The sequence below is a fragment of the Lissotriton helveticus genome, chromosome 3_1 (genome assembly GCF_964261635.1).
Source record: "Lissotriton helveticus chromosome 3_1, aLisHel1.1, whole genome shotgun sequence".
In the NCBI taxonomy this organism is placed as follows: Eukaryota; Metazoa; Chordata; class Amphibia; order Caudata; family Salamandridae; genus Lissotriton; species Lissotriton helveticus.
The window spans coordinates 1,309,672,096-1,309,744,184 of record NC_136061.1 but is presented as its reverse complement, the minus strand read 5'-3'; the positions used below and the strand labels follow the sequence as shown (position 1 = coordinate 1,309,744,184).

General features: G+C 43.4%; 1 long non-coding RNA gene across 1 annotated transcript; it reads left to right on the top strand.

Annotated features, from left to right (window-relative positions):
• The first annotated feature begins 26,592 nt into the window (after window positions 1–26,592).
• LOC144824956 (uncharacterized) lies at window positions 26,593–70,221 on the top strand. Its single transcript, XR_013609205.1, has 4 exons — window positions 26,593–26,665; window positions 43,066–43,119; window positions 43,224–43,348; window positions 70,144–70,221. It is a non-coding gene; the product is annotated as an uncharacterized LOC144824956 (long non-coding RNA).
• Window positions 70,222–72,089: the final 1,868 nt, after the last annotated feature.

Here is a 72,089-nt window from a genome sequence, read left to right as displayed (position 1 = left end):
ACACGAAAAGACACCTGTGCTCCCGGCTTCCCTGGGTGAGGTAACTCGAGTACTCCGGTGCTCCCGTGGGTATTGACTATCCAAGTGTCCTAGTTTAAAGGGGTTTCACCGTAGTCCACCCGGAAGTGTCCCTAATCAGTAACTTTGTGACTTCTTCGTTCTCCATTCAATCAATGGTAGCTTGCGTCTGTGTTCCCACACTGCACGCGCCTCCCATGGGTCTCCTACTTCCAAACCTTTGGGCCTGTAGTGTAGCCCCAGCGATTCCCTAGGCCCTTGGCCTATTCACCTTTCCTGAAGTGGCTCTTATACCACTTACTTAGTATATGGTTCGTGCGGCGCCTAGAGCAGAATGGTATTTGTGCAACTTATAGTATGCTTAATGAGTAACTTGTAACGTATCTCAAACTCTGACCTCATAAAGAGTGCAGAGAGGTTGTGTTAGTAATAAATACATATATATTTGATATATACATTGTGTGGTGTCCTTTCATTTGGTATTCAAGGGATTATATATGGTAAAACAGCTGGCTTCACATGCTCTCTGAAGTTTTAGCCTAAGACTGCTTGCCATTCTACCACTAGGATAGCTGGTCTATAAGGTTGACTTTACAACCATCACCATAGGGGTCGTTTAGACTGGTGCAAGGTGCCCACTAGAATAGTGGACAACATATGCCAGGCTAACTTCTCACATTGGTGTGCAGCGGTTGGGATAAGAGCTTGCTGTTGTTTTACCATATAATCTTAAGATATGATTTGAGAGATCACATTAAGGTACCTAGAAGTACATATAAATCAAGTCTTATAATACTTAAGTTCTACTGAACGTAGTTGTTGTAGAGGAAAGGGCCTAGCACACCCTGACTACAACTCCTAGAGAGGTTCTAGTAGGTAACACTTAGTGTAGGTAGGCGCACACACCACACCTCACTAGAGAATGTCCTTGAGAGGAGAGCCTAGTGTGTCTCTCCCAGAGGAAGTGGATCCTCCCAGGATCCCTTCCCACTATGCCACATTTACTTTTAATGAACTTAGAAGTTTGTGTTCACTCAGGAAACTGAGACAAGGACAGAGTCCAACCCTAAGATACCTAGGAAAATTGTGGTTTTAACGCTTGTCTTTTGAAAGCTGTTTTAATATTGTATTTTAATATTGTAACTTGCACATTGCAACTCGGATACTTACCGCATCCTGACCCTGTGCCCTCGCAGCCGAGTAGGAGCGGCCACGGGAATCAGGCAGGGGGAAGCTGACATTTTGGGACGAGTGCAGGGTGGCGGACTAGTTGTTCCTCACTCCCACCCCCTTCCCGCCCCTTAAATGTATCCTACCAATCGTCGGCGCAGCGGGTGCGCCGATGGCGCACCGAAGGCGCGCCTAAGGCAAGCCCGTCTGCGCCCGTCCGCACCAGGACGTCGCCTCTTGCCAGAAACGCTTAACAAAAGCCAGGTGACTTTCGTAGTTATGGGCGAGAGACTCTCCTATCTTTTAATTCAGGGGCACAGCAATGTGGTAAGCTTACCTCACATATGGGGGAAACTTGCTTGAAATGCAATACTTGCAGTTTTAGCACACCTACCCCTGAATTGGCTGGGGTAGCAGGGGACAGAACCCACTCAGTACTGCTTAAAATATATCAACTTAATGTGAGGTCTTTGGCCAAGCACCATATGGAAGTACACGACTTTATCTCTGAGGAGCTCCCGGATATTCTCTTTTTATGTGAAACCTGGCTTAAGGACGATATGATAGTTTTGTCTAACCTTACCCTCCCCGTGGGATACTCTATCAGTACAGTCAATAGGGACTCCAGGGGGAGGGGGGGGGGGAATTGCGATAATTTTTAAATCGCAGTATCCTTGTTCCTTTATTAAAGAGAATTTCAGAGACTGTGAATGCGCCCGTTTTAGGGTGGACATAAGTGCGCATTTCACTTTCTCTGGACTGTATATCTACCGCCCACCAGGACCGGTGGCCAAATTCATTGAGGCATTGTTGGACGCAACGTGTGAATTGGCGGTGGGTTCCGCCAACTTTTCAGTTTTGGGGGACCCTAACCTTCCTTTTGACATGTTGCAGGATAGTGTCATCAGTACCTTGTTAGCAGACTTAGGGGTGCTGCAAATGGAGCAACTAGTGACGGAAGCGACGCATATAGCTGGTAATATATTGGACCCGGTATTCTCTAATATCTCTGCTCTGACTATTGCTGTGCCTAAGCCTATGGGATGGACTGACCACTTCCTGATTGAAATTGGGCTATCCATCCCAGACTCCTATAGATCCGACACTGATAAAAGGGTCCTAAGACGCCCATGGCATAAACTCAGACTAGAAGATTTCCACGCTTACCTCATGGCCAATCCTTTAGGAGATAAGGCTCACCCTGGGGAGGCCTATGATGAGTTTTGCGACCAGATTCTAAAGGGACTTGACTCCCTGATTCCGGCACAATGGACCAAGGGGCGCACGTCCAGCTCAAGCCCCTGGTACAATGGTTCTCTGAGAACGCTCAGGAAAGCTTGTAAGAAAGCGGAGCGTGTCTGGAGAAGGGAATACTTGAATGGAGAGAAATTAATCTATCTGTCAAAAGTTAAGATCTATCATAAAGCCATCTGTGCAGTGCGTGCTGCGTTTTATGCGAATGAGATTAAGGAGAGTCCCAACCCAACTAAATGTATTTTTAAAATATTTAAAGAGCTTAGGAGCAACAGAGTGACTCGCTCGTATGTTACCTCCGCACAACATTGTGAAGAACTTGCGATGTTCTTTGTGGAAAAAGTGCAAAAGATCTCCCATTCTTTTCCGCACCCCATACCCTTCATACGCCTGTTAGGGAGGCCCTCTGCCCTACGTTATCAGCCATACCAGAGATCTCGGAGATGGAACTCACTAGATTGGGGGGCAGAATTAAATCGGGCTCCCCTTCTGACCCATTTAGGCCACCTCAATTCTTAGATTCACTCCTGCTGCTTCGGCAGCCGTTCTGCCACATACTGAATCGGTTCTTCGCCACGGCTATAGTCCCAGCTGCTTGGAAGGAGGCCTATGTGTCTCCTATTATCAAGAAGACTACGTTAGATGCTTCTAAGCCCGAGAATTTTAGACCAATCTCACTTCTTCCTTGGGCGGCTAAGATTGCTGAAGCCCACGTCAATAACATCTTATCGCATTTCTTGAGTACTCATAACATCCTGGACCCGTCACAGAACGGTTTCCGGCCGGGCCATAGCACGGAAACGGCCCTGCTTGCAACTACGGAACATCTGCGGAATATTCTGGACGCCAGTCAAAGTGTAGCGCTCATTCTATTAGATCTGAGCGCTGCCTTTGACACGGTCTCCCATCACATCCTCCTTCAACTTCTGGAGGCAGCAGGGGTCATTGGCATTGCCTTGGATTGGTTTAGATCCTTCTTAGTGGAGAGATCCTTCCGCGTGTCAGCCCTGCCGTTCCTTTCTCATTCCCATTCGATTGGCCAGGGGGTACCGCAAGGCTCAGCCTTGAGCCCGGCACTGTTCAACCTTTATGTTCAGCCTCTGGCTGCCGTCGCGAAAAGTTGGGACCTTACAATGGTGTCCTACGCGGATGACACCCAGCTGGTTATCACGTTAGCTGAGGGGCCATCAGTAGCGGCATCCAGATTCAGAGAAGGGATGACAGCAGTGGCTCAATGGATGACAGAAAACCACTTACAACTCAACGCCAGCAAAACTGAAGTTTTGCTGGTGAGAAAGAAGGCTGCCTTATGGAATGAACATTGGTGGCCACTGTCCCTTGGACCTATGCCCACGCCTAAGGCAGTTGTAAAGCACCTTGGGGTCTGGATGGATGAAACGTTGTCCTTCCAGACCCACACCAAGAGAATTGCTGCCACCTGCACAGGATTATTGAGAGGTCTTAAACCCCTTTTGAAATTTTTTGACCCGATAGTACGTCAGTTAATTGTTCAGTCTACCATCCTGACCCGCCTAGATTATGCCATCTCTCTGCTTTTAAGGGCCAACAAAGCAGAAATCAGGCGGCTGCAATGGGTTCAAAATTCCGCAGCCAGAATTCCGGTAGGTCTCCCCCGTCACTGTTCGGCAGGGGCTACTATTCAAGGGTTGCACTGGCTCCCGATTTCTAAACGGATCCAGTTTAAAGCCCTCTGTGTATCGTTTAGGATCATTAACACTAGTAGCCCAGCACTTCTGAGCGACCTGCTGACCCCGTATGTGCCCCCCCGACAGCTGCGTTCACTAGGTCAGCAACTGGTGACTGTCCCGCGGTTTAAGCGTAGTAGGGCAGGAGGGCGCTCATTTCGCTATCTGGCTGCCAAGCTATGGAATTCCCTGCCGATATCTATCCGCGGTATGGAGAACCTGCTTGCATTTCGGAAAGCGATAAAAACCTTCCTCTTTGCGTCCGTATAGTTTTGCTAGGTCTGCCATTCTCCTGCCTTACTGGCTTCTGGGTAGGTAGATCCGATAGCGCCAGGACGCCCCTTTGCTGGGGCATCTGTGCGCTTTAGAAAGCTATTAACATTAACATTAACATTATAGATTTGTTAATGGAGTATGATGCTGAGAAAGCAGCAGCCCCAGATCAGACTGGTAGTGGAAGGGGGGGTGGGGGCATCCATCAAGAGAGGATTCCCAGGATGACAATCCAGGGGGGTCTGATGATGACCAGGTCCAAGTTGAAGAACTGGACCAGGACAACCTAGGACTACCTGGGGCTGAACAGGAAAGAATCCCATCCAGGCCCCCAAGTAGGCCTAACACTGAGCACAGAAGGAGGATGTCACTTTCCAGTGACTCCCATCACTCTGATGACTCAGTAGGGTCAAATACCTCAGCAGTGATGAGGATGACTTCACCTCAGAGAAGAGAGCATAAGGCTAGGATGAGGGAAGTCAATCTTAGGATCCAGAGGCAAAAGATTGCCCTGGCCAAAGAGACCCTGGCTCTTGCTAGAGAGTAAAAGTTGAGTGGATTAGATTCCACTGGTGGCAGCAATACCACTAGAGGTAGGGAAAGGTCAAATGACCATAGAAACCTAAGTAAGATTGTCCCTCCCTAAAAGAGTGGGGATGACATCCACAAATGGATAACTGCTTTGGAGAGGGCTTGCAAAGTACAGCAGGTACCCCAAAGTCAGTGGGCAGCAATCTTATGGCTCTCCTTTTCAGAAAAATGTAGAGACAAGCTCCTCACAGTTAGTGATGAGGATGCTGACAACTACAATGTCCTGAAGAGTGCTCTAATAGATGGGTTTGGCTTAACCACTGAGCAGTATAGGTTGCTGTTCAGAGACACCCAGAAGACACAGACTCCGTACTGGACTGATTTTGTAGATTGTGCTACTAAGGCTCTGGAGGACTGGTTATTGGGCAATAAGGTCAAAGACTATACAGGATTGTATAATTTGATTATGAGGGAGCAGATCTTTAATAATTGTAAAAACCAGCTTCTACACCAGCACCTGGTGGACTCTGATCTGATCTGACCTCTCCCCAAGAATTGGCTAAGAAGCCAGACAAATGGGTCAGAACCAGGATTAGGCCTAAAAATCAGGGTGGTGACCAGAAGAAAGATTCTACCAAACCTCAAGAGAAAGGTGGGGATAAATCTAAGGACAAGTCCACTACAGGGCCCCAAAAATCCTCTGAGGAGGTGGGTCCCACATTCCTTCCTCTAATGTTAAGAAACCTTATTGTCATATATGTAGACCACCTGTCCATTGTAAAACTGACAGCAGTTGCCCAAAAGCCAGCAATAAGGAAAATATTCCTCCAAGTACTACTCCAACACCTCCTGTTACTACTAGTAGTAATCCCCCAGGTGGTGGGAGTGCCCCCAAAAATTTGGCTGGGGTTACTTGGAGAACTCAGGGGGACTCTGGCCTAACCAGGTCCCTTAATACAGCAACTCTTGTCTGTGATGGTGGCGTGGGGTTTGCCAACTTCACTACTTGTCCCAATGCTTTGGGCAAGTACAGACAGGAGCCCCACATCAATGGTCTGAAAGCTGAGGCCTTTAGGAACACATGGGCTAGCATCACTATGGTGACAGAGAGACTAGTCCCCTCAGAACAGCTTTTACCTGGGTTCACATACCAGGTGACTAATATTGATGGAGTGAAGAAAGATCATGCCATGGCAGTAGTAAATCTCAGCTAGGGAGGTGTCACTGGCCTAAAGAGAGTGGTAGTGTCTACAAACGTGCCTGTAGATTGTTTACTGGGCAATGATCTTGAGATCTCAGCCTGGGCTGAGATAGAGAGAGAAACCCATTCCAAAATGGTAGGCCTTCCTGAAAAGGTTGGTAGGGCTGTGATGGTCACAGATTTTTGTGTTGTGAAGCCTGAAACTATGGATCACTCCACACAGACAGAGAGTATTGGGGAGGAAGAAAAGTCTCCCTCCCCCCAGACATTAGGTGAGGGTCAACCTCCTTAGGCAACTGACCCTACCCCTTGTGAAGAAACTGCCCCAGAGGTAGCCAGGCCTGGCCTGACAGAGCCCCTGATGTCAGTGGACCCTCCAATGTGGGACGCAGTCTGGAGCAGGTAACCTGCCCCTCTCTACCCTGCCTCAGTCAGCCCAGGGCTGTAGAGGTTAGGGAGGCCAGTGGACCCCAAAGGGCCCCCTGTCTAAAGGAAGACCCCCCATCAGCAGATTAGGGGTACCCAGTCTAGTAGCCCTAGCCAGGTGAAAATTCCTCAACACTCTGAGGGATCTCCCTTACCCTTGTGTAAGAAACTCCCCCAGATGGACTCTGATGGGCACAGGCAAACCTGGGACTCAGTGGTCCCAAACCTGACCTGTCCCTCCAGTGGTCCAACCAAAGGGACCCAACCTCCAGCTATAGGTAGCCAAAGGTTGACCCTGAGAGCACAGTGTAACTCAGTCATGGAAAGAAAGGCATATGTGGTGGACAGTGATTGGAGGAAACTGAGCCCTACATTAGTGGAGCCTCACTTCAGTACTCCATCCCAGCACCAGCCTTTTACTTTGCCAAAACACCCCATAGGAAGTAAATCCCAATGGTGGAGACCCTCTGACACCCCTAGGGTGAGGGATTGCTTAGTGGACCATAAGACAGGGGGTAACCATGCTAGTGCAGGTACTTCCTTATATGGCCACTTAGTCAATATAGGCTTACCTGGTCAAGGATAGCCTTATCTCCTTTCGTTTGGGTGGGGGGGGGGGTTGTGTAGGAAGGTGGATATCTGACTATATGGTTACCCCAACTTTTTACCTTGTGTTTTGATGGTTTTTGACTTAGTTGGCCTACGATCCTGCTATTCAGGGCCCCAGGCTATCTGCTCTCTCTATAAAATGCACTCGATGTACTTTAGGTACATACCAAATTGGATATTGGGTCACCTCTGTGAGCCCCTGTATAGTGTACCATAGGTACCCAGGACATAGGTGCATCCAAGGCCTACCAGGGGCTGAAGCATGTATTATGCCACCCCTGGCTGGCCATCCAAACTGACACCACAGGCTGATCACTCAGCTTGGGTAAGGTGGTGTAATCACCCCTTACTTAGATATAGTATGTCTAAATCTACCTTATATATAGACACATATGCACCTATAAGTTACTCCTATGGTAGGCCTCGACAATCCTGGAGGCAGAGTGCTTGGTTTTATGTGAGAGGGTGCCCTAGCATGAGCTGAACCCCTCTGTAGCTTTTGGAACCATGTCCTTATAGCTGTTCTATGATATAGCCATACCATATACTCTTAAGTGCATTATAATCCTCGCGGTGAAATGCTAACTTTGGTTTGGCTTTATCAAAACATGTTGTGTAAGGTGTCAAGCGCTTTGGAATACTACCCCCCCCCGTCAATTCTGGCGGCGGCGGTAGCATTCCACCCTTCTAGAGGGAGAAGACATGTTGTTTAATGCTTTACCTGGTTAAAGTTAAACAGAGCCTCAGCATCCAAAATGGATGCTGCTGCCACAGGTCTGACCTCCTGCTCCTGGACGAAACTCCACAGGGGAGGCCTGGACAATAGGTTTCCTGCCTCCCCAGACAGGCTTTTAGTGTATTGGGGCAGGGAGGTCAGCAAAATGAGACACTGCCTGGGGCACACAAGGTGCTCCATGCATAGCCCGGTTCAAACCAGTTGCTGGGGCACTCCAGCCCCAGCTCTGGCGCTAAACTGAACAAAGAGAAAGGTGTGTAACCACCCCCTTCTCAGGGTCCACCCATAGGAGGGACCTAGCAGGTAATCCAGCCCCTTAGTTTGGTATAAAGTTAGGAGCTGTGTCTAGAGACATCCAATTACCCTGGAAAGAAACTACGAAATGAAACTCTTGGACTTCGACATTCTATGCTGACTAGAAGACTGAAGAAGATCTCCCTTGTGGTCAAGGAGTGACCACCCTGTTCAAACAGGCACCACCAGTAACTTGCCAGTTTGCTTTGTCGATGCTCCCGACGCAACCCGACAACTCAGCTACTCAGGACTGGACTTCCAGACTTCTTGGACTCCGACCCACATCCACAGCAAAGCTGAGACCCCTGGCGGACACGAGAGACATGGGACTAGACTCCCTGGACATCCTGCAAATTGCTAACTGCATCGCCTCCTGAGGTAACTCACAGTTGCGCATGGGGCACAAGAAGTCTTAGACCCGGGCAACATCTGCACCAGAGCTCAGCCCTCCACACTCCACGAGTGCCACGTGGGGTCCGCTCCTGCATTTCAGCTCGATGTGTCTTCCCGGTTGCTAGCCCGTTGGCTAATGAGCCCCCTGAAGATGATCCTTTTAATTTTCAACACTTGCCTGGTTGCTCTGGGCTTGCTCCAGCTTCCTTCCAAAAGAGAAGCTCCTCAGACCTTGCTGGTCTGAACTGAAGCGAATCTTCACATCCTGCGTGGGTTGCGGTTACCAAGGCTTGTTGGGTCCAATCTGGATACCGACACTGCAGTCAACTAGAGCCTTCATGGGACAGCTCGACTCCAGCTCCTGGTCGTCGTTGACGCCTCCTGGTCCTCGTTGCTGCAGAGACAAGCTTCACCTCTTCACCTGTTTTCTTCGCGACATCCCCTGGTTCCATCCTGGTCACTGGCTAGTGACCCAGACTCTGTCCCCTCTGCTTTCAGGTTCTTCAGCTCCTTGATCCACCCTTGGATCCACCCGGACACTCTTCCTTCGGTCGCCTGCAGCACTTCTTTTGCAAGTCCCCATTGAAAGCATCGACGAAACCCGACACGAAAAGACACCTATGCACCCAGCTTCCCTGGGTGAGGTAACTCGAGTAGTCTGGTGCTCCCGTGGGTATTGACTATCCAAATGTCCTATTTTAAAGGGGTTTCACCGTAGTCCACCCGGAAGTGTCCCTAATCAGTAACTTTGCGATTTCTTCGTTCTCCATTGTAAGTCAATGGTAGCTTGGGTCTGTGTTCCCACACTGTACGCGTCTCCCGTGGGTCTCCTACTTCCAAACCTTTGGTCCTGTAGTGTAGCCCCAGCGATTGACTAGGCTCTTGGCCTATTCACCTTTCCTGAAGTGGCGTTTATACCACTTACTTAGTATATGGTTCGTGAGGCCCCTAGGGCAGAATTGTATTTGTGCAATTTATAGTATGCTTAATGAGTAACTTGTAACGTATCTCGAACTCTGGCCTCATAAAGAGTGCAGAGGGGTTGTGTTAGTAATAAATACATATATATTTGATGTATACCTTGTGTGGTGTCCTTTCATTTGGTATTCAAGGGATTATATATGGTAAAACAGCTGGCTTCACATGCTCTCTGAAGTTTTAGCCTAAGACTGCTTGTCCATGCTACCACTAGGATAGCTGGTCTATAAGGTTGACTTTACAACCATCACCATAAGGGTCGTTTAGACTGGTGCAAGGTGCCCACTAGAATAGTGGACAACATATGGCAGGCTAACTTCTCACACTCTCCTCTGCAGATGTGGTTTCAAGGCTTCAGTAGCTAGAGAAAGGAGTGATGTGTATTAGAGAAGTGAGGCCTGCGAAGAAAATCTCGAGTGAGGCTTGAAGAACTAACAAGATGAAGAGGCTTCCAGTTTATCACGTATCAGTAACAGTGTATTACCCAAGGTTGTGTGAATGTCCAGGTTTCATTGGATAAGAAAATCTGTAGATGTAGCCCCTGTGCAACGTGAAGTGCAGCACCATTGGTTTCTGGATGGGTTGTGTGAGGATCCAATGATGAGAATGTATATGTATGCTTTAATTAATGAAATGTATACACTGTTATGGTTGACAGCAGACCATTTTTGGACTTTGAGAGGTACAGAACTCTCTGCATGCCTTATTCCTACGAGTGTAAAGGTATATGCTAAACATTAGTTCCCTTTTAGAACCGAAATCTTCACGATGCTGACACCTTCCTGCTTCTTAAATTTCACCTCCCTGCTGCTAAATGTCTCTGAGATTTTCATTCTGAACCATCCCCAATCTAAATTTAGAACCCTGGTTAGATGACTTTAAAATGAATACATGCTGAGAAGGAGAGTTTTTGTTTCTTTAAGGAACATCAACCTTTGCTTTTTGCCATTTGTACTTATGTGGCTGCGTTGTCGCATATCTGATGCTATCAATCTGAATTTACAAACGCTTCCAATTTAAATTATGTACCCAAATGATGCTTAATTTGCATTGATTTCAATTGATTATTATGTGTAATAAACTCACTTAACTTTAGTTACTGATTCCTGATCCATATTCTGTGTTCAAATGGGCTACACAAATTTTTAATTGTTTCATTGATTGCTAACCCCTTTGCCTCTTAGTCAACTACAAAAGACAATTGAATGATAATTGTAACCGCATGCCAATGCATCATCAGAAGTGAGAGATTTTATTTAAAAAAATAGGGGGAATGGATTTTCCCCATTGATCTCTGCTGAATCAGAGGCAATTTCAGGGTGGAGACAGCTAAATGAAAACAATTTTTTGCTTTAAAAATCTGGAGTCTCCGACCTGAATTGGGTCTTTGTGGGAAGCTGGCTCTGTATATACTATACCAAAGTAAGGTATAGTGTGCACAGAGTCCAGTGGATCCCCAAAGGCTTACAGAGGTTAAAGTAGATAATATCCTACTTTCTATTTGTGTTAGCGTGGGCGAGCAGCAAGGCTTTATCAAAGGATAGTGTTAAGCATTAATTGTACACACTCAGGCAAGAAATTATTTCACACACTCAAAGACTGAGCCTTGACCAATTGTTTCGTAGACAAATATTTTTTGGTTGCATTTTATTTTTAGAACCAAGCAAGACTTGGTGCAGGTAAGTAAAAACTAGTACTTTCTGATAATATTGTTGAATGTAGATACAAGTAGGTCAAATGTTCAGACACAGTTGAAATCACTCTTCAGTTACTTTGAAATTACTTTGTGATTACTTTTTAGATAACTTTTCAGATAACTTTTTCTACTCAGTGTGATATGCCTATATATCACACTGGGACATTTCCTAAATAAAAGGTAAGTAGGTCAGTTATTGTCAATTCACAGTTTCTTATGTTCTCATACAATTTCTAATTCCACACAGAACGTTTTAACAGAAACGCAGTCATGCAATCCTATGGGAGGAAATGAAGTTATAGGATTAAAGGTAGGTACTTGGTTGCCTGAGTTGGGTTTCCGGGGTTAGAACTGGGGAACCCCCAGGGTCAAGGATGCACTCAAAGAACACCCTCAGTGGCACTAGGGTGGCCCCATGCAGAGTGCTGAGGCCCAATGTTATCCAAAGGGGGATATGGGGCCTCCTCACGGGCACGCCACTTGGATATGGGAGCTAAGCTCCTTGGGCTTAGCTCAGGGCAAATGGGGATCTAAGATAGCACACAGAGTGCACCCACAGCTGCACTGGGGCGGCTGGGTGCAGTATGCTGATTTGACGTTGGGTGCCCTGTTGTTTTCAATGGGAGTTGCCAGTTTGGGGTTTTGACTGCAGGCTCTGTCCAGGAAGTCTTCTAGGAGGAACCAACAGCAGGGCAGGTAAGTTGAAGGGCTCGGGATGTAGGTGCACCTCAGGTCCCCTACTCCAGGACGCAGGGAGGCTGGATGCAGGGGTGCCTTTTGAGGTCCGATTTCACCTTACCTGGCCACTCGCAGTTGGGGGGTCTCCATGCAGAGGCTGCAGTCGATGTCGGGGGTCAACCAAAGGTGGACTCAAAATTTGGAGTGCTGTGGGCCTCGCTTGGACCGATGGGCCACTCGGACCCGGCCTTAGGTGACGGAGGCAGTGGTGGGTCCAGGCATCAGGTTTCTTTGTCCTCAGCAGGATCGGAGTCTTGCTTTGGAGATTCTTTTGAACAGAACTGCTGTTCATAGGAGATCCGTTTTTTGTGAAAAGCAGTCAGTCCTCCCAGGGGTTCTGGAGGTCGCTGGCTGCCGGACAAAGTGACTTTTCACACAGTATCTCTGGAAACTGCAGACTGACCGGTAGGGCTGGGGCCAAGTCAGTTCTTCTCTGCAGTCTCTTCTAGTGGGTGTCTTCTTTCATCCTTCTTCTTCGTTGGTTGCAGGAACCTACCTTCTTGGTTCAGGGCTGCCCCATATATCCTGTCTAATATATTAAGCAACAGAGCACAGCACCAAATAATAAATACTTTCTGATCAACTCAGGTCGGACTCGTGTGTCCCATGCACAACATAACATATTCCAATCCAAGTAACAAGAATTAAACAGCATATATTTGTAAATAAGAGTTGACACGACGTTGCAGAAACTCCACAGCTGACGCGTGTTTCGTCATAAGAACGACTTTTTCCAAGGCTGTTAATAAGAACAAATGCATCTGTTTGTCTGATTTATATATACAAGGATTAAAAGAGGGAAAAAACACTACAAGTTCAATCTTCAATAAAGTGTCTCTTCAGACCAATGCAGTGAATCAACTTAATTCCTCATACAAAGAAGTGCCACCAAAAAGGAGATTTAGAAAGCTTCAATTCCAAAAGTAAATGTTCAGATAGAGAGGATGAAAAAACACTTGTGAACTCTTGTGAGGATACACACACAATGTGATAGACAAAAACATGCTAAAGAAAAGAATCCTTCACCGTGTATTTACTTCAGAGTGAATCTGCACGGGCCATAGCCTGTGCAGCAGCAAAGTCTAACAAAAGGGAAATAGGAGTGCGCTAGAAATAGAAAAGAGATCACCTAATATCTATACCTAGATAAAGTAAGTCCCTATAAATAGTCGAAGAAAAATAATAAATACCTGTCCTTTGTACCCGTATGTAGTACATATTTAAGTTTATTTGTATTTTAATTTTAAACATCCGTATTAAAACATCTCACTTTTTAAGATTCTGGCAGGAATCCAAAACGTTATCTGTAGTCCTAAGTAATTCGACAAGATTGTCATCCGAGGTTCCTTAGTATGGAACAATCAGTCCATTCCCCCATGCCTGTGAAAAAACAAGGCATGTACCATGCAGCCAGTAAGATGTTGCTCTTATTATCCAGCTGTTAATACCAAGAATGTACCATGTATTTAGGAGTCAAGAAGACAAACCCGACTCAAGTGTGGACATGAAAACCCCCATATGTAAGCTTAGGAATGTGCCCATATCAATGGACAAGTCACCTGTAGTTCGAACAAAATAAGAGAGGTCCGCACCACCCCATAGTTGTTAAAACCGACCCTTCAGGTATGAGTGACAACTCAAGGCTAACTCATGCTAAGTACTCGGTCACCCCATAATCAGTACAACCGACATTTCAGGTACGAATGACCACTCAAGACTAACTCTTACTAAGTACGCGGTCACACAACCCGTGGTAAACATTTGTGGCAGTAGCTCCCCACCTCTCACAAGATACGGTCCTCGCTTAAACTTCTCACCCGTAATCTAAATCGTGTCAGGACACCTCACCTTTCCCGAGCCATTCACATAACACTCACTCGTTTGTAAGCCAGGCTGGTCCCGACGTATTCCTCGATGGTGCAACCGTTCGTCAGGCTGCCCGTATTTATAAAGAATGCGCTGTACCGTACGCGCGTCTGCACAACGATACGACGCATGTATGACATCATTAAGTCTGTGTACTATGGGGTGGCCATCTTGGTAGTTCCGATACATATTCAAACTTATTGCGAATTTCCAAATGAAACGTAGAATGAATCTTAATAAAAAGTTTAAAAACCAATACATATACATCTTGTAGCAAGTTTCAGAGTAAAGCGGAAGGAATCCCCTATGATGAGGGAAACTCATGCCCTAACAAAAAGTGCTAACCCCTGTACGTGTGAGAAAGCAGGGGCAAACATGAAGCAATTAAAATAAACTCCAGTAAAAAGACTTAAAGGCCAGTAAAAGTTCAAGCTGATTATACAAAGGGGCTGCTATAACATATGAGAGTACTAAAAGTTGTACGAATGAACCGATCACCAAGATTTCTCTATGCCCTTAGTAACATGAACATTTCTTATTTGGAAAGGTAAGGTTAGTACAGACGATTAGTATTAATATAAAGGTAATAGTCCCACAGTGAAACGGAAAGGGGTGCATATACTGATTTCATTCGCCAATAAAAGCCAGAATATAATAAGCTATTCCGGATTTGCAGCCAAATAAGTCATTTTTGGACACCAAATCTCTACAGATATATGTTGGTAAAAAATGCATGTCAAGTTGTTAATTTGCAAATGGCAGCCAATATACAAACTTTTATCCTACTCTTGTGACCAAATACTCTAAGTAAAAAATCATGTAGACAGCACAACAATAAGTTGAATGGCAGGAGCACAGAGACCAGTGTTGGTTATAAAAAGCAATAATCTTGCATAATCATAAATCTTGTGTTAACCTATTCATGGTCATAGTGTGTAACAGCAGTACGACTAGTGATTGAAAAACACCCAGTGACCCACTTTGGATGTAGCAAACAATGTCACAATGTCTCATTCAAATGTATGAACATAATTGTGGAGACCCTATAACACACATCGAATACTAAAATGCATTAGTCATATACAACAGATGGTAACCCTAAGAGTAACAGCAATCAAATCTCTGAACATTCTAGTCTCTGAGAAACACATACATCTCTCTGTCAGTAATGTGAACAAAGAACGGTAGTGGTGTTTCCAAAAACTTGGAAAAGACCGCACATCCACTAATACTAGTAAGGTCAGAAATAGTACTGGACAATCAATAAAATCTTTCTTGATATTACAAGACGGAGTGCTACAAGGACCAATATCCCCCACTACCAAGAAGGAACACAATTTAGCAAGCTGGCTGTCGTTTTATCATTTGGAAAATGACCTTTAAGAATCAATAAAAGGAAAAAATGATACAAAATATGAACTCTATCCATCTATTTGTCCTGCATACTATGAGGATTTGTTGACTTTACTTGGATTTACAGCTGTTCAGACTTCATACTGTACTAGTCTTGTGTATACTTTCATTGTAGGATTGTGCTCTCTTGACCATTTTTACCTATATCTCTCTGTCAGTATTTAATCCCTGGTCTACAGATCTCAGTTTAGAAATCCAAGAGGCTTCTAATTTACTTAGTGTTGGACTTTATCACCCCCCCAGGGATTATCCCGGACTGTTTCTAACCCATGAAATAGTACGTTTGACAATTCGGCTGGGCCATGCATTATATTAAAATGCACTGCTAAGGGATATCTCGTATTCCCATTTCTAATTGCCCGGAGATGTTCCTGTATCCTCTCGTTAACAGGCCGTATCGTACTACCCACGTAAATACCTTTGCAGACACAGATAATACAATAGACTATGAATTTTGCGTTACAATTCATAAAAGATTTGATCCTGTGTTCTATTGGTGTATTATATTTGAAGCTGTTAATTCTATCCAATTTGTGAAGGCAAACGGAACAGTGGCCACATTTGTGAAAGCCAGATAGAGATGTACCTAGCCAGGTGACACCCTTCTTCTTCTGCTTGGGATTGTAAAAGCTTGGGCTCAATATGTTTCTCAGTGTCTGTCCTCATTTGTAAATAATGCTGGGCCTCTCAGTGATACATTTATTTATGTCTAAATCCAACTTTAGTACATGCCAATGTTTTTGCACGATCTTGTAAAACTGATTACTTGTTGAGTTATAAGAGTTAACTAGGGACACCCTCTCTTTGTATTTGTTGTTAGACTTCGCCTTTGGTTTGTGGGTCAAAAGACGACTTCTGTTTAGACCAAGTGCCTTTCTTCCTGCTCTTTCCAGTATCTTCCCATCATAGCCTCCTAGCTTGAATCTATTGGTAGCCTCATGTAGTTCTTTTTTGTATATTGTATCCTCACTGCAGTTTCATCTTAGGCGTGTAAATTCCCCAAAAGCTATTGAATTAACTTGCGATCTTGGATGTGAAGTACCCACATGTGATACAGAGTTACACGCTATTGGTTTCCTATGTAGAGCAGAGAGGATAGAGCTGCCTTTGATATACAGCCTGAGGTCAAGAAAACGGATTTCCTCTTTATATAACTGGTACGTAAACTGAATGATGAATGTGTTAGAATTTAAAAAGGAGCAAAACTCATGTTGAGAAGCAACATCCCCATTCCAGATTAATAGAACGTCGTCTATGTAACAACCCCAATAAATTACATAGTTCATCAGTATGGATGGGCATTTGGACCAGATGTAGAACTTTTCCATCCAGACTACAAACAGGTTTGGAAAGGAGGGAGAACATTTCGATCCCATAGCCTCCCCTCGGTGTTGTCTAAACCATGTCCCATTGTGAAGGAAAATGTTTTCTAGTACTAGGGTAATCATGTCTAATAACATTGACATATGCTCCCATAGAGAAGCATCTCTCTTAGCCAGATAGTATTGTATTGCCTCCATACCGAAAGTAATGGGGATGGAGGTATATAGGGAGCATGTGTCTAATGTTACAAATCAACAGTCTTTAGTCCAATTAAAATCGCTGAGTTGATTGAGCAGATCTTTAGTATCCAAAATAAACGATGATAGGTTCCTGTCAAAAGGTTGTAAAAATTGGTCTACATACTCTGAGATGTGTTCTGTTGAAGACCCAGTACCCAAGATTATCGGTCTACCCAGTGGAAAATTACCTGGCTTGTGAATTTTTGGTAGTGTATCTATACACAGTGCCACTGGATTTGGGATGTAAAGATATTTGAACTCCTGTTCATTTATCAGACCCCTCCATCTTTTAAGTTTGCTTTCTAATAAAGCGGTAATAGACTTAAATGGGTTAGTTGTAAGGGCAATGTAGGCATTGGTGGCAGATAGCTGTCTATCTATCTCTGCGAGATAGTCTGAGGTGTTCACCAGGACGAAGTTGACCCCCTTATCTGCTTCCTTCAAGATCACTCCTGGGAGTTGTGCAAGTTCTTGCAAGTCATGTCTCTCTTCACTCGTAAGGTTGTCAGTTTTTACTCATTTCTTAAAGTTAAATGTATCTTCCCATGCATAAAGATTAGTAGTCACTAGCCGAAAGAAAGTTTGCATCATATTGTCATTGCCAAGGGTAGGTTGAAAAATTGATTTAGGCTTAAAACCACTGTCTGAACTCAAATCCGGAGGGATGTCTAATTGTATCAATAATTGCGATATGATAGGTGTAACCACTTCCTCTTCATTATTGACTAGTAGCGTTTGTATATCTAACATGTCCTGAATGGTCCTGTCACTGTATATACTGTGTATGTTTGGACATGTAGGTCTCACTTTTGGATTTAGAGCAAACTTTTTTTAAATTTAAGATTCCGCACAAAATTAAAAACATCTATATGCATTCGGTTAAAATCTGGTTTGGCAGCCGGACAAAAACTAAGGTCCTTTGACAAAAGTTGAACTTCATCTGTTCTTAACACACGATCAGACATATTTGCAATGTCAATTTCAGTAGATGTACCACTATTAGACACATTAACTTCAACATTTGGGATATTGTATGTTTACTCTGGGCATCCGCGACAGAGCACTGGAATTGATTTGCTCCTTCCTCTCCAGCTGAACACAGAGCAAGACTACCTGTGTTCCACTCAGAACCCACAGAGATCATCTGAGGAGTGCCCCAGGGCTCTTCCCTGAGCCCCACTTTTTTCAACATCTACATGGCCCCTCTCACAGCCATCATTAGGAACCACAGGCTCTACATCGTCTCCTACTGCAATGACACCCATCTGATTCTCTCCCTCACCAACAAACGCTCAGTTGCCAAGAACAACTTTCACAACGGGATGAAGGATGCCGCTACCTGGATGAAGAACAGCTGCCTCAAGCTCAATTCAGAGAAGACCGAAGTGATCATGGGCTTCACCCACTTTGCCTGAGACAACTTCTGGTGGTCCGTAGAGCTTGGAACCCCCTCACACCCACAGACCATGCATGGAACCTCAGCATCATCCAGGACTCCTTGCTCACCATGAGCCACCATATCAACACCTGCTTCCACACACTACGCCTTCTCTTTAAGATTTTCAAGTGGATCCCCAGAGTCCAGAAAGATGGTCACCCATATTCTCTTCAGTAGCAGAATCGACTATGGCAATTCACTCTACGCCGGCATCAACCAGAAACACCTCAAGAAACTGCAGAACATTCAGAACGCCTCCACCAGACTCATCCTCAACATCCCCCGCAGCAGCCACATCACCAGCCACCTGAGAGAATTCCACTGGATCCCAGTCAACAAAAGAATCACCCTCAATATCCTCACACACACCTACAAAGTCCTACATGATGCGGGTCTGTGTACCTCAACCACGGCAGTGCATTCCACACACCCTCTGGAGACCTCCGCTCTGCCACACTGGCCCTGGATACCATCCCACATATCCACAAGACAACAGCTAGAGGCAGATCCTTCTCCCACCTCACAGCAAAGACCTGGAACACGCTACCTTCTCAACCCAGGCAATTACCGTCACTGCCTCTCTTCAGAAAGGACCTCAAGGCTTGGCTCTTTAATTGTACCACATTGCCCTGTCGGACAAGCAGCTAACAACCCCCCTAGCACCTTGAGACTCTTACGGGTGAGTAGTCAAGCTTTACAAGACATCTAATTGAAGAAATTACTGATCCTGAGCTGACCTGTAATTATTTTGCAAATTTTGTAAATGTTTTGAAAAAAACTTTTTTCGGCAACAAAGTATAATATAGATTGTCAAGAGGAAGCAATTACAGAGGGGCTAGTCAAAGCCAGCAATGTGCAAGCCCCCTTTGTAAATCCAAACAGATTAGGTGGTTCTTAGAAGAGTTGAAAATAGCTAAATTGGATCTGTGCTGTTGTGAACTCAAATGACAGAACAACCACTTATCTGAGTCCAAGGAAATTTGTGTAAAACAACTTAGAGTATAAATTGTTGATAAGGCAAGCCAAAGCTACCTTTTTCGCAAATAAACATACTGATTCCAGGAGTGGGGCAAGGACTTCAAGCCTCAGGCTGCCCTGCTTTCCAGCCACAGTGTTTTTGCGCCCAGAGGTGCGTATTAGGAGAGCGGGGCTCCCGCAGTGCGGGACTCGCCAGGGCACGTGCCCGGACCAAGACCAGACCAAGACCGGTCCAAGACCAGGTCAAGAATGGGCCCGTCTATGCCCATCCACAGTCAGGCGAGGCTGGACTGGGCCTCCATCATTGGTCCTTTGTTTTTTAATGTCATCAGATCACAGGGGTGAGGTAAATTGGCCTTATTTAACTTAGTTGGTAAAAGACAATTCCTACCTAAATAGGTAAACACAAGTGTGCAGGTGGGGGTCACTCTACCTTGCCCCCTACAAAAGTTACTACCATTGATAAAATGATACAAAGGGCCATAGGCGTCATAGCTACTGAGATAGAACTTACGGAAAGGAAACTCTCTTTAGGAGGCAGTGGGAAATCCTCCTTGATTATAGCACCTTCCACCCTAACCCCATTAGAGACCAATGCAGAGACATCAGCTGTTGCACAATCTGATATTGTCTATAATCGAGATGTCAAGCCACCTAGGGCTCTTGCTTCTGGTGCCCCGATGGGGGGAACCTCTAAGGAACTTCAACAAATAGGGTCAATAGCCGAGTGAGCTGTTCACGGTAAGCATCCCTCCGACTGTGATCAATTGATGCCCAAATCTTCTGTTAAAGCCAAAGCCAAATCACTCAGTTTTGCACACACTAATGGCTAGATGACTTTGTGGGTGTCATGTTGAAATAATTTCAAGGATTGATACTCCAAGAACTCACCCCACTGATGGAGAAAATAACTGAGCTCAAATCTCGGGGGAACTCTATTTTTAAAACTAATACTCACAGAGAGTGTCCCCAGCCAAAAGATAAAATCACTTATTTAGAAACACCCACAGGAGTTGATGTGCCTGGAACCTTGAAATCCTCAATGGCAGCAGAATGCCGGGGTGTGAGTTTACAGTGCACCAACAGGCTGATTGATACTAACCATCGAGATCCTCAAGGCCCTCCAGGAAGAAGTAAAATGGCTGATACACTCCCCCAAGAAATCAGGAACTTTGTGACAATTGATTTGCCCCGGAGGCATGCCTTTATGTGGCTGTGTTTATTGGGGCTCCAGGTCTAAGTGATGGACAGAGATAAAAAAATGTGGAACTGAGCAAAAAGTTTCTTAATTGGTTGAAGAAATTTGGTAACTTTCCACCCACTATGGCTAGTACCATTTTGCTCACATGTCGAGTGGGGTGGCTTGGGAAGGGGCAAAGGATCACCCTGAAGATTGTGTGATTATCAATTTTAGAGAACCTGCAGTTCACAAAGTGCTATCCAATGCGACCTCAAACATATGGGGGGTTCAGGGGTGACCCTACTACCTCCTGATATTTTTAGACACCCCCCTGGGGTTTTGACAGAGGGAATGTGGAGCCTTTAAGAACCCTTTTCTTTCATATGCCTCATTTCCTAATGTTAAACAGTCTCAGCTAGATGACTTGTATAATGTCCCAGTGTATGACAGGTTCAGACCTTTGAACCATGTTCATTGACTCAAACTAGACAGTAGACTCAACTCTGATATGCTATACCTGGAATTGAACAGGGTAGCACACTGGAAGGAGGTACCTGAATGTTCTAATTGCTTTAATCTGTCTGGGCATACAAGTCCTGGACCCCTAGTATTTTCACAGTGTGAAGAGACCCCAACAGTAATGAAAATACCTATAGCACTAGCCATCGGGGAAGAGGTGTACCCTGACACATCCTTGGGGGTTAGGACACCCCAAGTGCCATTTCTGCAGGTCTTACCATGGTAGATTCTCTAACAGTTGAAAAGACATTAGATCCGATAGGTGGGAGTAATATTGTGAAAACTAGGGGTGCAGAACCACGCAGACATGCATTAATCGCAAAGAAAAGTAGAAAATGAAGGTTAATTTCATGGAACCTTGCAGGCTTGGGCTCTAAATTGGGCAATCCAGACTGGGGATCATATATTGACACCTTTGATATTTGTCTTTTCCAAGAAATGTGGCAAAGCCCAATTTTGCCTCATATGGTGTTAACGCCAGATCCCACAGACAGGGAAGACCCTCCAAAGGCCTTGTGACATGGATTGGGGCCCATGTTGGTTGCACAGTGTTGGGTTCCAAAATAGTAACCGAAGACAGCTGATGTGTAACCATCAAACTTCCCAATGGTCGCCTGGCCAGCATTCATAACATATATTTAGGACCATCTCCCCGACGTTAGGAATCTCCCACCATTGAGTAGCTACTTATATAGCAGGAATTCATCTAGATACTTAAGAAATATTGGGAGATGGTTTTAATTGCCAGTTTGAACCATAGATTTGGCTAATCACTTTTCCATGTAGGAAGAGGACAAGATTTGGTCAATTCCTCCTATTAGTATCCCCCAATTAAGAAGTGGTCTCCCCTGGCGGTACAACGAAATGCTCTATACCTGAATAGTAGTATCCTAGCATGCAATGGAAGAACAAAATCAGACAGAGAGTGGAAGCAGACCTTTAATAGGATAGAAAGTACCAGCCTAATTAACTACATCCTTCTAGATGTTAAATGATGGCCATTTCTAGTGGACATGGCTGTGGTGTAGAATTCATAGGCACGCAGTCGCAAGGTCAGAGAAGACATTAGGATCTATATATAATAAGGTGGGACCAGCATTGTAGAAACTTTACAGGCTTCATCTAGTGCCAAACCTGGAGTCAGATCTACTCAAGGTTGAAGATGTACTTAATTCCCTTTCTAATAGCTTAAAAATAGTTTTTTCAGAGAAACTAGCAGTTAATTGCCAAAGAGTAGTGGACCATCCTGGTTCAACAAAGAATGTAGTTTGGCCACAAGTGCTCTGATTAACTCCATCATGAGTAGGAGGAGAGGAGAGAACCAAGAAAAAAGAACTGCATATATACTACACTTGTAATGGAAAAAAAGGGATTGGGATAGCCAAAATTGGGGACTCCTTCTAGCAGCTGTGCGGGAAAATATTATAACCCTCTTCTGGAATTTAATTGCCACTGGTAACAGGGAAGGAAAATGATTTTGCTGCAGAGGCCTGGATAGTACACTTTGCTAATCTATATAAAAAAAGGTCTGGTGAGGATATACTATCTGAACTATTAGTAATCCCTCTGCGTTTTGAATTAGAGAGGAACCTAGGAGGATTTCCCCCGATGTTGTGTATGGAAGTTGAAGAGGCCATTAGGAAGATAGTACCACGTAAAGCCCCTGGTATTGACAATTATTTGAAAACATTTGATTTAATACTTCTCCAGGAAGCCTGGGAAGACAACGCCAAAGAACTTCAAGGATATTCCTCCCACTTTGTTCCGGCAACATAGGCCTCTAATTTGGTCGCTACTCGGGGGGACTAATGATGTTGGCCTCAATAACCACAATTGGCTCAATAAAATCAATATAGGCGAAAATTACATCTCCCAATGCAGTCCACGCAATACAAGTAAAGCTCAAACTCAACAATAAGCTACAAGACTTTATATTAATCAACACCTACGTGCACCCTAGACAAAAACAAAAAGCTGTAAAGGACTGTCAAATGAAATAAAATGGATTTCGGACGAGCAAGATACTTCCCACATAATCGTTGCTGGCGATTTCAATTTACACCTTTTTGGGGCAAGTCAAGATGACGGCCCTGTGCACGAACTGGGGGATACCGAATCAGGGCCAAGCAAACAATAGCAAACCCTCAAGATGGCCCAAACATCTGCTACAAGAGCTGGAACATCTAAACTTAAGAGCATTGAACAGCCGCTTTTTGGATGACATTCCACCAGCTGCTACTTTTCACTCCTCAAAAACATCCTCCTATTTAGATTACACTTTTTTACCACTAGCCATGTTTGACAAAATAGCAACCTTCAAAATAGGTGAAATGGCCCAGAGCGATCACCTCCCACATGAAGTACTGTTGAATGTGAGGCCAGCTGCTACACTAGACACCTGGAATCCGATTGTAATAGAAGAAGTCTCCAATCTAAAGCGCTTAAGGTGCAATGCCAATAACATTGAAGCACTATCAGCCTCCGCAAAAACTCTATTTGAGAGAGAAAAAGGCACTGGGACCACCATTGTAACAGCATGTAAAAATATCATTAATACCTTCAGTGGTAATTTTGCGGCCAGGACCGGGACGAAATTAAGACAACCAGATGACGAAATAATAAAAGTGACCACCACCCCGGAAACTAAGAGCCTCAAACGCACTATAAACCGAACCCTTCGGCAACTGCGAAAAACACCAGGGACCTTGGAGCTGTGATCTACTCTTCGACAAACAAAGGGACTATTGAGACAGAGTATGTGGAGAAAAATAAGGCAACAGAATGACAAAATGTGGGTTGAATTATTGCACGATGCCAAGCAACACAATAGTGTTAAGTTAGAGCGACCAAATCATCCAGGGATCAGTTCCAACATAACATAGGCTGACTGGGTGGACTACCTCTCCGCTCATTGTAACAACAAGGGAGGGGACCCAAATAAGGGAGCACTGCGGTATCGGATACCGAATCCCCTAACAAGGGAAAAGCGTCACAAAACTGTACAACCGAAGCTCACTTGGTCAACAGCACTAACATCCATAAGCAACAGGGGACCATGCCGGCAGGTGATTTAGACTCCACAGACCTCAATATGGAGGTAGGATACGCCCCCACGGAAAAACAGACAAAAGGCTTAATATCCAAGGGTAGAGATATTGCAGTGCCCGGCCCAAACGGAATCCCCCTGAAACTGTATAAACACGTGCCGTCTTTTGGAGCAAGGCTCTACGACCAGTCTTCAAGGGCTTAAACACCTCAGTCACCATTACGGAATCTTGGAAAGGATCTATTATCAGCCCAATCTTTAAACATGGCAAAAGAAATTATCCAAATAAATACCGACTGATTGCCCTTCTCGACGTAGACGCTAAATACTACGCCGGAACACTCTTGGACGAGCTAACGTCCTGGGCCTCGGACAACTCGATTATCCTCATTAATCAAACTGGGTTCCGCAGTGGCCAAGGAACTGTGACCAACATAAAGGCTCTAACGTTGTTAATGAATGCAGCCAAAGTTTCAAAACGCCCCTTTTCCTGTGTTTTATTGATTACAAAGCTGCCTTCGACCATGTCGATCACCAGAACCTTTGGGAAAAACTGGATAAGTGGGGTATACCAAACACCCTTTTGGACTGGCTAAAACAGCTGCATACAGGCACATGGATCAGGGTTAAACTAGGTGCAGGGTCACACATCTCAAAACGAATCATGACCTCAAAAGGCCTCAAGCAGGGGTGTGTCCTTGCCCCGATCCTTTTTAATCTTTTTCTGGCCGACCTGCCTGGGGAGCTGGATAGCTGTGTATCCCATGCTCCAAAATTGGGAAACAAGCTAATGTCAAACTTGCTATATGCTGATGACCTGGTCTTAATCAGCAGGACACCGATTGGCCTTCAGCATTTTCTACTCAGAATTCCCTCAAAATAAATCTGAAGAAGACTAAAATTATGGCAGTCAACTACCACAAAAAGAAGATCAATAGTTGGTTTCTTGACAGCACACGTTTGGACCAAGTGCAAAGTTATAAATACCTGGGAATCCTAATGGATCATAAAAGCTCATTCAAACTTCAGGTAGAATCCATGCAAAGAAAGGGGACTACAACATATCTAGCACTGAAGTCACTGAAGAGACGGCTCCCCGACCTTACGCTTGACCCCTTTTTACAGGTTCTGAGGGCCAAACTGCTGCTGACATTGACATATGGGAGTGAGGCTCTAAAAGGTAAAGATGCAGCTGTCTTAGATGTTATAATAGCCAACTCCTACAGAGCAATTTTCCACCTCTCAAAATATGTCTCCCCGACTCAAATCCGGTTAGAATTTGGGATCCAAAGACAAGCGGTGGAAAGAAGAAGCACCTACGTCAAACGTTGGCACAAAATTCGAAGCGCTGAGGAAGGATCTTTAAACTCTCACTTATGGAAAGCCTTGCTCACTCAAGAAAAATGCCCAGCCAAGAACTATCTGTTTGACTCTATTCAGGTTCTGGGCCTATCTGAACTCTGGGCCGTTCCAACAGATCATCTTTCTTTTAAAAAAGTAGTGAGAAGAACAACATCTATGCTATCTGTTTTAGATGACAAAGCAACCCTTACTAAAAAGGCTCACGGCTGGATAGTGCTTAGTGACTATGTAAGGCTAAAACCTCAAGCCTACTTGAGCGCCGGAATCAAGATTGTCAGACTTAAGAAATTATTCTGGTTTGGTACTACACGGGAACAGAGATGCTAGATCCCGAATCCACTTAGGCAACAACCCAAAGCTCGGTTCCACAAGTCTTTAAGATATTACCTATGGGGGAAGGGGGAATATGGATAAAATAACAAAAGAGACGAGACTGTTCTGGCTGGTCCCTCTGGTCGTCCGTCCAGCAGACTTCCATCAAATGGAGAACCTGAAGGGAATGAATATTATTAATACCTACTCTACTTACCCTCTTACCAACTAAGTGTCCCCTAAATTCTCTCTCTTACCGTTACTTTCCCAGAACCGAGCTCTTCTTCTATTTTCACACTAAATAAGTCTTGTCTTTTCTGACTCCATACTAGTTCTCTCCTGTAATTCACAAACAATCTTTTAAACAACTGTCTTAACAACTTTTCCTAAATTCTCCTACTACTTATCTTACTCACTTCACTAATATGGGTTTTCTTCCTATTCTTTTCTGTGGCTTCTTGTTCTTTTGAGGTTTATCTCTCTTGTCAACACTTCTCTTTATTCCTATAATGACATGTAAATAGTTAGGCTTACTCTGTGGTGCTTATCTCTTATCACAATATATGTATTCTAAGTCCCTTAACTTACTTGTCGTGCGAGGTTCTTTTATATGTCTTGTCTCTAACTTTCTTCTTTTTCGTTCTGCTATATTTTAATGTCCTCTTCCTTATCTTTATTTTCAGGTTGAACGCCTTGGCTCCAGATTGCATTGTGACATCTAGCTCTATACTACTTAGGTAAGTATGCCTTTAACTTATAACTGTACAACTATCATACACTCGTTTCGTATTGTTCATTTATATTAACACTTAGCTTTGTCTTCTCTCTTTTCTTTCCTCAGGTGCACCTGGTCGAACTTCCACGCCTTTTCCGTATTTCGTCGAGGTTCTGAATGAAGAGTTGCTGCCGCGAGACCGTTGTCTCTTCTTGGGGGCTAATTGTTCTCAGGGCTTCGCTACTCTGCAGGTATTTGAATACTTGAACTCAACTACTTAATATAAATCTCGTAGTCACGCTAGATTAATATTGTAATATTCAAGAGCGACTTTTCTGTAATATACCAAGGATTCTTAGGAAATTATTACGCGCATTTACTCTAGAAACTATGGTTTGGGGAATCTCTTACTAACGCTCCTCCTCCGGTCAAAACTCTGGTGAAGTGCTCAGTTTCTAACTAACGCGCGCTTCACCTGGATTCTTTCGTGCTCGAGACAAGAAACTAGACTGCTAACCTCAACTCGGAACCGGCGGCCATTTTAAGGTGCCGTTTTCGAGTTAATTCAGTCCAGAGGATTCCCTTTGATCGGTTCTTGCTGTAACTCCTTCCTTGCCATGTAATTAACCCCACTTGGTGTCTTGGGGTTCTGACAGTACCCCCCAACAAGGAAGATTCTCTCCCTCTTGGTTTAGTAGGAAATCGTTGATGAAAAGACTTAACCAACCTTGGAGCATGGACATCTTCGTCCCGCTCCCAAGACCTTTCCTCTGGTCCATAACCCTTCCAGTCCACCAGATAATACCATTGACCTTTCTGTTCTTTTGAGTCCAATATCTCTTTGACTTCGAATTCTGTCCCAGTTTCTAAGTGAAGAGGTCTTGGTGGCAATTTAACTCGCAAATTTATTGGAGCCTTCTTCAACAAGGAGACATGAAAGACTGGGTGTATCTTTATTTTTGGTGGCAATTTGATTCGATAAGTCACCTGATTAATCTTTTCTTCAACCTGATAAGGGCCAATAAATCTTGGTTGGAATTTCCGATTTCCTTTTGGTCTCAAATTCTTTGTACTTAGCCAAACATGATCTCCAATGGGGGACCTACTCGTCTCCTTTTGTCTGCATAATTTTTTTATTTCTCTTTTGCCTTTTCTAGGTTTTCTATAGCACTTTGATGTATCTGCTCTAAATGGGACACCATTTCTTCCACCGCTGGGACCGATATTTCAGTTTGTCTCATAGTCGAGTTTGAATGTCTGCCATAGTTCATATAGAATGGAGAAAAACCAGTGGAAACGTTCTTGGCATTATTGTGGGCAAATTCCGCTGCCCACAGATAATCTGGCCAATTTCCTTCTTGTTTTAAAAGAAACAAGCTTAAATACTGTTCTAGCTCTTGGTTTACACTCTCTGTCTGGCCATCAGTTTCTGGGTGGTAACTAGTAGAAAACCTAACCTCCGTTCCCAACCCTTCCATAAAGGACTTCCAGAAATGGGAAATGAACTGTGGGCCTCTGTCGGAAATTACTATCTTGGGAATTCAATGTATCTTCACTACGTGCGTGCTGAAATGTGTGGCCAACTGTTTAGCAGTTGGTACACCCTCTAGAGCTGTGAAGTGCGCCATTTTAGAGAGTGAGTCTACAACTACTAGAATGGTATTATATCCTTGACTAAGTGGCAAATCAGTAATGAGATCTAATGTGACTGTGTGCCATGGATAAGGTGGTGTAGGTAATGGCATCAACAACCCTTTTGGGGCCTGCCGTTCAGATTTCCCCTGAGCGCAAATCTCACAAGTCTTTACGTATTCCTCAATATCCTTCGTCATTTCAGGCCACCAATAGTGTCGCTTGATTAGTGCCTTCGTTTTTGCATCTCCTTTGTGCCCTGCTAATTTCGCATCGTGGCATTCCTTCATTACTTGTTGCTGTAATTCCTTGGTAGGTATGTACAAGGCTTCTTGGAAATAGGGTAGTCGACCAAAGATCCTTCTACCATCTCCTTCTTTTACCCAGTTTTGCATGGCTTCAAAATTCATTACTTCCGAAATGCTGTTTTCTAGGTTGATTGAAGTTGTAACTCCTATTATCTTCGCACCTGGAATAATGGATTGATTTTCCAAAGGAGTTTTCTGATTCTCTGTTTTTATTCTGGATAAGGCATCAACCTTCCCATTTTGTGCTCCCGGTCGATAGGTAATTACAAAATCGTAATCAGAGAAATACAATGACCAACGTAGTTGTCTTGGAGTAAGAGTTCTGGCTGTTTTCAAGAATTTCAAGTTACGATGGTCTGTAAATACAGTCATCTGAGTCGTGCTCCTATTAGATCATGTCTCCACTCCTTGAATGCGTCCTTTATTGCCAATAGTTCTTTTTCCGTAATAGTATAGTTTACTTCTGCTGGGGTCAGCTTCCTAGATCTATAAGCGACTGGATGCAATTGGCCAGTTGACTTATTCCGTTGAGATAAAACTCCTCCTACAGCCAGGTCAGAAGCGTCAGTTTCGACATAGAAAGGTTCTGCTGGATCTGCATGTTGAAGGAGCGGGGCGGAGGTAAAATCCTATTTCAGAGATTTGAAGGCTTCTTCAGCTTCTTTTGACCATTCGAACTTGAGTCCTTTCTTAAGCAGCTGGGTGAGTGGCAAAATTTTGCGTGAGAATTCGCTGATGAATCTCCGATAAAAAATTGCGAATCCAATGAAGCTTTGCACTTCCTTGACGCTCTCTGGAGACTTTCAATTAATTACTGCTTCAATCTTCCGCTGGTCCATGAGAATTCCAGTTGGAGAAAGGACGAATCCCAAAAATTCCACTTGGGAAACGTTAAAGGCACACTTTTCTAGCTTTACAAACAGTTTGTTGTCTCTTAATTTTTGTAAAACTCCTCTGACTTGATCCTGATGTTTTTCCTTTTCTGCTGAGTAAATAAGGATATCATCAATTTATACTATCGCACACTGATCTATAAACTCTTTCAGAACGTCATTTATGAAATGTTGAAAGGCAGCAGGAGCATTGCAGAGGCCATAAGGCATGACCTGGTATTCAAACAACCCAAATCTTGTTCGGAAGGCTGTCTTCCATTCATCGCCTTCCTTCATTCTCACCAGGTGGTAGGCTTCCCTCAGATCAAGTTTGGTGTATATTTTGGCTCCTTTCACTTGGTCTAATAGAACAGCTATAAGGGGTAGTGGATAGCGGTTCTTCTTTGTGATCTTATTTAGTCGATGCAGGTTCTCAAATCCCCTTCCTTTTTGGGCACGAAAAACAGAGGTGAAGATACTAGGGATTGCAAGGGCCTAATGAAACCATTAGCTAAGTATTTGTCTAGATACTCTCTTAGGTGATGATGCTCCTTTTCTGTCAGGGCATACACTCGACTACAAGGTAGGTTTGAACCTGGTTCTATTTCAATTTTGCAGTCGTAGACTCGGTGAGGGGGAAGCTGTTCCGCTTCTACTTCATTGAAGACATCTTCAAAATCCTGGTATTCTTCCGGTATTTGTTGAGCATTGATAATGCAAATTGACCCTCCTTCGAGGCACAAAGAATTCGCAGGATTTAACTCTGGGTTCGTTTCCTGATGTCCAAAGCAATTTTTTGACAATAACTGGATTCCATTTTTATGGTTCTTGTCCCCCAATTGATCGTTGGATTGTGTTCTGTAAGCCATGGGAGCCCAAGAATTAGCTGAAATTGAGGGGCATCAATCAAATTAAACTGGATCTTCTCCTGATGCCCATCGTTTGAGATTAGGTGTATCATTTCTGTGTGACTGACAATAGGGCCTGAAGACAAATTAGTTCCGTCAACGGCTCTAACGGGTTCGCTTTTGGATTTTTAAATTGCTTGAATTCCCACCTTACTTGCAAATCTCAAATCACAGAAGTTTCCAGTGGCCCCATAATCTATCATTACTGAAACTTCTGTCAACGTTATGTGTCTGAATTTCACCACCATTGATAAAATTAAATGAGGTGCTGCAGACTGTAAGGTATTAGCCACTCTATGTTCTTCTGGAGGTTTTTTTGTATCGCACCCACCTGTTCAACTCCTCCAACAGATGGTGCTATTAGTTTTCCTTCGGCTTAAAGGTGGTCTTGGGCTTTTTTGGACAAAATGACCTCTTTTTTTTTTTATTTGTTTATTAAAAAGTTTGTATTTTTCCAAAAATTCCAGTAAGTGTTAGAGCACACTCAATCAAATTATACCAAATTATACCATGACACAAATATTTCCAAGCAATATAGTACACAAAGGGGAGAAATAATAAAACATATACATTTGCATTTTTAAGCAGTATCTAAAGATGCGTCCCCAGATGCAACACCCGGCATACCTCCAGTGTCCATTGCATTTTTCCAATTAACTATAGGTCACCATATCTTCCTCCCCAGTGTTCTAGCTCTTCATCCCTTTCTATCGTATATTGCTTTCTCCAAATTATAAGTAGAGAGTAACCTTGCAATCCAGATTTGAAAAGTTGGCGGAGCGCTATCAAGCCACGCCCTTGCTATACAAATTCGGTAAACTGCGGCTGCCGTAAACAGAAACTCCGTGGGGAGGCCCTCTACCCATTCCAACACTCCCAACATTATTAATTCATCTGAGAGTTTGACCTCAATTCCTAATGAACCCTCCATAAAGTTCTCAATGGCAACCTTTAAAGAATATAGTTGTGGGCATTGTGCAAACATATGGACAATGTCTGCATTGCTTGAGTCACATCGCGGACAGGTTGTTCCCGAAACACCACCCCATTGTGAAATTCTGGCAGGAGTGTGGTAAAGCGAATACAGAGTCTTGTAAAGCTGCGATTGTAATGTCGCTGAACATAAAACAGTACGTCCCAGTTCTAGAGACGACTGTAGCCCCTCCGGCTGTGAACCCACTTTCTCTGCCCACTTTGTGGCATATTTTACCCTGTCATCGCATTTAAATGCATAGAGTTCTGAGTAAAGCTGCCGAATTGTGCAATGCGTACAGCGCTCTATATAATCCATTATTCGATATTGGCCAAATCCTAGTGGGCCCCCCTATTTATTTGCAAAGTAACTTCTTACCTGCAGGTACTTAAAGAAGCTACTGCCTGTTAACTTAAATTTTGTTTGTAGTTCATGAAATTGTAGGATACCCCCCTGATAATCCATAAGATTCCCAACCTTCCTGATCCCCTTGTTTTCCCAGTCCCTCATAACCGTGTCCCTAAAAATATCCCCTGGTAGTGAGTGATTCGTGTACAGCCGTGTATAGCTATTATACCTGCCCAAGCCCAATTCTTTTGAGACCGCCTTCCAGATGTTATATGCAGCTCTTAGTGTCTTGAACCTTGTATGTTTAAAATAACTAAAATCAATTGTGTTCAAAAACCCGTTCTCAGCCTCACCACCCATCAGTGAAGTATATACATTAGTGAAACCAGGTCTGCCATCCACTTGCTCGATTCCTCCGCCCCCTATCAGCCCCTGAAAATACTGCAAGGCCGCTGCCCAGTAATAAAGCCTGAAGTCTGGGGCCCCCAACCCCCCTTTTCCCTAGTTAGTGTGAGATATCGATAAGCTCTCCTAGTCTTCCCCTGCGCCCAGATGAGTCTATGAAGTATTGCTTCGAGTTTATTAAACCATAAGTGGTCAAAAAACAGAGGAATGGCTCTGAAAATATAAAGGAGTTTCGGGAATGTAATCATCTTAATCACATTTATGCGGCCCATCAGAGTCAGATGTAAATTGTGAATCCTTTCAGTATTTTCCTTTACTTTTACTAGTAAGGGCCCCCTATATTTAACTCCACCAGTCTGTCTAAATCAGCGGTAACCTTTATCCCTAGATATACTGCTTCCGCCACCACTCTGGTATCATGATATAGTGTGAATCTGTTTTGAACAATCTGCGTCTTCCCCTTGTTTATCAAATATCCTGACACTGCCCCAAAGTTTGTTGCCTCCTGCTCAATCTCTACTATAGCTCTCCCTGGGTTTGGTGTAATAATAGCTACGTCGTCCGCATACGCGAATATTTTATGTTCCTTTCCATGCAGCTTGACCGGAAAGATGTTATTATTCCCCTCGAGCCTTCGTAAAATAGGGTCCATGTACAAAGCGAACAGGAGAGGCGAGGCCGGACAGCCCTGCCTTGTCCCGCGCCTTATCTGTACTGCCTCTGTATAGCCTTTATTAATCCTTACTCTCGCAGTAGGCTCTACATATAAGGACTGAATTTCCTTAATATGACCCCGGCCAATGCCAAACCACTCCAGAGCCTTCCACAGATAGTTCCAGGAGACCCTGTCAAAGGCTTTCTCCGCATCAAGGAATACAGCCGCGACATGGTCTCCTGCAACCCCTGCAGCATTTAGAATAGTGATCATTTGCCTTGTGTGCTGGGTGGTCCCTTTCCCTGGAATAAACCTGTGCTGTGAAGTACTAACTAAACTCTCAATAATCCTGCTTAACCTTTGTGCCAGTGTTTTAGAAAAGATGTTAGCGTCCGCGTTCATGAGCGTAATTGGCCTGTAGGACCCTGGTTCTAACAGAGGTTTATTCTTCTTGAGTATCACTATATTATCTGCCCCTGCCCAGGAATGTGGAACTGAGCTCCCTAACTGTGCCTGCATAAGAGTCTCAAGCATGTCCTTCCCCAGTGTACCCCAGAAGGGTTTATAAAACTCAGCCGGAATTTGATCCGGCCCTGTGGCTTTCCCAGAAGGGAGATTAACCACCGCATCCTGTACTTCCTGCAGAGTCAGCAGAAGATCTAGCTCCTTTTTCCCCTCTTCAATTAGCGCTACATGTGGTATGTCTGCCAAGTATTCCATAATTTCTGAGTCTGTGTTACGGTGGCTCTGATCATATAGGACTGCATAGAATTTTCTAGAAACCTCCCGAACATCTTCTACCTTATTTACAACACCACCCACCCCGTCATTAATTTCCTTTATTTCCCCTGCTGCCAAATTTTGTCTGGCACGATTGCTAAAAGGTGACCTACCCTCTCATTGTACTCCTAACATTTCTCTTTTTTAGCAAGGTAGTTACCTGCCGCCTTCCTTGCCATACTTTCACTAGTCTCTGCTTTATTTAGTTCAAGTTTTAGAAATATCTCCTCTATTGGATCTTGGTTGGAAATGGCAAGGTTTAAACGGTCTTCTAGCTCTGCCAGGTCACTGAACCTTTTATCCATCCCAGTTTTCTCCTTCTTAGCCCTCTGGAGCATGTAGCTCAGCGTTTCCCCCCTAATTCCGACCTTGAACGAGTCCCAGACCATACCAGCGGAACCTGTTCCCCTATTAATCTCCCAGAACTGCCCAATCCAAACCTGCATCCGATTAATATAGCCTTCTTCCCTTAAAAGCCCTCTCTCAAAAGTCCATGTATAGGCCTTTCTTTCCCCCCTAATACCCGGTGGCAGGGTTAACACAAGCGGATTATAATCAAATAGTATCCTTGGGAGCCTTTCCAGCTGGCTACCACCTAGCAAAGAGCTTGAAATCAAAAAGTAGTCTAACCTGGCCACCATCCTATGTGGCACTGAGTAAAAGGTACTACCTGTCCCTGCCGGATTGTTCTGGGCCCACACATCCACCAATGCATTATGTCGCGCTAGATTACATATAGCCCTGCATGTTCTCTTCTTCCGACCCCCAAAAACACCCCCTCCAATACCCAAGCCCGCCAGACCGTTGATGTTAAAGTCCCCGCAGCAAATTACAGGTTCTGGCCACAGAGGTAGTTCCAAGTCTAAAAATTCGAAAACATCTGGTTCGTTATCAGTGGAGCCATAAACAGAGACAATTGTACAACAGCCAGCCGCTGTTTCCCCTTCAATCATTGCCCATCTCCCCCACTGATCCTCTTTTTTCCTTTTAGCTTTCAGCACACCCTTCTTAGCTAATATGGCGACCCCTCTTGTCTTAGTTCCTTGCTTTGTGTGAGCGAGCACCTTGAAGACCATTTGATCCAGCAGACATTTTTTATTCCTCTCAATATGTGTCTCCTGGAGGCAGATTACATCTAGTTTCAGCATTCTTAGCATAGCAGCCACCTTCTGCCTTTTCCCTCCATCATTTAGACCACAAATATTTATTGAGGCAATCCTTAACGCCATCTATACTTGCTAAAAGTTTCCTTGCTGGTTACCCAGTTAGTCCTCCCCTCTACTAGTGCATCTAGTGCATTTACCAAAGCAAAAATGTGTCTTTGCAACGGCTCCTTTTGTGCTGCAATTACCAAACAACCATCACCAGCCCCTTGCCCCCCACCCTCCCCCCGCCCCCTGTCTTCCCACCCCCCCTTCTACAGGCAAATAGGTCATGCATGACCTATGTGTGACTGCTATAGGTTGTAATGTTGCCTCCCTCTCCTTGATAGTTACCCAATGGTGTAGTAAAGTTAGTCCAATAACTTGGATAACTCATTGATATCAACTCAGGATGAAAACTGGTTATGTACCATTGATGTCAAGGCGTTGTACACGTCCATCCCTCATGATCTCGGCATAGAGGCAATTGAAAATGCTATCTTGAACTCAGACATCAAACCAGAGTTACAACCGTTTCTCATGGAACTACTTGGATTTACACTATACCAAAGTTACTTCACCTGAAAAGGGGCGTACTACTTGCAACTTAGCGGCGCATCGATGGGCAACTGTGCAGCTCCAGTATATGCCAATCTATTTATGCATCATTTCGAAAAAAGTAACATCCTTAACCAACCAACATGGGTGCAACATGGGAAATTATTTTTACACTTTATTGATGACATTTTCATATTGTGGTCTGGGCCTGAAGCCACACTAGTTGCTTTCTTAGAACATCTAAACTCAATCAACGATCGGATTCAATTCACATGGATATATGATCAGAGATCTATCAACTATCTAGACGTTGAGGTAAAACTGATGAACAACAAGTTCCATACCTTCCTTTACCGAAAGGACACTGATCGCAACAGCACCCTTCACTACTCTAGTTTCTACCAACCCAACTTGAAGAATAACTTACCATTGTCTCAACTGATGAGAGTTAAACGGATTACATCTGATTCCACTGAATGTGCCCAACAAACTGAGATCATGTGTAAAAGATTTCAAGATCGAGGATATCCTCATGATGTTCTGGAAACTGCCAAAACCAAATGTGAAATATTTAAGAGAGAAGACTTGCTCTGCTCTAAGAGTAAAACCGATAAGAAACGCATGACTGTGGTGTCTAAATACTCAATATTGAGCAACAAATACCGAAAAATCATTTTGAAACACGGGCAGCTGTTAAGTAGGGAACCTGACTTCATGTGTCTTTTTGAACAACCTCCAATCTTTTCGTACACCAGAGACCCTAACCTCAAAGAACTACTGACACATCCTCGGATCAGCACTCTTGTTAAATACAGAGGTCTTCAACCTTGTTACAATTGTAGTAATTGTAACAATGGTATGAAAGGAAACATTCTACACCAGTGTTTCCCAAACTGTGGTCCGCGGACCCCTAGGGGTCCGTGACACATTCCCAAGGGGTCCGCAGGCAGCAGTTTTAAAAGCACTGCAAATGTTCCAAGTATAATTAGAAGTTTCCCAGCAACAATAAAAGTGTCAAGACCAAGATAACACCAGTGATTAATGTTCCTGCTGGAGAGAGATGAGTTTTGTCCAGTGGCAGCTTGACTTATTTAATGTAGCACAGAGGGTTAATATGCCTCTTGCAAAGAAGGTGTGCCTGTATTTATTTTTTTAACTGTTTGATCTGCATAGGTCAATGGGTCACTGCTTTTGTCACAGAGATTCTTTAGTTGCTGTGCAGTTTATAAGTGACAATTGTGATCTAGCACAGAGACGTATAAACTGGTATCAAAAAGATGTTTGCAAACTGCATGGTAGAAGATAGTAACTTAAGTTTCTTCCCAGTCTTTCATTATCCTGATGCTGCTAAAAAGGTTTATTTGAATGGAAACACAGTTTCATTGTTAAAGTCAATGCTAAACACTGTGTTATGCCTACCAGTATGAATGATGTGAATCCTACAACTAGTAGTCACCTTTGCCTTATGTTATTACATGTATGATTCATTGTCTCTATGGGGCAGATTTACAAGGAAAGTGACTCAGTGAGTGCTGCAAGCCATTTGGCTGTGCTGCACGTAGTCACTTTCAAAGCACAGGGATGCAACATATTTACCATAGTATGTTGCATCTCAGTGCTCTCCCTGCGCTGGTGCACAAACTGCTGCCATGTGCCGGCACAGGCACCCTTGCACCATGGTGCAAGGATGCCTGCGTTGTGGGGAGATTGTTTATGTTCAGGTAGGATTCCCTTTCTGCACACAAACAATCACTAGAGGGGATTTCATCTTCCTAAACAACGAGGAGAAATGAATGCATTTCTTCTTGTTGCAGCTCCCTACGCCTCCCTTGGGGAGGTGTAGCATTCGGGCGCATTTCAAGATTCATGATTTCTCGTAAATCTGGAAATGTGTCTGGTTTCATGGGTGTTGCTTGGGAACACTCACAGCAAAACCCATGAAACGCACCTTTCCGCAAAGTCCTGTGTGCAAAGGGGCCATATTTATAAGAACAGGAAAAGTCACGCAGGGTGTCTTTTCCTGTTCTTATAAATATGAGGCACTAAAATGCTCCGCCGGAGCGTCACTTTTTGTGACGCACCGGTTGCGCAAGCCTCTTGTAAATCTGCCCTATATGTGTGTGTGTTGTAAAGTGCTCTGACATCCTACAATGGTATGAGAGATGCTATAAAACAAATGAAATACATGTGACAGAGGGACTATGGAGAGACAAGAGGCACTGTTGGAGTGTGATAAAAGGGAATCACTGAAGAACCCGAACAAAGATTATCGTATCCTGGTGCATATTAAAGTCATCATTTACTATTCTTTTAATGTTAATACAATTCAATATATAATGATAAATGTGTTGTAGAATGCACTATTGTTTCCTAAATTGTCCCTCTGTAGTGGTTCGACTCACTCACTGCACTTGATGTGCACCCTGTGGGGACTGGTCTGAAAACATTTGCCAGGGCTGCTTTGGGTTTCCAGACTGGCCCTGGCAGGAGCAGGAGCCTCGTAGTGTGAAATAAAACCAACCATTTAAAAGTTAGTCATGGAGATGCAGCACCAACCTTCCCAATAAAGTTTTTAATTTTTTGCATATTCTTTCAATATAAAATACTAAAATCCTTAGTAATTCGACTATTTGTTTTGTGTTCTCGCCTGTATTTATTTTTTTCGGATTTCTGTTTAAAATTTAAATTATACAGATTGCTAGGGGGTCCCCGGCTTCCAGTGCTGACTCAATGGGGGTCCTCAGGAGCCAAAACTTTGGGAACCACTGTTCTACACCATCCAATGAAGGGCAACAAGATCACACTAAAAGTTAATGCTACATGTAATACAGCGAATGTGATTTACATGTTGAAGTGTCCCTGTGGTCTCTGTTATGTCGGCCACACAGAACGTAAGATAAAAATTAGAATCCTTGAACACAAGAGCAATATAAGGACTGGCAACCTCAAATCTACCGGTCCGTGGCTACACATTTTGTTGAACAAAGACACAATGTCGCACAGTTACAATTCACTGTGCTGGAAAATGTATTGAACTCAGAGGGTATGAATCCCAAAAATAAATTGTTACAGAGAGAGAACTTCTGGATCAGGTACCTGTGCACAATGCAACCGACTGGCCTCAACGACAGAATGGAACTTCTGTGTTATTTATGAAATTGCATTGATAATTTGTTACAATTGTAGAGCATTATTTTGATATTTTTTGTCATTCACGCTGTTGTTTTCATCCATGTTTATTTTTCCCTATTTTTAGGTCTGATTTATTTAAATACTGTCGTGTGTGTATAAGAGATTTCATAATGATACACAGAAACATCACTCTAGATTTGTCAACTTTGTAAAGTTATTTTGGTTAGAACTTTATATAATGACGCGGAGAACAAGGGTGTATTTTTAACATTACAAGATAGCTCTCATTATCTTGGATATTATAGTCCTCTTTCTATCTTCATCATCTTGTAGAGACACTCGCGTACGTTTTTAACTCCATTCACCACACTAACTTGCGTACTGCTTGACATGATAACAGCTACTGACTGTGTCACCGGAATGCTTCTAGTAAGTACTAACCGTTAACTTTATCGCTTTTAACAATGCAACGTAAAATTCTCTATTACGTATTGCGTGGCATAATGTCACTATCCACAGGGAAATGCATGTGAACTTCTTTTTTTACCGAATGAAATGACTTTCTGGTGATGGTATATTCTGTGAACTGCACTTTTTATAATCCACTCGAACTTGGCATAAAATCACGGCTTTGTTTGTTGTTTATTTATTATAAATCATCGCATACAACATCAGTTGTAAACACCAACAAAACGTGTCACAGATTCTTATATACTTCCTGAAACATTCATGTGCACTATCATTAGACTTTCTTTTATAACCACTGTTTTTTGCTTGATACTTATTTGTTAGTTAAAGTATTTAACCTTGCAATTTAGGATGTATAGAGATGCCCCTACAATCAACCAGCCTCTTTTCACCTTGTTTTCAGAGACTTCCCCTGATGAAGGGCTAGTTAAGCCCGAAATGCATAGGGATGTGTGTTGAAACAGCTTGAATAGATTAATTGGATTACTGTGGAAAATGTTTCTTTCTGATGTAAGAGACTGAAATTGATTCCATTGAAACGAACAATAACCATACCTGAAGTGAATAAACCACAAATGAAGTAAATTGGTTGTGGACTAACTTTACTATACCATTGGGTATCTATCACGCAGTGCGCAGGGGGACAACTCCTATTTGGATTTGCAATTATTGGTTCAATTTTAACGCTCAGTGGTACAGAGAGCGAAGCCCCTGCCTGCACGCAACAAACTTTCACATTTTGCAAACTTCTTCACTTATTTTGTGGTGCGTGTCCTACCCCTGATTTTGGCCTCCCTCTCCTTCCCATACCAACTAATAGTCTATCCTGTGTATCTGCAATGTATCTGTCATGTATCTGCCCTATGGGATAATGGCAGGACCTTTCCCTCTGTTGTTTTACCCCTGTGCTGCCCAGTAAGTTCCGCTAGGAATTCTCCTGCCTTTATTTCCGAAAAAAACATCCTAGTCTGTCCTCCAGTAATAGCCTTTAGCTTTGCCGGGAACATTAGATATGCCTCTGAGCCTTGGCGTTGGAAAGGAGTGATTAATTGCCTGAGCTTCCACCTCCTTTCAACTGTTACATGGCAGAAATCAGGTCTTGCAAAAAATTGAACCCCCTCATATGTTTTTTTTAGAATCTGGTCTGGCTCTCTCCATTATTTCTTGCCTTGCCAAGAAATTCCCTAGGAACACAAGCATCGCCCTAGGCAGAGTGTCTTGGTTGCCCCCCCCCGTTTCTTCTTAAGTGACAGTGGAAATCTGTGCGCACTTTGGACCTCCGTCTCCCATTGCCACTGAGCCTCAGGAAAAGCATCCTTCAGCAACCTAATGACATAACCTCGTGCGTCCTGTCCTTCCACGCCCTCTTCTAGTCCAAGAAGTCTCACATTGTTGCGCCTCTGGCGATTTTCAAAATCTTCAATCTTCCACTGAAGGTCTTCCACAACCTTCCCTTGCTCCATTTTGAAAGTCTGCCAATCCGTTACCTCATCCTCAAGCCTACCAGTTCTTTCCTCCACTTGAGACACTCTCTCCTCGTCTTCTTCATACTTCTTGTTAATTTTCCTAAGCGATGCTTGGATCTTTTTCGCATCTCGCCTTGATCTCCGGCTTTCTGCCCTAGCCTCCACCTGCATCTGTTTCAGTGTATAAAACATTAAGTCCAGTGTAGCGTGCTGCGATGGAGATCCAACGTTCGTCCCTCCGGCAGCCCCTTTCCCCTGGTTATTTTCTCGATATACATTAGAAGTGGCAGAGTAGTCCCATAATAGTTTTTTATTCATACTGGCTGGAGAGCCTCCTCCTTACCGCCTTGCTGCAGATTTCTTTTTCTTTTGTGTGCTTTTGCCCCTGGAGCTGCTACACGCGTCTGAATCTGTGGTGAGATCTGTGGAGCTTTCCTCTTCATAGTCACTTGTGCGTTGTTTGTGCCTTCTGCTCTCTGAGCGGTTTCCGCGGGAGGCGTACACTCCGGGACTGCTCCTTCCAGTTGCCCGGCAACCATGACGCTTGTGTCCTCGAGGATGGCATTCTCTGTCCCGGCGTCTTCCAAGGAAGGGTGACTCACCGAAAGCCTAGCTGCCGCTCCAGCCAATCCTGCCGATCCTGCCGGCGGTTTCGCGGCAAAGGACTCCGTTAAGGTAGGCTGCCTTAAGTTAGTGTCTTTGATCGGTAAGGAATTAACCCGCTGTGAGATCGCGGATTCTTTAGCTTGTAACCCGATGTCCTGCTGTGACTCTCGCTGTGCTTTGATGCCGACCGCTGCGGTATGTGTCAGCCTCGGCTCCAGCTTCTTCTCCTTTTCGTCCTTTTCGGCCTTCTTTTGCTGTGCTTTTGATACTGCGGTGTTTGCCGGGGTTGATCGCTTGCTTGGTGGAGGCATCTTTGGTACGGCCTTAGAGCCTGATCCGTCCCGTTGTCCTAGCGCCTTCCTCATGCTAGTTGAGGCCGGGGGAGGCTTCTCTTTTTCCTTATCTTGTCGCGTGCGCTGAGACATCCCCCAGGATATTTTGAGGTCGCTGTACAGATTCCTCCAGTAGTTTTTCAAAACCCACAGCGCCGCCGCAACCCCTTGCTTTATCCTGAGCTCAACGCCAGTACTTGTCCTTGCCTGGTTCTGGATTAGCCCATAGGACAGCAGCATATCTGTGTTTAGGATGCCGACAGCATTTCTAAGTCAGGAGAGGGAGTGAAGTGCGCCTATCCTCTACAACCCTGTAGCGGCCATCTTGCCTCCCAAAAACCTACAACACTTCTAACAAAATGACCTCTTGATCCACAATACTTGCACAGATTGCTGTTTCTTCTTTTCTCCTTCTCTTCCTTGGACAGGGGTCCACGTATAGTTCCGATTTGCATAGGTTCAGTACCCGGTTGACCTTCATGACTTTGGTTACCTTCTGTTCGAACCCGGTCGAACCTAGGAACCACTGACCTGAAGTCTCTTCTTTTCTCCCCTTTCCTTTCTCCTTGTCGGAAATCTATTTCCAAAACTAGATCCACCAAAGCAGAAATTTCTGAGGGTCTATTTGGTATACCAGCCAACACATCTTTGAACTCGTCCTTTAACCCACGATAGAACACTGCCGCTCTCTTGCTCTCAGGCCAGTTCGTTTCTACCACAAGCTTATTAAACTGGGCCAAATAGGACACCAAATCTCGATTTCCTTGTTTCAAGTCAAGTAATTCGTTGTCAACCGCTTGAGATATTCGTCGTCTGTCAAAAATTCGAAGGAAATCCTCTTTAAACTCTTCATAATTTCGTAATATTGGATCATCTCTAGTAATTAAGGGTAAGGACCATGACGCTGCGTCCCCACTTAGATATCATAACGCAAAGGCGACCTTAGATTGCGCGTCAGGGAAAATTGAAGGGCGGCACATGTAGTGTAGTGAACATTGCATGATAAATATCTGCGCCTTTTGTGGGTCCCCACTAAATTGCTCTGGTGATGCCAATGGAATAACTGGGGACAAAGAATGGATTACTTGAGTTGTCATCCTATTAGTACCTTCCGACAAAGGATTTTGAGTATCTTGTCCTGAACTAAACGGTTGTCTAATTCTTTGTGCTATCTCAGCGGTCTCCTTCCTTGAATTCATTACTTCTAATCTAAGATTTTGATTCTCCTCTCTGACTGCACCTAACTCCTTTTGTATGGTGTCTAAGACTACTCCTAAACTTTGCATATCTATTCCCTCCGCCATCTCTGTTCGGGTGTAAATGCAACTTGGGCACTTCACTCTCTCAGACTTAAGAAATGACTCTGGTTTGGTACTACACGGGAACAGAGATGCTAGATCCCGAATTCACCTAGGCAACAGCCCAAAGCTCGGTTCCACAAGTCTTTAAAATATTACCTTTGGGGGAAGGGGGAATATGGATGAAATAATAAAAGAGAAGAGACTGTTCTGGCTGGTCCCTCTGGTCGTCCGTCCAGTAGACTTCCATCAAATGGAGAACCTGAAGGGAATGAATATTATTAATCACCTACTCTACTTACCCTCTTACCAACTAAGTGTCCCCTAAATTCTCTCTCTTACCGTTACTTTCCAGGAACCCAGCTCCTCTTCTATTTTCACACTAAATAAGTCTTGTCTTTTCTGACTCCATACTAGTTCTCTCCTGTAATTCACAAACAATCTTTTAAACAACTGTCTTAACAACTTTTCCTAAATTCTCCTACTACTTATCTTACTCACTTCACTAATATGGGTTTCCTTCCTATTCTTCTCTGTGGCTTCTTGTTCTTTCGAGGTTTATCTCTCTTGTCAACACTTCTCTTTCTTCCTATAATCACATGTAAATAGTTAGGCTTACTCTGTGGTGCTTATCTCTTATCACAATATATGTGTTCTAAGTCCCTTAACTTACTTGTCGTGCGAGGTTCTTTTATATGTCTTGTCTCTAACTTTCTTCTTTTTCGTTCTGCTATATTTTAATGTCCTCTTCCTTATCTTTATTTTCAGGTTGAACGCCTTGGCTCCAGATTGCCTTGTGACATCTAGCTCTATACTACTTAGGTAAGTATGCCTTTAACTTATAACTGTACAACTATCATACACTTGTTTTGTATTGTTCATTTATATTAACACTTAGCTTTGTCTTCTCTCTTTTCTTTCCTCAGGTGCACCTGGTCCAACTTCCACGCCTTTTCCGTATTTTGTCGAGGTTCTGAATGAAGAGTTGCTGCCGCAAGACCGTTGTCTCTTCTTGGGGGCTAATTGTTCTCAGGGCTTCGCTACTATGCAGGTATTTGAATACTTGAACTCAACTACTTAATATAAATCTCGTAGTCGCGCTAGATGAATATTGTAATATTAAAGAGCGACTATTCTGTAATATACCAAGGATTCCTTAGGAAATTAATACTCGCATTAACTCTAGAAACTATGGTTTGGGGAATCTCTTACTAACGCTCCTCCTCCGGTCAAAACTCTGGTGAAGTGTGCAGTTTCTAACTAGCGCACACTTCACCTGGATTCTTTCGTGCTCGAGACAAGAAACTAGACTGCTAACCTCAACTCGGAACCGGCAGCAATTTTAAGGTGCCGTTTTCGAGTTAATTCAGTCCAGAGGATTCCCTTTGATCGGTTCTTGACGTAACTCCTTCCTTGCCATGTAATTAACCCCACTTGGTGTCTTGGGGTTCTGACAAAGATAAGCAGGAAGGAAAACTTCCTAAGGTAGCGCCTGGGGGTAATTGCGATGAAACTCCACCTTCCACCATGGGAAAGGAAGGAACGCACTCCGACTCTGTCGTCTATGTGGAAGTGGGAATGAAGACATCACTCACGTTATCTGCAACTGCCCCAATTTAAAGACACAAGATGCACTTTGTTACTTCCTTTTTTCAGATATCACGGCATCCGGTCCTGTAGGCAGGCCGTTAAGCTTTGCTTCAACCCCAATAACGTCCAGCTTAACTGTCGCTAACAAAGTTTTTTGAGATAGTAACTAAAAGACTTTAAACCCTGTCATTGTCCGAAACCCACTAAAATGCTTTTTAAGAGTAACATTAATTCACTCTGCTATTTTAGTTGCACTTGCACTTTAATCACCAAGATGTGCCATTCGACCAGAGATGTTACGGTAGTTATTTTAGGACAGCATTACATTAGTCGTAAGAGTTTATGATAATCTCCTTAAAAATAGCTAACTGTATACGTAGCTGATGTGCTTTCTGTCATTATCTGGTTTTAATTGCTTTTAATTGTATTAATCTGTGTACATTGGGAACATTCTTGTAATGTATTTGCAGAGATTTTAATTAATCAATCAAAATAAAATATCTTATCCTGGTATTGACAAGATTGATGGAGATCTGTTTTGATCAGAAATTGATATTTGGACACTTTATTTTACCCTGGTATTTAATGCCATTTTAAATGGACTAAGTATCCCTAAAACTTGGGCAGGGGCTCATATTCTTCCAATATATAAGAAGGGTTGTCCCCTGGACCCTGCCAACTGTAGGTGCATTAGCCTTATAGATACTACACAAAAACATTTTAGTAAGATCATACTTAGCAGGCTCCAGCAATGGCTTGATGAGAATCAATACATCAATCAATTAATCAATCAATCAATCAATCAATCAATCAATCAGGGCTTTATATAGTTCGCTACTCACCCGTGAGGGTCTCAAGGCGCTAGAATGGCAAACTTTGTGTGCCGTCTTTAAGTGGGCTTTCAATGCAATACTTCCACAGTTGACCAGGTATTTATACTGCAGATGATATCCTGGAAGACCATCAGTATAGAGAAGGGAAGGCTATATGACATTTTTGTTCACCTCAGAGCAGCATTCGACCTGGTTCCTAGAACACTACAGTGGAAAAGTTTAGATGAATTGGGCATCCTTGCTCACTTGTGCAGTATAATAGAGAGATTACAGCAGAATAACAATGCTCAAATTAAATGCAGTACGCTGGGTGAAGTAACTGAACCCTTTCTTGTTAACTGAGGTGTAAGACACAAAGCTGTGTATTGGCTCCAAGCCTTTTTACTCTGTTTTTAAATGATTTAAGCCACATGCAAACCAGTCGCAAACGGGCTGATTTGCAGAATCTGCACCTTTGCGACCGGTATTTTTGCGTCATCCCAAATGCAAAGATCGCATTTAAGGAATCGCAAAATTTGTGATTACCTAAATTGCGATTGCATATAAGGAATCGTAAATTGTGATTCCTTAAATGCGATGCATTAAAAAATAAATTGTGATTTCGCAAATATGAATCGCAAATTACCGTCAATCTAAAGTTGATGGTAATTTGCGATTTCTTTGAAAAATGCTCTAAATGTGTAGGAATCGCAATTTTTCTTTGCGATTGCTACATGCATAGGCAATAGCGATTCTTTAATTGCGATTCTTTAAAAATCGCAATTAAAGAATCACTATTGTCTATTTTGATGCATGTGCACCTTAGTTGCTTTTTTAAATAGATGCAACAATAATGCCCCCAGACTAGCAGGCTTGAGGGTCCCGGTTCTTATGTTTCCCGATAATACTCTTTTATTGTCAAAGTCACCCGTGGGATTTCAGCAAATACTTGATCATTTTAGCAGGTTCTGTGTGTTAAGAGGTTTGGAAATTAACATAAACAAAACCAAATATATGGTTTTAAATCCATGTATTACCTCATGCCCTAACCTTACCCTAGATGGTGTTCCCCTTGAACAAGTACACCTCTTTGACTATTAGGGGATCACCCTAGACGAAAAGCTGGACTGGGCACATCATGTTGCAAAAAGAAGGTTTAAACTGGAGAAACAAACTGGGGGGCTGTTGAAGCTGCATAAGGGGTCCCACAGTAGATGTGTATCACCAGTCCTCCAGTTGCTTACTTACCAGGCACTTACGGCTGCCCTCTATGGTGCGGAGATAAGGGGGCACAAAAATCAAAAATCCCTAGTAATGGCAGAAAATAGGTTTATGCAGCAGTTTCAGTGAATACTGGCCAGCCCTCCATTAATACAGCTGAGGTTAGATCTTGGCATTTGGCCGATTTCTGATAAGATTGAACTGTGGCCGCTAATCTTCTGGAGACACCTATGGGCTTCTCTCAAACTCTTGCTCTATGGAAGTGGGCTGGAGGAAATTCTTAGACATCTGATTGCAACAAAAGTCCCCTGGATCAAATGTGTCAAAGACTCCCTTATGGGGATGGGCTTGGTCAATCTTTGGCATAATCAGGTGGGTTGTTGCACTTTAATTACAGCGAAGGAGTTAAAAAGTCAATTTAAAATGTATAAATGTACTAACTTTTTAAAGCATGCACATGGCATTTTATCGTCTTTGTTTTTAGTGGCCAAGGATTATTACCAGTTTGAAAACTTTTGCGATGAAATAGAACCAAATTTAACCCAAAACTTGTATGCCCAGTTCAGACATGGAAATCTACCATTACATGGTTTTACAATCTACCATTACATGGTTTTACGTTCAAATGGTCAGGATTATCAAACAATAATGTCCAGGGGTGCCCTATGTGTGCTTACCAAAAAGAGGATGCACTGCATATGTTATTTTTCTGCTTAGCTGTCAGAGGGGCAAGAGCGAAATGGCTGATTCCCATTTGTAAAAAGCTTGGTACAAGAAGAACGTGGAAGTTTCTAGGATCCTTCGAACCAATGCAACTCCATATCTGGTATTCTCTGTATCAAGATATTTGTTTCACGTTTGGCTAATAAGGAACAGACAGGCTGTTGAAATTAGGCAAAATGGCTCATATTATTTGATTTTTGTTTTATAAATATTTTAATCCCTGGTTTTATTTTATTTAAGAACCAAGAAAATTATTCTTTTTGTCAGTAGGTTATCTATTTAAATGAGTCTAATGCTTGTTTTATTTTTACATTTTAATTCATGATATCCACTGTATTTTGTACTGTGCAACTCTTTTATGGTATTTTACCAAAATAAAGACTACTTAAATTGAAAATTGAGAAATGTTTTTACTGTAGAGGCACTGTCACAAGTTCTAATTTCCCTGGTTATGTCAAGAATAGATTATACCAATTCCCTCTACTTGGGCCTTACTAACTGTCTCACCCGTAGGCTTCAGTTGGTTCAAACACAGGCTTAATGGCTGATTTACCAACTTCCCAGATATTGCCACAACTCCCAAGTGGTGAAAGCTCTCTATTGGCTCCCAGCTGGTCAGAGATCCGCTTTTAAAACATGTTGTACGCTCCCAATAGAAATGTAAGATCTACCCATCTGCACTATCTATGGATCCTTCAATTTAACAGCCAAAGGATAGGATGATCCAGATTCTTAGCTATTGCCGCCGTGTCTGGAAGTTTTTGCCCATGGAAATGAGAACGACCCCTAACTATGGGAAATTCAGACAGCTATTATGAACACGACTTTTTAAGCAAGTCTATAATTAATACCCCGGGCTGCCATTTTTGTTAGTGTACCTTAGCGCCAAGAAACCGTGGTGTATGTGCACTCTATAAATGATAGTACCATAATTTGACATAACAAAGAGTAACTGAAATACATCTTCAGCTCTGAACTATTTTAAGTTTTGAGCTCCAGAAGACTTACTGGTGTGAAATCTTAATGTGTTTCACCAACGTATGCTCCAGTATCTGGTTCCCTGCGTTTGATGAATATTGGGATGGGTATATGGGTCACAAGCTGTACAAAGAACAGGCGAACAGGGAGACAGAGAAGAGTAGGGTGGAAGATCGGTTTATAGCGGCTGTGGCATTAGAGGCAGAACAGCCAGGCAATAGGAAGTCTAGAACATCCCTGGAAGTTTAAGTAGAAATGTAGGGAAGAAACAGATGCCTTGCAATATTTTTGGCTGCATGTTTCCTGCTGTCATTACTTCACACTCACCACTGTACTTTATTGTTTTCTTCCTTTTCCCCAATTCCTACTTGGCCTTCCTGCTTCAGTGACATTGCCACTTCCTGACAGCTTTTGCCAGCTGTGAGCCAGTTCCAACTGGTGGTGGTCAGACAGTGTATGTTTCTTTCTATGCTCGCTGGTACCAGATTGGGATTCTGGTAAATTCTGAGATTCATCAAAGGCCCGAGTTCTAGAATATCAAGTGAGCATATTTTACAGAAGATTCTGTCTGTTTATGAGACCCTCCGCTCTCCTCATATCTCTATCTGCTAATCACTGTTAGTAATGGTTAACAGTTGCCATCATTCAAACGACCACGAGGGCTAAGCCTACTCCTGTTTTTCTTCATCTCTTTCCCTTTCCTACCCAATGCTTCCTCTGCCACTGGGGCAATTACAGAGGTCAGTCATCCCCTTTTCTGAGTAATGTGGATCCCACAGTATGGCATATTGATGGAGTAGCATCTGGGTCTTTGGTTCAAAATTTCACATATTCAGAGAGTACTCACAATACCTTCCATATTAAGACGTATCTTATCTAGATCAGAGTGCAACACACTTTTCAATGAAAAGCTTTTCAGCATTAAAGAATATTTACCATTAGCCAAAAATGTACAAATTGATGAATGGATCAATTATCAACTACAACCTTCTGGGCAGAAGGAGCAGTGCGGGCTATATAAAGCCATTAGTGTATCTATTGTTCTCAAACCTTGTAAATATAAAAAGGCAAATGATGTGTCGCTGATTTTGAATGTTTATTCTGTAAACATCATTACCATGCTTAGAGCAAATGTCTTTCATTTATGGATTGTACAAATGTTAGAAATGGGGTCTCTAGTTGGCAGAGTTAGGTACCTTTGTCCAACTAGGGACCCATGCTTCTAGTCAGGGTAATGGGGATACACACTCTAGATAACCCCTGCTCGCCCCCTTGGTAGCTAGGCACGAGCAGACAGGCTTATCCCAAAGGCAATGTGTAAAATATTTGTACTCAGTACACACAGTAATACAGTGCTAACACCACAAATGGACACCAAACCAGTTTAGAAAAATAAAATATCTTTATCTAAACTTAACAAGAACAAAACAACAAAAATCCAACATACAAGTATTTAGAAAAATGACTTTAAAAAGGTTTTAGCATCCAAATCCATAAAAAACTATGGATGCGTTATTTCTTGCAAAGTACCTGTCGTTGCGACAAAATTCACCTAGCCAAAGAGCTGCAGTGCAGCGTAGCATAGAATAACAAAGGGATTTGTTGATTCCTGAGTCTTTCGTGGATGTGATGCAACAGTGCCGCTGGGCACAGGGAGCAGTGATTTGGGTATGCTCTGTACGGGGAAGCAATGTGTCGATTGTCATATGACTCCGATCCGCGGGTGATGCGTTGGGGAACACTTGCCACACAGGGATGATGTGTGGAAATTCGGGAGGTGTTGGCGAACGATGCGGCTGCGTTGAGCAGCGCAGCATCGATTTCTTCAGCCGTGATCCCTCGATGCGTCGATTCTTGCAGCAGCATCAGGCGCTGTGTTGATTTCAGCAGCGGTGGAGTGATGCGTGGAAATTCTTCTCACACCACACCGTTGCATCGGAAAACTGTTGCAAGAAGAGCAATGCGTCGATTTTTTCGTTGTTGTGTTGCGTTTCCAACTCACAGCAGCAGACACAATCTCCAGAGGCCCCACACAGTCACAGGTAGGTCAGAACTCCCAGCAAGGATGTTCAGGGGAGCTGTGGGTGAAGCATTTGTGTTCCTGAGACTTAAAAACAGTAGGAAAGCTCTACTTAAGCCCTTGGAGACTTTCCTTAAGCGGGGGACACAGCACACAGCAAAGTCCTTCTCCTTTCCTTGGCAGAAACAGCAACTGCAGTGCAACCCCAGACGGTTGTACGGCTTTTCAACGCGTGCTTTTACACCGCGTGCCGTTACAACGCGTTTTTTTCAACGCAAGTCGTTACCACGACTTGCGTTGGAGGGGTGCGGACTTAGGAATTTTTTTATTTACTATTCTAACACCAGCCTACGTACAGTAGGGAAGTTGTTGGATAGTAAATTAAAAAATTCCTTGTCCTGCAGCGCCCTCCAGCGCAAGTCGTGGTAACGACTTGCGTTTTAAAAACCGCGTTGTAACGGCACGCGGTGTAACAGCCGCGTCGTAAAGGCTGTTCCCCACCCCAGACACACAGCAAAAAACAGTACGTCTCCTCCGTTTCTCCAGCTCTTCTCCTTGGCAAAGGTTCCTCTTGATTCCAGAAGTAGTCTGAAGTTTAGGGGTTTTAGGTCTAATACTTATACCCCAAAATGTCTTCGTTCTCTTTGTGCAGGGAAGCCCTGTGCTCAGTCAAAACCAGTTCTGTACTCTCTGCTGCAACCTCTTGGCAGGGGGTGGAGACAGCATTGTGGAAAGCAGACCAGGCCCATTCAGGTGAAAGGAAATCTCCTCCCCTACTCAAAATGCAGCCTAGGTCTATTCAGCCAAGCCCTGACTCATTAGGCTCTCTGGAGGCACTGCTCCTCCCCAGCCACTGACATTCCAAACCCAGACAGTCAATCCACATCCTAGCAGAGGCACACTGGATGGCTAAGCAAGAAATATCTACGCTGCAAATGCGGCCTCTGGCGCACTGCTGCTCGGAGGATGAAGTCCACTTGTGTCCTGAGGTCCTCAGGACATAAGAGGACCTCATCGCCCCACCAGCAGTGCACCAGAAGCTGCGTTTGCAGAGTGGTGTAAAAAGGGGCGTGGCCTCCGACCACCTTTCTGCAACGCAGCTCTGTGGCGCTTAATAGAGGTACCTGGTGGGCTAGTTGACCCTCAGGATTGAAGGGGACTTAATCCTCCAATTTACAACACACCAAGGGGTGTGTTTGCACACTTGTTATATCAGGCCCGCCCTCTCCCTGCACCACTGTGCAAACGCGCCCCCTGGTGCTTTGTAAGTTGGGGTATTAAGTCCCCTTGAAACCTGAGGGTCCCTGGGGCCAACTAGCCCACCAGGTAGCTCCAGTAAGCGCCACAGAGCTGCGTTGCAAGAGGTGTAAAAAGGGGCATGGCCTGGGACCACCTCTCTGCAACGCAGTTCTGTGGCACTTACTGGTGGTACCTGGTGGGCTAGTTGGCCCCCAGGGACCCTCAGGATTGAAGGGTACTTAATCCCCAATTTACAAAGCGCCAGGGGGCGTGTTTGCACACTTGTTATGTCAGACCCCCCCTCCCTGCACCACAGTGCAAACGCATCCCCTGGCTGTGGGGGGGCCACGTGCCCCCCTGTATTCAAATGAATAAGCCCTGGGGAGATGGCAGTCCCCAGGCTGTGGGGGCCCACCCCGGGCCCCAGCAAATTAATCACTTATTGCCCCGGGACCTGGCCCACCTGGGGGTTTCTGGAAAATGAAGTGCGGGAGCCCGCGCTTCGTTTTTAAAAAACTTTCACGGCAGGATTTGCGACACCAGCACAAATTTTGTCGTTTAAAAAAAAAAGGGGGGGTTTGGCCCTGGGGGTCCTTATGGGACCCACTGAGCAGGACTTGGGGATCAGGGTGTTTCTACTCTGCCCCCTTTTTTGTTTTTCAAGCTTTTTTCACTGTTTTCTTGTGACTCAGTGACAGTGAAGCTCATGCCTGGGAGGGTTCGCGAGTCCTCCTCGGTGTTCAGATATCGATATATTTCTTTCTTTAATTTCTCAGGAACTACTGAATGGATTTTCACCATTTAAAAAAAGATCACTTTCTGAACTAAGGACTGCCTTTTTGCCAAATTTGGTGTAATTCCGTTCAGCAGTTCGTGCTGTGGCCTGTTCCAGTTTCTCCAATGGAAATGAACATGTGGGAAACACGTTTTGGGACCCCCCTTTTTTCGGCCCTGCTTCACGAATCACTCCGAAACTTTCAAGACAGGAGCTGACCGGAGCGGGCCAAAATGTTGGAAAATTTCACGAAGATTTGTCAAACGGTGCCAAAGATATTGGCAAAACGAAAAAAACGCTTATATATATATATATATCAACTGGATTTGAAGAGTTTTTCATACATCTTACCACTAAGGTAAATGCACCAATTGTTGAACAAGAACTAGCTCTCAAGAGCAACTCGAGCTATGGGGTGAAGCAGAATCACCTTTCAAACGACATAAACATTTCTACTACTTACTCCACCGCATTGATGTATTTAGTGATTTTTTAGTCAAGGACATAAAGCAAATGGGTGAAAAACCAGCCAAACAACATAAAAAATGAAATGGGCAACAGCGAAGATACTTTGCACTGATCAACAAACTCAAAAAACAACATCTTATTGTTATTTCCAATACGGACAAAGGGGGGTAACATTGTTTTGTGAACATTAAATACTTATAAGGAAAAAATCCAACTACAGTTACAGGACAGTACCTGTTAGGCCAGGGCGTCAAAAGAACAATGGGCCCAAGTGAAAATTCAAACAAAAAAACTACTATTTGAGTGGCAAAAACGATGGACTTCTTATTCAAGAAAAATATAGCTTTCTACGTAATGATCATCCTAAGATGCCAGCCATGCATATCATTCTAAAAATCCATGAGTACCCATGAAACCATCGGGACGACCGATTATTTCAGCTATATGTGGTCTATATGACAACATATCTTAGTATTTTGACTACTTCTTGCAGCCTTATGTCCAACATTATCTTCCTTCATTAAAGATACTGGTGATTTCCTTAAAGTAATTTATGATATGCAATGGGACACGATTATCTATCATAGTGACTGAGTAAGAGCAGTTGAAAATTACTTGAGCAGCAGACCACTGGCACTACACCAACATACCAAAATATTGATCAGGATGATTCAGGAATGTTTATGTACCAACTTTTTCCTATTTGATAATTGTATGTTTCAGCAAATACAGGGGGCCACGATGGGCACCTGCTTCTCCTCTAGCTGCATATGTTTACACATGGGCTGGTGGGAGAAGCAGGTGCTCAAAGTGGATTGCTCCGGAGAGTGGTCTGGTTACCCCCACATTGATGACCTCTTCATCCTTTGGAGAGGGTCAGAATAAAGTGCCAAGGACTTTATATCACACATCAATGTCAACAAACTTAATCTCAATTTCATCAAGGAAATCAGCCAAAATAAGATATATTTTCGATACCTGGAGGTATTTGTCGCAGCAGGCACATTAAAAACTAAACTCCATAGAAAAAGCACAGCCGGCAAATCAATTTTGCATGTGTCTAGCTTTCATCCAAGACATTTTTAAACTAGTATCCCCTATGGCAAATTAATGCACGCCAAAAGAATTTGCAGTCTACCCCAACACATCATGTCCAGTCAGAAGGACATGATACAGAGATTCACAGAAAGAGGATACGGCACACCAACATTCACCACTGTACTGGAAACGATTAGTAAAGTATCTAGGGAACATAATTTATTTGGCCAAGGCAAAACACCAGAGACAGACAGCAGGCTACTTTTAATAATGACATACAGTAACAAATACAAACAACTAGCAAAGGGAGTTAAAAAGAATTGGCATATAATATGTTCAGATTCCAAACCACAACTAATCTACTGTAGAGCCAGTTTCTATTAGGGTTAATTTCATTCATGTATTCAACCAGGGAGCTTAAAGCCAAAAATCGGGACAAGCTCCTGATCAAAGTATAAATCAATTATTCCAAAGGTCAGACTTACATACAAAAACAGACCGACAGAAAAACTTATTTGTATCCACCAGGCAAATTTAATTATACTTGTATTCAGGTCGAAGCTCTTTTACATATTTTTTGGAGTAACAGGTGAGGTGAGGTTGCTCCAAGGGGGAACGTGCTAGTAGAAGGAGAGGTGCTCAGTATAGAAGAAAAAAAGGGAAGGATTCAGGGACATAGAAGAGAGAACATTGCGTATTATTTAACAGGGGAGCAATATGAACGGTTATTTATTTATTTACAGTTTTCTATAGCGCGGACATGACCCATGGGTATCAGAGCGCTTAACATCAAATGGTATGGGTTACAAACACAAAGTATATAAAGCAATAAGATCGTACAGACTTAATAATGCCTTTTTAGACCTAGTATCTAATAGGCTGATATAGGGGAAAACAATAACGGGGCGGTATTAATTGAGACTTAAGTTACAATGTTCTGGGGTAGTATTTCTTTGAGGTTCAGTCAAATCCTATTCCCATATTGGGTATACGGTCATACAATCAGTGACAAGTCTTCGGTAGCGTTTGTCTTGTTATGGGAGGAACTTGCTCATAAGAAAGTTCTTGATTTCTTTCTTGAATGTTATAGTGTTTGTAATTTTTCTGATGTTTGCAGGAAGGGAGTTCCATATCCCGGGGGCTACACCTGAGAGTGTCCTCTCATATGTTTTTTTCTTCTTAAAGATAGGTGGTTTCAGGAGTAGATAATTGGCACTCCTGACAAGTCTGTTTCTTCCTGAGATTTCTATTTTGTGGGCTAGATATTTAGGTGTGTTGTGATGAATCGCTTTATGGGTGATACATGCAATTTTCATCTGTACTCTGGCTTCGTACGGTAACCAGTTTAAGGCCTTCAAGTGAGGCGAGATATGATCAAATTTCCTTGACCCTGTAATAAGCCTTGCCGCTGAATTGAGGCAAGCTTTTAGGGGTGCTGTTCATATTTTTGGTAGGCCAGCAAGTGTAGTGCACCTGGAGAACCGGGCCTTATGGGCCTAGCGGCGCAGGGCATGCCTGAGATCTCCGGGTTCACCTGCCTTATCAGACAGAGACACGAGACACTCTGTTCGGCGTAGAAAATCAGGTTTATTAGCTGCAGCTAAGCACAGTTATCCAAGAAGTACAGAAGTATATTCTTAGGAGACTGCCACTTAACTCCGTGGCTCACAATCTATTATAGTATACATGTTCACAATGCCCACTCCCAAAACATACAACATTGACGAATAGGAATAGTTTGAAAACAAGTTATCGATTGTCAAAACACGCCCTCCTTTCAGACCCCGTGTGCTCTCCTCCCCTCAAGTTAATCAACACTAGTGCCCGTAATCTAATTTGCAGGTGGTAGAACATGTTTGAATGCTTCAAAGGATAGTTTATGTAACAAGAGAATACACGAAGAGAATAGTGAAGGTCAGTCAAATAGAATGAAGTCGAAAAGAATGGTGGGACCCAAACAGTGGAGTTAGACAAGGATTAATCAGTCTAGACGTGGATTTAACTAACTCGGCCAGACACTGACATCGGTTTCTTAGACAAGGACAAGAAGGTTATTTTTTAACAGGAGAGGCAAGCAGCTGAAAAGGCAAAAACATATGTTCGACGTGTCGCCTGAGTGAGGGAAACACAAAATGGCGGCTGACACAAAATGGCGGCTGACTACGAAGCAAAGTCGAAAATCACGGAACCTCAGCCCTCCTTTTGCCATTACTCAGGCAAAACACAACGAACTCACGCTAGTCTGAGTCAATGTCAATGGTCATGAGGTCATTGAGCTGTTGCTGCACCATCATCTTAATATTCTCCGTTTGCTGTGACATAGGCTTTGGGACACATAAAGTGGCACACAGACCACAGATAGCAGGACCACATTGCAAACAGAGACAGCAAGAGAAAATGATGGCTAAGATCATCCCGAGGAAAGTTAACACTTTCCATCCCCATGTGGACAGTAGTCCCCAAAACCATCCCATCACAGACCAACTGCCTGAGTCCTGATGAATAGACTCGGAAATGACATGTAGCTTAGAAATGGCTTGGTATACTGTAGGAGCATTATCCGGAATGTAAATGCAGCAACTAGACCTGATCAATTTACAGACTCCTCCTCTATCAGCGAGAACAATGTCTAACACCATTCTGTTTTGTAAAGTCATAAGACGATCCGCCTGAAGTTCAGCCGTCAAATTACTCAAGGCTGCAGAAGTTACATTTATCGTAGCCTCGACGACACGAACCAACTGTCTAATGTTTCTGCTATTGACCATTGGGCCCCAGAAGGGAAGAAACCCTTTAATAAAGTCTCCTCCCTCTTGTCCAGCTGTGTCTCCCGAATCAATAACCCCTCTACCATATCTTTTCCTGTGGTGTCCTGAAGGAGCAGTGTATGTAGGGGGAAGTAAAAAGGCTATATAGCATGTTCCCGAAAAATAGGCAGGAAGCCATGTGTAGGCCCTATCATGACAAACAAAATATGTACCTTGAGATGGTACTAACGGAGAAGAAATCAAGGGGGAATAGACATAAGTATGGGAACAAACACTCCTTTCCTATTTATTTTTATTATTCTGACCAGTTATTTGCAAACACAGGGTGCCTTTATGAGGTACAGTCCAAATCGGTAGGGATCTTCTTTCTTTGGCTCTATCAGTAAGGCTAGTAATGTAACAAGTCACATTCCAACCATCATATGCCCTTTTCTCATCCACTGGAATCTTACTGATGTCGGCAATTTTGGCCATAGTTACTATTCCTTTAATCAAAGGATTGTGACTATAGTCTGATCCACCAGTATAGATATCACCAGGAGGATATCGGAGTTGGTTATGATATGCATTGGAAAACATAGCCAGATAAGCCCAAGCGGAACCTTCATATGAAAATGGAAGAACCAAATATGGCTTCCCTTTCTCAGCGTTATGAGGCAGAAGCCCACAAACCCAGCAATCAGTAGTATTAACTACCAGTTGATGCTGATGTAACAACTGAATGAAAGAATTGTTGAAATATTCTGGTCTCCTGACTTGTTCATGGTCTGGGAGTGTGTAGAACTTATACGGAAAGTTAGTAGGAGAAGAGAGCAAAGGAAAAGTAGTCGGAACAGGTGCTTGCTGCATAGTGTGGACAATCCATCCCACAAACGCTAATAAGATACATAAACACACCAAAATACATAGTGCTACGCCACATCTATTAAATAGCAATTTCTTATACTTATTTCTTTTCACAATCATAACATCATGCCCTTTCATTTTAGTATCCACTACTCTAAAGGCGTTGCTAACGATAATCTTCCTAGATCACTTGGCTGTGATTATTAGCCGTTCTATGACACTGCAAGTTCTGTTGACCTAGTCACTATTCAGGTCACAGCTCAAGACTCCTACCGTGACCCTGCAACTTGGTGGATAGTGGAAAGGAAATGTCTTTATTCAAGAAAAAAAGGTAATCAAAGGACAGGGAAAGAGTTCTTAATTAATGTTCAATTGTCTTTGGACACCCTGGATCTTAAGTTGTACCGGGTCTTGCCAGATACCGTTTGCTCCTTAAACAGGCTTTCTGGGTTAGTGGTGTCCAGTCTCAGGTGTGATGGGACAGCCTCTTGTAGCACATCATCATCTTCATTTTCAGAGTTTGTCCAGTCCAGGCGTGCACTACTAAAAGGTACGAAACGGGGTACTTTTTCGCACTCGTTGTCTCCAATGCCTTCTTGAACCCACTGATCATAGGGTAAGGGCAGGGGTACCCTCTTACAGTGCCCGCCGTGGACCCAATTTTTCTTCCCCATGACCTTCACAGCTGTACGTGTTGTCAGAAGGACTTGTCTCGGTGGCCCCCAACGAGGTTCCAGATTCCTCTTCCTCTGGAAATTCTTAACACAGACGAAATCCCCAGGTCGAATGGAGTGACCTGGATCTGTGGAGGCCTCTGGCAAAGTGTTTTGGACCTGTTGATGAATAATACGTAATTTAGTGGTGAGGTCATGCAAGTAGTCAACCAACAATGGATATGGGATGTCGGAATATCTTTTTGGTCGAGGAACTCCCCAAACATTAGCTGGGCGTCAAAAAACGACCTCATAAGGACTAAGTCCTAAACAAGAGTGCACAGTTGTTCTCGTAGAGAGAAGTGCCAAAGGTAAAGCGTCAGGCCAAGCGAGACCAGTGCTAGCCTGAATCTTAGCTAATTTGAGCTTGAGAGTGCCATTATAGCACTCTACCAAACCCGCTGACTGAGGATGGTTTGCCGCATGAAACTTCTGTCTAATACCAAGAACCGCACACACCTTCTGCATTATCTGACTCACAAATTCGCTTCCATTGTCACTCCAGACAATGCGCGGCAAACCAAACCTCGGGAAAAATTATTTCAAAAGGACTTTGGCAGTGGACAAGGCAGTATTATCCTTTAGGGGGTAAGCCTCTATCCATCTGGAAAAGGCACAAACCACCACAAGGACATACTTGAGGTTGTTGGAACGTTCCATATGGATGTAGTCAATTTGTAAAGCCTCAAAAGGATACGTAGGGGGAGAAAAATGACCTGCCGGAGTTGGTGTTCCCTTTCCCGGATTGTGCATTAAACAAACAATGCAATGCTTCACTACATTTTCCGCACATTTAGGAATACCTTCATTCTGCCATACTGGAGCCAGAACCTTACATATTCCTTTCACGCTAATACGAGCTGGACCATGTGCCATAGTAACTACAGGTAGTACATAGGCATCTGGTAACAGCCATCTTTGGTGCTCCGACAATTCCGTCCAACATCCTGTCTCATCCAACATTCCCGTACGTTCTTTCCACGTACTCAATTCCTTCTTAGTCGCTTCTGCTTGAATCATTTTCACACTTTCCACTGTGTCTTCACACATACCTCCTTCTCTAACCCAATTCGCGGGACCCGCAACATACATATGGCTCTTAACGCTCCTCGCTGTTTCCTTCGCTACTTCATCAGCAAATTCATTCCCTCGACCTATATCATCAGTAATCTTCGTATGCGCACTACACTTTATAATTGCTATTTGGGTAGGCAAAGTAAGTGATTCAAGAAGATCAGTAACCAACTGACCATGCTGTATTTTGGTCCCATGGGAAGTAAAGAATCCTCTTTCCTTCCACAAACGACCAAAACTATGAGCCACGCCAAAGGCGTATTGGCTATCGGTGTAAATAGTCACTCTTTTTCCCTTTGCTAACACACACGCTCTTGTCAGCGCAATCAACTCGGCTGCTTGTGCTGAGTTGTGTGTGATACGTGCAGTTTCTACTATTGTATGCAAAGTAGTAACAGCATAGGCTGCAGTCGTATCACCATTAGGAAGCTTAAAACACGAACCATCTACCCATAGGATCCCATCCGGATCCACAAGTGGCGTATCTTTCAGATCTATTCTGCCTTTAGTTTCCTCCTCTGTTTGAAGAAAACAATCATGCTGACCTTGTGTACCCTCCTCATCTGGAGTAGGTAACAGCTTTGCTGGATTCAAGACATTACATCGTTTGATGTGTATATGGCTTGCTAAAAGCGTCAGCTCATACCCAGACAAACGAGCACTCGTCAAATGTTGCGTTTTCGTTCTGTTCAAAAGGGTATCTACTGCATGAGGTACCATAACCACAAGAGTGTGATCTAATACCAACCCAGCAGATTGACGAATGGAGATCGCCGCTGTTGCTGTTGCTCTGAGACAACTAGGCAATGCCTTGGCTACTGGATCCAAAGTAGCCGAAAAATAGGCACATGGCCTTTGTTTGTCTCCGAATTCTTATGTTCAGACAGACAATGCACAACCTTCTCGTTCATGCACGTAGAGTGTAAAAGGCTTACTATAGTCTGGAGTACCCAACACAGGAGCTGAACACAAAGCAGTACGTAAATCAGAAAAACTCTTCTGACATTCGTCAGTCCAAAGAAGAGTTTGGGGTGTATCTTTCAAAGTAAGTGCCAACAAAGGTTTGGCTAGTAGAGAGAAATTTGGAATCCACTGCCGACAATAGGAGGTAATACCCAAAAAGGCACGCACTTCCTTTTGCGTGGATGTCACAGACATTCGTGAAATTGCATGAATACGTTCTGGGGTCAATCGCCTTCCCTCCTTCGACAAGAGATGACCTAGATAGGTAACCTCTTGTCGGCAATACTGCAACTTAGAGTGAGATACCTTATGATTGAGGTCGGACAAGTGGCGCTAAAGAAAAATAGTCGCATCTTTACAGACATCTTCAGAGTCCGCAGCCACTAATAAATCATCCACGTACTGAATTAAAGTAGCACCGGAAGGTAAAGAGAGGAAATCCAATTGTGATTTCAAGGCTTGACTATAAATGGAGGGACTCTCACAGTAGCCTTGAGGAGCACGTTTAAATCTAAAGCTTTGGCCTCCGAGACAGAAGCCAAAAAGATCTCTACTTTCCTCAGCAATGGGTATACTAAAGAAAGCATTTTTAAGATCGATAACTGAAAACCAAGCAGCCGAAGCAGGTACCATTGTGAGCAAAGCAGTAATGTCCGGAACAACAGGAAACTGAGGGACAACAATTTTGTTAACCTCTCGAAGATCAATCACAAAACGATACACAGGTGGCATGGAAGGATCGGTACGTTTAAGAACAGGCAACACAGGACTGTTGCAAACATTTCCTCTAGTTTCTTAAATGACATCTTTCTGAACTACATCATGCACAATCGCCAATAGAGCTCTTTCACCATCGCTAGAGATCTTGTATTGAGGAATGCGTGGCAACTGAACATTTGGCTTGACAGTAATCACGTAAGGTGGTATTCTGAGCAAACCAACGTCATTCGGACCCGTAGCCCAAAGCGTAGCAGTAAGTGACCGCAATTCAAGTGGCAGTTGGTCTTTGGACAAATACATAGGAGAAATTAATTTATCTCCCAACGTGAGATGTACACCAGATGGGCAGCAATACAACGTTGCATGAAGACGTTTCAATAAATCCAAGCCTAACAAATTCTTACCACAACCAGTCGTTAAAATGAGCAGGGCTTCCAAATCGTAAGGACCAATAGAAATGGGTAAGGGACATGAAACAGGGTTGCTAACTGGGGCGCCAGATAATCCTACAGAATCATTCGTTAAGCCAGACAAAGGTTCCCCAGGCAGTTTGGAGTGAATAATAGAACTCCTCATGGCACCAGTATCCAAAAGAAACGGTTCTGAAACACCTAATGCAACAACGTTAAAATAAGGCCCATCCTGATCCACTGGAACTGATACCACTCCCTTGCTTTGTCTATGGCTGTCCTAGCTAGTGGAAAAGTCAGAATTGTCTGTTTCAATACAATAATCGTCATTGTAATACTGTGCAGACTGTGAACTCTGCTGATCAAAATAATTCATAGTATTCTGTGGGGGTAAGGAAGGCTGTCCTTGAGACGGTACACCTCGACCTCTACCCCTAGGTGCTGACTGAAAACCACCACGACCTCGCTGCACTGTTAATCCACTATTACGTTGTAATAAAACCGGACAACTGTTCTTAAAATGACCTTCCTCTTTACAAAAGGCACACTGATTAGGACCCTACAAAGCTCGTGGAATAAATGATGTAGGTTTCTGTAACAATTTCTGAAACTGTGGAGGCTGTTGTAATTGATTCTGAGCAGAACGAGGGGGATAAGCCTGCTGCAAAAGAACCTTCGTTTTCAATTCTTTAGTCTTTTTCTCCGCTTTTTCTTTTTCTTCCTTATCCCTATTCTCATAATATTGAGCAGTGGCTAATATCTGAGCAGATGAAGAAATGGCCCACTAACTCTCAGAATCTTTTAATTTATGTGATAGTTCAGGAAGTAAATTAAATACAAATTTATCCACAAATAATCGCTGTCCACCCTCCGTACTCAAATCCTGACCACTATGGTCGATGACTGTCTCTTCAAAACGGGTAAAGAAATCAGAGACACTCTCATCTTTCTTCTGTTTACACGCAGATAACTTATCCCAATTAACTCGGAGGGCAGGCATCATCGTCTTCATTAATGTTATTATTCTACCTGGCAATTCAGTGATCAAAGCATCGGGCTTAGCACCACCCACTTGCAGTGCATCCGCAGCAGTTAAAGCAGCCCAATCACCACCCAAAGCTTGAGCATGATCTTCCTTACGAATTCGAGCCCATATTGCTGGGGGAACTACATTACCCATCAGTAAATCAATGTCCGCCAAATTCATAATGCACGCATTAACAGTCTGGGACAACTCTTTATAATACCCAGCAGGATTCTTGCGAGGGTCCGGTAAAGACTGTTTGAGCGCTAGAACTTCAGATCTTTTCCAAGGGTCATGTACCCATATACGCTGGAAATGAGCAGGGACAGGTGGATTAGCATTCTGATCCCCTTCCCTCCATATCGGGGGTACTTCTCGCATAGGATAATGTTTCACTTTACGCCTTACCAAAGGATCCGGTTCAAGAGAAGCCTGAGAGAAAAAGGAAGATCTAAAATTAATAAGTGTCCGAACAGCATCTTCGACATCGGGACCCACAATAAGACCTTTATCGAAGGTAGCTTGTATGTCAGATAAACCCTGAGGAGGTGAATCCAAATCCATGTCACCCCATCCTTTAATCAGGGTATTACACATTACATTAAAAACGCATCTCTACGTGGGCGCATTCCACTGAAGGAAAGTATCCAAAATATCATGAACAGTGTACAGTGGACCACTCATGATCCAATTACGAGCAAGAAGATCTAACCTAGTTCGTTCATCAGTATCTGGAATTTGACTACGAGATTGTCTTCTGGACGAAACAGGAGTCAAATTAAGAGCACCGAAGAAAGGTGACAAAAGACCGTCATCGACGAGCTGTAGGAGAATCAGACAATAGAACTGGAGGCATCGTATTAAGCAAAACAGGAGAAGAACTGTCGATAGTAAAAGGAACTGGCGGTGAAGGAGACGAAGGTACAGAAGTCGGTGGCAAAGGAGGTGGGCCTGAATTACTGGAAGAGGCAATTGTGGAAGAACTGAAATAACTGGTTGAACAATAGGTTGTTGGACGATAGGTTGTAATGGAGGTGCATTAGCACCTGGTACATGAGGTGGGGGTGATCGCAACAGCTGAGACATGAAAAGATCTTCATCAAGATCTTTATTCTTTGTGGGAGTGGTCAAAACTGGATAACATCTATCTATCGCCATACGATGCTGCCGCTCCGAGACATCGATCATTTGATCGATTTCATCAGTTTTGAACTGTTGCGCAGCCTGTAAGATCGTCATATCCTGTGCTTTCTTATCTTTTTTTGCTTGTTTAATTTCTTTCTGTTTGGCTTCCTTACCCAGAGGCGGAAAGAGTCAAACATTGCCGGCCGGGCTTTTCTTTTAAACAAAATCAATTCTAAATTGTCTAATATATCAGGCTCAAAGCTACCATTTTGTGGCCACTGCAGAACACCAGCGTTCTTTGTATACCGAATCCATGTATCATTAAAAACAATGGGACCAAGACCATGTTTGGAGTAGAGCTCATAAGTGGGAGTTCCAACCGGAGGAATTGGACAAGAGTCCTCGAGCTGGGAATCCCTAGTACAACCAAAACAACAAAATTTACTAAATTTACTAAGTCCAGGCATTTCGTAACGAACTGGACTATTTCTCAGACTTCAAGGGGTTTAAGACAACTATTACAGCACAAACGTACTTACCCCTCGGCTTCGATAAGTGCACTAATCGAATAACAAAGAATAAAAAAAACAAAGAGTGGGCGCTACCCACGTATACTTAACTAAGTATTTTCTCACGCCGACAGGTGTTCGTCTAACATCTCGCGATACCAATCATCACCAAGGGCCAAGGCAGGGCGACAGTCAGGGCAGCAGTCGTCAGCAGCCGTCGAAAAGGATTAGCCGCGCTGGAAAAGACCTTCGGTCCACTTCGACATACAGGGGTCGCTCACGTGGTTCGTGAATCCTCCAGAATTTTCTTGCGAAGCTCCTCACGATCTTCGGGCTGAACCGCTACCACTGAAGTCGCCCCACGTATGGGACGCCAATTGGAGAACCGGGCCTTATGGGCCTAGCGGCGCAGGGCACGCCTGAGATCTGCGGGTTCACCTGCCTTATCAGATAGAGACACGAGACACTCTGTTCGGGGTAGAAAATCAGGTTTATTAGCTGCAGCTAAGCACAGTTATCCAAGAAGTACAGAAGTATATTCTTAGGAGACTGCCACTTAACTCCGTGGCTCACAATCTATTATAGTATACATGTTCACAATGCCCACTCCCAAAACATACAACATTGACGAATAGGAATAGTTTGAAAACAAATTATCGAGTGTCAAAACACGCCCTCCTTTCAGACCCCGTGTGCTCTCCTCCCCTCAAGTTAATCAACACTAGTGCCCGTAATCTAATTTGCAGGTGGTAGAACATGTTTGAATGCTTCAAAGGATAGTTTATGTAACAAGAGAATACACGAAGAGAATAGTGAAGGTCAGCCAAATAGAATATAGTCGGAAAGAATGGTGGGACCCAAACAGTGGAGTTAGACAAGGATTAATCAGTCTAGACGTGGATTTAACTAACTCGGCCAGACACTGACATCGGTTTCTCAGACAAGGACAAGAAGGTTATTTTTTAACAGGAGAGGCAAGCAGCTGAAAAGGCAATACACTATGTTCGACGTGTCGCCTGGGTGAGGGCAACACAAAATGGCGGCTGACACAAAATGGCGGCTGACTACGAAGCAAAGTCGAAAATCACGGAACCTCACACCCATATTCTATCCTAGAGACAACCAGTGATTGCACAGCTAGTTTCAAGTCTGTCTCCGTTAAAAAGGATTTCATCTTCCTCAGACAGTTCAAGTGGAAACGGGCGTTTTTTGCCATAGATTTAATGTGTGTTTTCATATCAAGGTTCTCATCCAGTGTGATTCCGAGAGATTTTGCCGAGTCAACTAGAGTTGGGATGCAATTTAATGCTGTAATCATTTTGGACCATTCTTTCACTAAGGAATGATTTTTTTTTTTGGTGTGATGAGTAAGAATTCTGTTTTGTTAGCGTTGAGCTTGAGATGATTGTTAGTTAACCATTTTAGCGATATTTTGAGGGTGTCATTCATTGTGGTTATGTCTTCCAGGCTAGCAATCTTGATGTAAAGTTGCGTGTCATCTGCATACATTTGGTAGGATATTTTTGAATTCCGCAGAATTTCTGTGAGAGGTTCGATGTATAAGTTAAACAGTGAAGGAGATAAGGTGGATCCTTGTGGTACTCCGAGTGTGTTAGGGCATGATGGCGATAGTGCTTGGTTTACTAGGAATCTCTGAGTTCTGTTCTTTAAAAATTATTCGATCCATTTCAGTACCGTGCCAGAAATTCCCATCCTGTCGTGACGTCTGTTCAGTAATTTTTCTTGGTTAACTGTGTCAAATGCTGCTGACAAGGATAGGAGGATGAGTAGACTTGATTGCGATCTAGAGCTTGAAGAGCATCATCGACAATGTGTAGGATTGCTGTTTCCGTGCTATGATTTGCTCTGAATCCCGATTGACAGTCATCTAGCAATGAGAAGTTGTCGATATGTTTACTCAACTGATTCTGTACACATTTCTCTATGAGTTTAGCAAGAAAAGGGATATTGGTCACTGGCGATAGTTGTTTGGATCTGTTGGGTCCACTATGGGTTTTTTGATGATCGGGACTACTTGTCCGGTCTTCAGGCTTTCTGGCAGGCACCCCTGTGTGAGTGAGGCCTTTACGATATCTGTCCATATTGGAATCATAGTATGATTGATTTCTTTCAGGCATTTCGATGGTAGTGGGTCGTTATAATGGTTGTTGGGTTTCGTGGTCGCAAGTGTTTTAGCAATTTCCTTATGGTCTAATGATTTGAAAGTGTTCCAGTGTGCTTTGTTTTTAGTCGACTTGTTTGCATAATTCGGGTCAGATAGTGCTGGAGGCGTGTTGTCTTTAATGTTATCTGCGGCGGTCCTAAGTTCTTCTTCCAACTTATTGGCTTTGTTAATGAAGAAGGTAGAAAATTAATCGCAGCTTAGTTGTGTTTTAGTGACCTCTTGGACAGATTTTGCCAGCCTGTTGGATTGTTGTTTTATGATTTCGAATAATTTACGTGGTCTGTTTTTGGCGTTATCCAATTCTGATCTGATCAATTCCTTTTTTGTGTTGATGATCTTCTTGTTATATTAATTTCTGATTTTTCTAAGTGATTTCAGTGTAGGGGAGGAAGGGTGTTGTCTCCATTTTCTTTCTGCTCTTCTCAAATTACGTCTTTCTTCATTCAATATTCCATTGAACCATGGATTTTTATTCTTTTACGTAACTTTTTAATTTGAGTGGTATGGTGGCATTGACTATTTCCGTTACTGTGGTGTTGTAATGGTTCGTTAGATCGTTCACATCTTTCAAGTTTTCAGGTGGGTTTAAGTCTCTCTTGCAACTTTCAGCTAGCAGATCCAAATTTGAGTCCCTGGTATCTCTAATCTATCTTTTCATTTTGGTAGTTTGAGTCGTTTTTATTTTCTCCCGTGAAGGTATTCGGAAGGTTATAGCGTGGTGATCTGACCAGTCGCACTGTTCAATGGAGAGGATTGCGATATCCTTGGTCTTCGAGATAATCCAGTCCAGTGTAGCTCCTTTTGAGTGAGTAGGTTGAAGACATGCTCGGGATAGTTTTAGATCATTTAAAAATTCTTTAAAGGCGTTGACCTGTTTTTCGTTGTTGTTGTTCCAACGAAGATTGAAATCACCTAAGAATATATTATTAATGTCGGAGTTGGTGTTAGCAGTGATGATCTCCATCAGTTGGTCAATGAAGTTCATATTGTTTCCTGGTGGGTGATATAGGGCATGTAGATTGCAGATCTGTTTGTTTGCCGCTCTTATGTTGAGCCCTAGGTATTCACATGATTCAAGGGGGTCGGATTGAAATTGGCCAACTTCTAGAGTCGATCTATGGATACAGGCATTACCTCCTCCTGTCTTTATCTGCCTGTCTAGTCTTAATATGTTATAGTGCGGTGGTACCAGAAGGTCCAGGACTGGCGATGAGGATTCAGATAACCAGGTTTCAGTCAGGATTGTTATGTCTATTTCTTGTTTTATGATGATGTCTGCTATGTCCGAAGCATGTTTCGTAACAGATCGACAGTTGAGTAACAGACATTTTAGAGATTTCTCCGTTCTGGTTGAGGTCATGTTTAACGGTTCCATGTTTATTTGGATTTGTTGTAGGTTGTTGAGGTTTAATTTCCTTTCCTTCCTTGTGGATGTTCTGTTTGTGTCTATCGCTACTCTTTTGATTTCCTGTGCTCTCATTGGGTCTGATGAGTCATATTCCTGGAGTAGTGCTGTTATGTCTTCTTCGATTAGATTATTTTGGTTCCTATCTGGTCTGTTTTGTCTGTCTGTCAAAGGTAGAGATCTCATGTTGTTTATCCCTATGGATGTATTTACGAGCTCTCTGATGAGTTTTACTTCATTCTGCGTATTCTTTTTGATATCATAAAGTTTTTCTATCCCTATCATGGAATTTTGTATATCCTTTGCTAAATTGCTGATTTATGTTTGGGTCTCACGGATATTTCTCATGACCTTGGGTGCCATAGTGTGAATAATCTTTCATAAGTTCCCATTTTCACTATTTCTGTTCCTGAGTTTCCGTTTAGAGCACTGTATCATTGGGTTTTTAATATTTCCCTTCGGTCTATTATTATCTCCCTCATTGGTTTCTGGGTTAGTCGTTCTATCAAGCTTTGTTGAGCCACAGTTATAACTGTTATTATATATGATTTGTGTTACCATTCACCGTCATATACGGCCTAGCTGTACAAAATTATATAAACAATTTCAATTGCATATGTGACTGCAGAAATGAACAACAGCATTAGTCTAGGCCTTCAATTAAGGGCGTCAACGTTTCGATCCGACTTAAGGCACCGGGGAGGTTAGTAGCCTCGGCCGTGCGAATCTTCTTCAGGACTGGGGAGGATGGGGCAACCTGAAAGGGTGGCTGAGTCACCTGATAATGATAAAAGAGGGAGGGTCAGGTCTGTGGTTGTATACCATGGTGAGCATCAAAATTACATCATGGGTAGAGGGTTAAAAGGCTTACCCTCCGTGTGTGAGGAGCCACAATCAATGTTCGTCCAGTTAATTAGAGTTTAAATCATCGTGTGTGGCATCAAGGATGGTATGCCACTAGTAAAGGGAAGGAAGGAAAACTGCCCTCTACCTCTACCTACCTTTAGGATACAATGCAGACCATCAAACTTGTTGATGGCCATCTCCACGATCCTGAATCTGACATACTTGCAACTATGGACATCGCTGCTCTTTACACCAATATACCACAAGCAGCTGCACTACAGTGCATGACTACAGTCCTTAATCGCAGACCGGCGCCCCATAAAGTCCCGACGGATTTTATCATTGGCCTACTGACTATAGCCATGACTAGAAACTTTTTCTTTTTCTTTTTCCAAGGCAAGTACTATGAACAAACTAAGGGTGTGGCCATGGGGGCAAGTTTTGCCCCAAATCTGGCCATCATGTTCATGCATGAGTATGAACAAGAGTTCATTCTGAGCTAATGTAATCCCTTCCAGAGTTGCATAAAACTATGGCGTCGTTATATCGATGATGTCCTGATACTCTGGCAGGGATCCACGGACACACTCAAACGTTTTCACACCTGGCTAAACTCCCGTTCAACGGACATACAGTTCACACTAGAATATGATAACAAATCCATACATTTTTGGGATATTGTGATCAAGGAAGAATCTGGCATCCTCATCACTCGTCTGTATAGAAAGAGTAGCGAGCGTAATACCGTACTCAGGTACACAAGTCATCACCCCCGTAACCTCAGGGATAATTTACCCTTTGGTCAATTCCTGAGGTTACGGAGGAATTGCTAGAAAAAAGAGGATTATTTCAACGAATCAGCTGGTCTCCTATCTAGACTCCTGGAACAAGGGTATCCCATAAGACTTTTGAAAAAAGCTCGTAAGAGAGCCTGGCACAACCACCAGGAGTTCCTACTTGTCCCCAGAACCAAGACCAACAATGAGGAACGTTTGGTTTGTGTGACCACGTTTAACACCAAAAGCAACACTATCAAAAAAGCCATTAACAAACACTGGCATTTGGTCACAGAAGAACTAGGTAACATGCCTCCGCCCCTCCACGCTTTTAGAAAGGGGAAGAATGTGAGGGACTATGTTGTAAAATCCTTACTATCCCCACCTTGTACTCCAGCACAAGGTATACTTTGGGGACTACCACTAATAAAGGGCCACCACAAATGCGGGACATGTAAAGCCTGCAAAATGACTAAGGACGTGATGGAATTTTCCTATAATGGACATACTTATGAGCTCAAAGACTTAAGCAATTGCAACTCATCGGGGGGTAATCTAAGCCATCCAGTGCCCCTGTGATTTCATGTATGTAGGACAAACCACGCAAAAAATAAGTGCAGCATGCTACAACACTGCAGCCGTATAAGATGTGGAACACAGGGTGCCCCATTGGTTGAACATTTCTTGAGTTTTGAGCACACACCAGACAGCCTCAAGTGGTGGGTCATAGAAAAAGTCAAACCCAACCCCAGAGGGGGAGATTTCGCTAGTGTTTTGAATAAATGGGAGTGTAGGTGGATCCATTCACTTGACACTGTGATACGGGGTTTGAAAGAATCTGAAGAGATAAACAGACAAGTATCTGCCATGACCATCTGGTTTCCACCGGGATAGATGCTCTTTCCCCTAATTTAGCCAAATGTTACCCACACCTATTCAGCACTACGTATTGTCTTGCAGACATACATGTAGCCCCATGTAATGTGTACACACATCTGGTCTATAACAGCCTTTTTTCATTGTATATACGGTGCATTATTTATGCCCTTTCCCGACATAGTGTTGTCAATATGTACCTCCGTCCTTAAATTAAATTTTGTATGCTTATGCTTCCCCAACGTAACCTTGCAGAATGGCTATGTTTTAAATGTTTATATTCAACTACTTGCGTTTTACTGTATATACCATGCAACCACACGGTATAATACCGTGATTTGATAAAATTGTTTAAATTTGCATTTTTCATTGTATATAATATGCTCCTTACTTTGTATAGTATTGTGATTTGTTCATGATCTTCAAAATGTTATTAACTATTAAGCAAATAGTTTCTTGAATGCCGCACTCCCTTGGGAACCCTTTTCCTATTCCCCGGTTAGCCGGCGCTAGGCCCCCTGAGTCTTTTCACTCTGGCCTCTTGCGCACGTTCCTCTCTCGCGGCCCCGCTATTTAGTTGCCTTCCGGGCGGGGCCGCCTACACTTCATTCCTTGATGGACTCCACACGGCGGAGCTCGCTCGCCGTTACCAGGTACATAATCAATTTATGCCCCGTGAGGTTGTGATTTTCGCAAGCCCACCTTTTTGAAATTAACTCTATGCTCGCACTTTTGTTCATAGGCGGCCGATCAAATCACCGTGATCAAGACACCGACTACGACGGCGCTCGCCTTTCTTCAGGCTTCTTTTCCAAACGGAGGTATGTCCCCGTTTTCCTTAGCGTTCACGCTGTAATCCACTTTTACAGTTCGGTTCCGAATACTCAGGGCAGCTTTCCTTCCTTCCCTTTACAAGTGGCATACCATCCTTGATGCCCCACATGATGTTTTGAACTCTAATTAACTGGACGAACATTGATTGGGGCTCCTCACACACGGAGGGTAAGCCGTTTAAACCCTGTACCCACGATGTAATTTTGATGCTCATCATGGTATACAACCACAGACCTGACCCTCCCCCTTTCAGGTTGCCCCATCCTCCCCAGTCCTGAAGAAGATCCGCACGGCCGAGGCTGCTAACCTCCCCTGTGCCTTAAATCGGATTGAAACGTCGACGCCCTTAATTGAAGGCCTAGAGTAATGCTGTAGTCCCCCTTTTTAGTGCAAAAAACTGAATTCATTTCTGCAGTCACACATGCAATTGAAATTGTTTATATAATTTTGTACAGCTAGGCCACATATGACGGTGAATGGTAACCGTTCATATTGCTCCCCTGTTAAATAATACGCAATGTTCTCTCTTCTATGTCACAGAATCCTTCCCTTTTTTCTTCTATACTGAGCACCTCTCCTTCTACTAGCACGTTCCCCCTTGGAGCAACCTCACTTCACCTGTTACTCCGAAAAATATGTAAAAGAGCTTCTACCTGAATACAAGTATAATTAAATTTGCCTGGTGGATACAAATAAGTTTTTCTGTCGGTCTGTTGTTGTATGTAAGTCTGACCTTTTGAATAATTGATTTATACTTTGATCAGGAGCTTGCCCCGATTTTTGGCTTTAAGCACCCTGGTTGAATACATGAATGAAATTAACTCCGTGCTCTGACTAAAATTGCTGTTGTGAATTAGGTTCTAGGACCACTGTCTTATGTATCACGTAGTGCCCAGGTCCAAGACTAACCTTGGGAATACCCCATTTTTTGAAATAGTTTCTATTAGAGATAGTCTGGTTAGATCCAGTCTTGATGTAGAGCTTGCACAATAGGCATTAACATCAGGGAATATTTCTCTCTCTTTTCCCACATACCTATTTCCATCACAGGTAACTTCAACTGTAAAAGCGGATTTGCTGTATATGCGTTAATGTATAGCTGCAATTTAAGATACGTAGGCAGCACAGTGTTGCAAGTCAACAAACAAATGCATGCCATAAAAAGAAGGATCTAACCTTTCCAGTGGCAAGGCACAGTGCCGAAATAGATTAAAGTGATGTTACTCAAATGTTATATTATATGATAGACACAATACCTTACAACATCAGAGGAGGGGACAGGGTAACAGCCCTAATAGACTAGAAAGCATGTATATCTTAAATCTCGAATCAAAATCCCCAAATGGTTTAAATATGGAAGAAGGTTTACACATTTTTTTTATACTGGGGGACCTGTATCATAAGTTTGCGCCCTCTAGATATGGCTGTTGCTAGTGGTCAAGCTCTGACATAATTGTTAAAAATTACTAACAGAATAACAACAAGCCTAGATATCACTGTGAGTAGAAGGACTAAGGAGGGATTACAAGATACATTCACATTGACATGATAGGTTTTTAAGGTAGAGCACACTTAGGGGTTCAATTTAAAAGAATGATGATGTTATGTTTTTTCTAATACAAGTGTATATTGATACATGGCCTTTATGAACCTGTCGGCTGCCTTCGATTGTGTTGTTTATGTTAAGTTGTGGTGAATTATGGAGGCAATGGGAACTGATACTTTGATTATCAATTTTATCCGTGAGATGTATACTGACGCTACTGCTTGCGTCCGATATGGCAGAGAGGGTGAGTGCACAAGACACTTTAGTATTACTCGTGGTCTGCGGCAGAGTTGCGTTCTCACCCCCTT